Raw genomic sequence first — 68,320 nt, forward strand, 5'->3', positions numbered from 1 at the left:
CTAGCCCTGACCTCCCCCTGCACACACACAGCTCCACCAATGCCCCTCACTCCCAACCCACAGCCCCCTGCTAGCCCAGCCCCAATCCCCCAGCTCCACCAATGCCCCTCGATCTTCAACGGGCACTGCTCTGTCAAGTCACTCGGACTTTTGTGTCATGGGCCCCCTCTGCAACGCAGTGCCACCCCCCCGATGTGCAGGCCCCTCCCGCCCCCCCACTAGTTTTCCAGTCCAGGGCTTTGCCGGCACCCCTCGACCCTGCCTTGCTGCCCACACCTTTGCTCCCTGATTCCATTCCCGCCCCTCTCCTGTGCTGAGGATGCCGAACCGCCTCTTGGCACTGAGTTGAGGCCACCGATCCCGTCACCAAAGCTGGGAGCAGAAGCTGCCTGTCTCAAGTCCCAAGGCGCCACAGCCCCCCAGCCCCTGAACTCTGCTTTCCCGTGCCGCGGGGGATGGGACGGCCACCGCTCACCTTACGCACCCACCTCCACTCTCCTGATGGCGCGGGGGGGTGCAGGTGTCCTAAGAGCCCCACGCCAGGCTGGGCACATCCTCATTCTGCTTGAAGAACAGACCCGGGATCCGTAACTCCTTTGCCCGCTGTCCCCCCATCCCCCCGGTTAGAGTTTATGGCCTGTGCTCTCCTCCTCGGCTCTGAGCTCACCCTCCTCCACGCCACCCTCGTCCACCAGCCCGTTGAGGTGGGCTTTGCCGGGCAGCTGCTTCTCGCCACCCTCCGAGGAGGGGCCGGGCCGCTGCGGCGGGGGGGCGGCAGCACCGTTGCCACTGGCCCCGGCTCCCTCGGACTTGCCGAAGTTGAACAGTTTGCCCGGGTTGAACGGTTTGGTGGGTGACTGGACCTTCTCGGTGCCCCCGTCCCTCTTGGTCTCCGGCGATTTCAGGAACTTGAAGCTCAGGAAGCCGGGCAGTTTGTTTTCGCTGCCCGTCGGGGACTGGGCCGCGGCCGCGCTGGCTGCCCCAGTGCCGCCCCCCGACAGGAACTTGCTCTGCAGCGGGATGATCTGCTTCAGCTTCATGACATTGTTGGTGGCCAGCAGGGAGCTGGGCCTCTTGGGCTTCTCGGAGCCATGGGACGAGCCGCCGGCCCCTTTGGTTTTGGCCTGGCTCTTCTCGTGGCCGGGGTCCTGCCCGGCAGCCTCGGGCTTCCCCTCGTCCCGGCTGGTCTCGCGCTCCTTGCGGGCGTGGTACTCGGCTTGCCGCTGCCGCTCCTCCTCCTCCCGCTGGCGCCGCTGCTGCTGCTGGTAGTGGTTCTGCGCTTGCCGCTCGTGTTTCTGAGGAGAGGGGAGGGGAGGGACAGCGGCTGGTTAGCGGCAGGGGCCTGGCGCGGCAGGGGGCTCGGGGAGCCTCCCGCTCGTCACGGCGCGGCTCCGGGTGCCCCTCCCCTGGGGTGTTGCTGCCTCCAGCCCCGGTCACACAGAAGCAACCGCGGCGGGGGTGGGGGGGGCGGACTCTGCAGAAGAGGGGCCGGGGCAGGGAGAGCAACCCCCAGGCTGCTCCTTGACGTGCGTCAGCCCGGGCCGGCACCCAGAGGGCAGGCCAGCGACTGATCCGCCCAAGCCCCGGCCCCTCTGCTGAGGGGACCGGCGAGGGGACCGGGGAGGGGTTGGGGACATGACCTCTAGGCTGAGGCACCCCCACGCTCGCGCCCAGCCGGGCAGCTGGGGTGCGTGAGCTGCGGACGCTCGACCCCTGGGAGCCGGACTCACCTTGAAGGCCTCCCTGCGCTGATACTCCAGCTTCGCCATCTCCTCTGCCACCCAGGCCGGGATGTCAGGGATGGCCACCTGGATGAGGTACTTCAGGAGCAGGGCAAAGTGCTGCGGGGAGGAGACGGGCAGAGAGCTGTGGGGAGAGTCTTGGCCGTGCCAGCAGAGGGCACTGCATGGCTGCTTTCGAAACGGCATGGGGCTAGGAGCCCAAAATCTGACCGGCCCCCTGGGCTCCTCGCCCTCTGATTCCCGTCCGGAGCAGTTCTACTGAGCTGCCCCACCCCAAAGCAAATGCTGTGCCGGTCTGTGCTAAGAAAACAGCAGCAGCCCTGCTCCAACAAGAGACCCTCCAACAACAAAGCAAATACACCGCTCCAGCTCCAATGAAAGACCCTCCAACAACAAAGCAACGTACACAGCCCCAGCTCCAACGAGAGACCCTCCAACAACAAGCAAATACACCGCTCCAGTTCCAAGGAAAGACCCTACAACAACAAAGCAACGTACACAGCCCCAGCTCCAACAACAAGCGAATGCACCGCTCCAGCTCCAACAACAGACCCTACAATAACAAAGCAGCATGCACTGCTCCAGCTCTAACCAGAGACCATGCAATAACAAACCACATGCACAGCCCCAGGACTCTCAGAAGACCCTACAATAACAAACCTCAGCCCTGCTAGCACTTCCGTACCTCCAGCACCACCACGGAGATGATGGCTCCCTCCGGGCTGAGCCATGGGAAGAGCCGTTGCAGCTGGCCGCACTGACCAATCAGGTAGCAGTTCACCACGATGGCCAGGACGCCCATGGCCTCCATCACTTTCTGCAAGACAAACACCATGGGATGAGATGTGCCACTCACACCCACCACCTGCGGGCCGGCTCTTGCACTGAGCTGGGAACCCAGCCCATCTCGCCAAGCCCCCCTCATGGAGGGGCATCTGGGTCAAATTTGAGTGGCCATGGGAACCTGTGTACCAGGTCACAACGCCACTGACTCAGATTTGGCCTGGCCGCCCCTCTGTCATGATGGCGGAATGGCCAAGCCAAATCTGCTACCCTAGGTCTAGGACAACGTGGGAAACACACTGAACCTTTGCCGAGGGTGGCAGATTGTCTTGAGAGGTCCTTGCAAATGCTGAAGGGGAAGGCACGAGATCCCTGAGCTGCACCGAATGTGGCAATAGAGAGCTCCCCAGCTTGTCCCCTGGTGCAGGGGGCTCACAGCTCGTGCCACTGCCAATGAAATCCTTAATCAGCTCTCTCTCCTCCTGTTGAGGTATTTGCCCCAGTAATATCCTGTGGCAGGGAGTTCCACAGGTTGAACAAGTGCTTCCTCATTTTTAGTCGCCATCAAATTGGGGCCTTTTTGATTCCACTCAAGCTCTAGCCCTATGGCATAGGCTGAGCCGTCCTCCTACCTGCCTGTCATTGGATAGAATCACATGTAACAGGGCAGCCTGCCCCCTTAAGGGCCAGCAGGCTGGGGCCAGCCAACTCTGGTCGACAAGCCTCACCTCACTACACCCGTATGGGGGCGTTAGCTTTAAGAGGAAGACAGCCCAGCATTTGGCCGGGGAGGAAAGTGGCCAGGCTGCTCCTATGGGTGAGGTGGGGGCTGGGAGTCTGACTTGGGCTGCGCACTGTCTGACTGTTCCCGTCTGCAAGAGGCCCTGGCTAGGAGGGCAGACCTGGCCTGGATGGTGGGGATGATTGGAGCCCAGGAGCCAGCAGCTGGACAGTAGGACAGGCCGTTGCTGCTGGCAAAGAACGGGGCTGATGGCTGAGCTCAGCAGGGCTGAAGAGTCTTTTGGTCTTGGTTTGGGGCGAGAGCATAGAGTGACCCAGCTACAGAGTCAAGTCACCACCCCAGACACTGGGAGCCTGAGGAAGAGAGCGAAGCAGAGAGGCTGCAAGGCCAGGATTTGCCCCAAAGGACGCTCCGGGATGGCAAGGCCTGTGCCGAGTCCTTAACAAACGGTAACTCATGTTTCCCGCCATACAGCTCTTGACAGAGAATACATGGTCGTTTCTCCCACCGGAGACATGCAGCCACCTCTGGGGTGGAGCACGGCACAGCGCTGAGGAAAGCGCAGTCCTGTATCCATTTGAAAGAACCAGAGGGACTAGGGAGGTAAACGCGGAGGCTGCCTAGGACACTGGGGCGAGCCTCCTGGCTCCTGCTGCATCAAATAGACCCTTGGCTCCTCTTCTGCTTTCCAAGGGTCACAGATCCTCAGGACTGGGTGCCTAGCTGTGCCAGCTCTGTGCCCTGCAGGGATCCCATGAGCCAGGCTAGTCCCCTGGTAGCACAAAGCAGGCCACGATCCCGCCCCTCTACAGCCTCTCCTGGGACTGAAAGCACCATGCATGGCTCTTACATGGGGTGACCAGATGTCCCGATTTTATAGGGACAATCCTGATTTTTTTGAATTTTTTCTTATATAGGCACCTATTACCCTCCACCCCATGTCCCGATTTTTCACATTTGCTATCTGATCACCCTACTTTCACACGAGTGCCCACCCTCCCGGTGGCTCTTACTGCCCTGTGGGGATGGGGGCCCGGCCGCCAGCCCAACTGTTCCCTACCTGCCATTGCCCGATGCTCTCCACCCTCTGGCCGAAGGGGCGCTGCAGGCCGGTGCACAGCTTGAAGGCATCACTGCGGATCTCGATGATGTTGTTGATGAGGGCGCACAGGGCAGCCAGAGGGAAGGCGGAAGAGAAGAGAACCACGTAGCCGAACTGGATGAACATCTCCTGGTAATCCTGGAACGTGTCCTGGGGGGAGGGGGAAGACCAGTCATGCTGGTGCGAGACCCTGATGCCCCAGGATCCTGACCCACAGTCCCCCCTGCAATCCCAGCGCTGGGCTGCTCCCCCCAATCACGAGCTCCACCGGTGCCCCTCAATCCTCCCCCGACCCCCCTCTATCCCAGCCCTGGGCTCCCTGCCCCCACAGCTCCACCAGTGCCCCTCAGTCCTGCCCTGACCCCCCTCTATCCCAGCCCTGGCTCTGAGAGCACCAAGCAGGGTAGATCCAGGGGGGCCTTTATGATGTGAGTACTATGGGCAATTACAGAGACTCCTCTCGCCTGTTGCTTGAGGCAGGATTCGAACGGAGCCCCTCGGGGCCAGGGGCCAGAGGCCAGCACACGGGGCTCCCCCGTCCCAGCAGCCCCTCACCTCGTACTTCTTCATGCAGCTCTCCACCTCGGCCTGGGTGAGATGGGGGGAGTAGTTCTCCTCCGGTGGGTCAATCCAGGAGGCCCGGTTCCGCTTTCTGCCCTCCTCCTCCTCCTCTTCCTCCTGGCTCTCAGCCGCCCGGCCCCGCCGAGCCCGCAGGGTCACTGCCAGCTCCTTGGCTTCCGGGAGGGGGCTGCCGGAGGGCCCCTCGGTCTCCTCCTCATCCTCGGCCAGCTCAAAGATGGAAGCAGGGTCCATGCCCTTCTCCACCATGGTGGGGCTGCCCTCCTCCAGGAAGCTGGCGTCCTCCATGCCACCCAGCTCCCGGCCCCGGCGCTCAGCCCGCTCGATGAAGCTCACCTTCTTCAGTTTGAGCCCGCAGTCCAGGATGCTCTCGTCTTCCGAGTCCGACTCCCGCTTCTCCTCCTCCTCGGGGACGCCGCAGCCCCCGTTGAGGCACTTCTCCCCCTGGGGCCCCTCGCCTGCCCCCTCAGGCTCGGGGCCCAGCCTGGCCGCCTGCTCTGCAGGCCGGGGCTCGGGGCCCAACCTGGGCGCCGTGTATCTCTGGGCAAGCAGGCGGAAGATGGTGTGGGAGACGTCGCGGATGTTCTGCAGGCTCAGGTCACCCCGCTGGATCTTGCGGTAGAGGTGGGGCTGGGAGACCTCCTTGATGTTCTGCAGGAACTGGCGGGTGATGAGCAGCGTGGCCAGCATCTGGGGAAGGGACAGACGCACCAGGGAGGCGGGTCACATCTGGGGAACCTGCTCCCCTGCCTGTCTCCATCCCGCCGGCGCTGCCTCAAAGCTGGGCTCAAGCCGCTATTTTACAGAGGCTTACCCCGCCCCGGGGGCAAGGGAAGGAGTGGGGGGGGCAAGCAGGGGGTGCACACAAGGCTCAGCTACTCCCCAAAAGTGTCCGAGTGGACCCCACCGTAATTGGGGTGAAAGGGACCCGCAGGGTGGCAGTTGATCGTACGGTGTTGATCAGCTGACAGCCTGGCTGAGACACGCCAAACTCATCACACATGACCCCACAACAAGCCGGCACAGGACAGCAAATTTCAGTCTGCTGCCGTTGAGTGTAATCAGAACTGGGACCCTTGAGACAAAAGACACGGAGCCTCCTTCCCTGTTACCTGCAACCAATTGCCCTAAGAGTGAAAGGCCCCATGTCCCATTTTCTGCCCCCTTGAGCCAGCCAGTCCCTCCACCCTGGGGCCAGACCAGAGCTGGTGCCCCCTAGAGGGGAAAGGCCCGGATCTCACCACCACCTCCTGCCCTGTGTTATTGCTCCTTTGCTTTCAAAGGCTCCCCTGCGCCCCGGGAGACCAGAACTGTCCCATGGCTGTTCCCTGCGGAGCGCCAGACTATCGAGCCAGCTGGGCGGACCCACACGGCCAAAGGGTCTCTGGTGCAGGATGAATCGGCCAGTGGGTGGCATGCACGGCCTGCCCCCGCCCACCACCCTTCCTACTTTGGATACTGCCAGGCTCCAGCCAAAGCGCAGGAGGCCCTTAAAGGAGATGAGAAAGAGGTGGAGCTGAAGGGTGATGAAGGGAAGGAGAGCGTCTCTGAGCTGACGCACGAGGCTTTGGGAGAGAGAGAAGATGAGCAGGAGCTGTGGAAGGGACAGACAAACAAAGAGAGAGAGAGAGAGAGAGACAACGAAAAGGAGAAATCAACTGAGACCCCAAATCAAGGCAGGGCTTAGGGCGGCCCAGCATGCGGATGGGAGCGGGAGCAAATGGAAAGGTTAAGCCTCTCTTCCTAAAGGGGGCCAGTGATTCGGGGGGGGGGGGACGACGTGAGAAGCCGTGGGTCTGAGCAGCATCTACAGCTCCGTCTGAAGGCGACAGGGGGCTGTGGGTGCCAGCAGAGGGGGCCACAGAGCTGCAATGGTCCCTCATGGTGCTGGGTACCTGGGACCGAGCTGAGAGCCCAGCTGGAGTTACTTCCACACGGACCCCACCGTCCCCTCCCCGGCTCGCACACCGGGCCCAGCACGGGCTCCCGGGGCGGAGACACCACTTACCTCCTTCAGCCGCTCCATGTCCTTGAGGTAGAAACCAATGTAGAAAAGACTTAGGTATGAATTTACAAACTGAAACTGCCAGGGAGAAAGAGGGAGGGTCAGTGTGAAACAGCGAGTGAACCCCTGCCCCCTCAGGATCAGGATCTGGGGCCTCCAGCCCACACCCCCGGCTGACATCGGGCCTGGGGGCAGCTTGAGGTCCCAAGCAAGCCCTAGGATCCTCACTTGTTCTTAACCCTCCGGGGTGTTTGTGACCAGCAGGGGTCTCCCCCGCAGGCTGGGATTCTGGCGCTGGGGGGTCCTGGGGGACAGCGGTTGGCAGCCAGGGTTGAGCCGGGGCCCTTCCCCGTGACAGACTGGGTCTGTGCAGCCTGAGCTAAAGGGAGGCTCCCCTGGCTGTCAGGAAGCCACAGGCTGGTACGGTCACTGCTGCCAACCAGCAGGGGGCGACGTGCTCGCTGCACGGAGCTGGGGTCACCTGGGTCGAAGGATTCTCCCGCAGACTCCTTGCGGTAGCCACCCTGCACCGCTGCGGCTGCTCCCAGCAAGGGCACCGGGGACGGGGGGAGCAGGGTCCATTCCCTCCCCTCCTCCACAGCAACCCCGCCCTAGCTCACCAGAACCATTTTAATGATGAGGTGTTTTTCGTAGGCGCTCTGCAGCCGGTAGTTTTCTGGAATGAGGACAGAGAGACTCAGGCCCGGGGTTGGGGAGGGTGAGTCAGGGCCCCAAGGAGGAGTAACCAGCACCCTCAGTGCCCGGCTCCAGCCGCGCTCCACTGGGCCCAAGCACTGACCCCGGTGAGAACTGGGATCCCCGAGTCTGGATTAGCCCCTGAGATGAGCTGGAGCATCTCCAAGCCCTGGACATGCAGCGGATTGCAAGTGTGGACGTGTTACAATGGCAAATGACCGGCGTGGCCCCAGCCAGGCTCTCGGCTCCTGCAGCGGGATGGGACCTCCTGCTAGGAGCCGCTGGGCCCAGGGATTTGACACCAGAGGACACGGGTTTGGAGAAGTCCCCAGAACCCCAGTGCTTCTCCCAAGCTTGAGTCAGCAGAGCTTGGAGGTGGCCACGGCCTTCCTGGGAGCTGCTGGCTGGCCTGCCCCAGCTCGGCTGAGGCCGGCCGGATCGTGGGGGACAGAGCGGGCTGGGAGTGTGCTCACATCCCGACCCTGTTGCCGTGGCAGCTGCAAGCCCCCCCTGCGCCCGATGACGCACCCATGTCATTCAGCCAGTACGCGATCTTCCGGTAGACGTCGTCACAGGCTGTGACGATGAGGGCCAAGGCGATCTTGGGCAGGAAGCGGATGAGCCGGGGCAGCTCCTTGATGCTTAGCACAAACTCCTGCGGGGACACGAGGGGCAGGGACCCCGTCAGCCCTGGCGCAGGGGAGTCTAAAGGGCGCAGAGACACTGATGGAGCCCCAGGGTGGGTGGTAAGTAGCCTGCTGGGATGGCACCTGCACCTGGCTCTGCCCAACCCGTGCTCTAGGAAGGGGACATGGAGCCAGCATGGCGTGGGGCTGGCACGATGCCGGCCAGCCGGGGACGAAGGGGAAACTCAGCCGCAGAGCGCCCCAGAGTCTCCCTCCCAGGCCAGGTGAGATTTAACTTACACATGCACAAATCTTCCTGCGTACACACATCACGCACATCCACGGACACGCTCACGCGCCCAGGAAAGCTCTCCCAGCCCCACACACACGCCGGCGTGCAAACAGCTTCCCGTCTCCTCTCACCATGCCCTGCCCCATTCCGCACAGATCAGCTTCCTGTTCCGGGGGCTCAAGCCCCAGGTGACCAGACCCCATACGCGCCTGCACCAGCCCTGGGGCTGGGCCGAATCGTGACGGAGCCAGGGGTTCGTGATGCCCCCGCACTGCTCCCAGGAACGTGGAGGGTTTAGTGCCCACTCCTGGCGGGAGGAGAGGCACGTGGCAGCGGCCGGCGGGGCTGGGCCGGGGGGAGCGTCACCCACCTGCAGCTCAAAGCACCCCAGCATGACGAGGAAGACGAAGGAGAGGCAGATGAGGCAGATGGGCAGGCTGACCAGGCACTGGAAGAGCAGCCGTTTCCACGGCGGGTAGTAGAACTCCTCCACGTTGGTCACCGGGCTGATCCTCTTGATGCCCTGGTGGGGGAGACGGCAGCCTGTGACCCCCCATGGGCCAGACACCTCCCCCCCAGGCTGGGGAGATCCCTCCAGGATTTTGGAGCAACCGAGGCAGGGATCTGCCCTACAGTTCCCGGGAGACCCCTGTGCCTGCTGAGGCCGTCAGTGCTGGAGCTCTCCTGCACAGCTGGATGGGGGCACTGCCCCTCACTGGCTCTCGTCAGTGTCAGAGCCCAGCTCTCAGATCCTCAGCTGGTGTGAAGGTCAGTCCTGGGGCCACTTTTGTTCAATATCTTCATTAATGATCTGGAGGATGGTGTGGATTGCACCCTCAGCAAGTTTGCAGATGACACTAAACTGGGAGGAGAGGTAGGTACGCTGGAGAGTAGGGATTAGGATACAGAGGGACCTAGACAAATTAGAGGATTGGGCCAAAAGAAATCTGATGAGGTTCAACAAGGACAAGTGCAGAGTCCTGCACTTAAGACGGAAGAATCCCATGCACCGCTACAGACTAGGGACTGAATGGCTCGGCAGCAGTTCTGCAGAAAAGGACCTGGGGGTTACAGTGGACGAGAAGCTGGATATGAGTCAACAGTGTGCCCTTGTTGCCAAGAAGACTAACAGCATTTTGGACTGTATAAGTAGGGGCATTGCCAGCAGATCGAGGGACGTGATCGTTCCCCTCTATTCGACATTGGTGAGGCCTCATCTGGAGTACTGTGTCCAGTTTTGGGCCCCACGCTACAAGAAGGATGTGGAAAAATTGGAAAACGTCCAGCGGAGGGCAACAAAAATGATTAGGGGACTGGAACACATGACTTATGAGGAGAGGCTGAGGGAACTGGGATTGTTTAGTCTGCAGAAGAGAAGAATGAGGGGGGATTTGATAGCAGCCTTCAACTACCTGAAAGGGGGTTCCAAAGAGGATGGATCTAGGCTGTTCCCAGTGGTGGCAGATGACAGAACAAGGAGCCATGGTCTCAAGTTGCAGTGGGGGAGGTCTAGGTTGGATATTAGGAAACACTATTTCACGAGGAGGGTGGTGAAGCACTGGAATGGGTTACCTAGGGAGGTGGTGGAATCTCCATCCTTAGAGGTTTTTAAGGTCAGGCTTGACAAAGCCCTGGCTGGGATGATTTAGTTGGGGATTGGTCCTGCTTTGAGCAGGGAGTTGGACTAGATGACCTCCTGAGGTCCCTTCCTACCCTGATATTCTATGATCTAAGTGGTCCTGCTCGGGCGGCTTCCAGGGAACTGCCCCACTTCATACCAGCTGAGGACATGGCCGCACTCTGGGCGCTGGCTGATGGGGAAGCCTTCACCGCCAGAGCCTGGGATCCCTGTGGGTGCAGAGGGCCTGGCTCAGCTCTGCAGATGGCTGCCCCGCTCCTGCAATAGCCTGGTGCCAATCAGGAGTGACTTCACTTCAGGCAAAGGAGCTTTCAGCTCACCCCGACCTCAGGCTCCCCTGGGCTGCCCACCACCGTCACTCACCCTGAACTGTGGGCGAGGCTCCTCAATGGACTCGGCAGGTGTGTCCAGGGTCCCCCACTTGTAGGCGAACTCGGCCCCCCGCTGCTTCCACTCCTCCAGGAAGAGCGTGGCCCAGATGACGTTGAAGATGGCAAAGACCACACAGCAGATATCACGGCTGGTCTGGGAGGGGGAGGGACAGACCCGGGGGCAAGGGATGGGGGTCAGGTTACAAATAACAAGCGATGAGCAGCAGAGCCAGGAATCGAACCCAGAAGTCCTGACACCTGGTCCCCACTGCTCTAACCGCTCGACTCCACTGCCCTCCCGAATCCCAGTGCTGAGAATAGACCCCAGGAGTCCTGACTCCTGTAATGAAGTGACAGATGGACGCAGCACTGAGCATCAGCCCAAGGGGGCACTAGCGAGTACTGCAGTTCCCTGCTCCACTGTAGTGTTCCTAGCCTGACTGTCTGACCCCCACCCCCATCTCTCGGGGCTCCCCCAGCCCTTCCCCGGGCGCAGCACCCTCACCTGGTCATTCTCAGTGAAGGTGTAGAGGATGGAGCCGAAGACGGCGGGATACACCATGGCCGAGGTGTAGAAGCCGAGCCAGGCGAAGTACATGGCGATCTTCACCCCGAAGTAATCGCAGATCTCGTCTGCCGACGGGGAAGCAGGAGTCAGCAGCCAGGTCGGGGCCCATGAACGGACGCGGGGGCGGACGGAGAGGGGGCAGGAGAAGCTCCAGTGCCTTGAGCCCGACTCTCAAGCCAGGCACTGGAAAGTGGGCACCGACCTTCCTGGCTGCGTTTAGTGTCTGTCTGGGTTTTTGGGTGCTCCCATCTGTCTGGGGACATGCGTGTGGATGGGGCACACCAGCAAGGGACATGTGCACGGCTGGGACACGTCCGGCGAGGGACACGTGTATGGACTGGCTATTAGCAACTCCAGGGGGAAATCCCCCTTTTCAGACCCTCTCCTGACCCCTGAAATCAGGACCCCCGAGGGTCCTGGCAGTGGCCCTGGCTATGCTGCAGCACCAGTCCCTCCCGCGGGGGGGGAACCCAACTCCCCAGCGGGTGGCGAGTACGTACCCAAGGGCTGGGCCTCGCAGATCGCCTGCACCCAGGACTTCATGAGCCGGTTGAGGATTCTCTGTTCGTGGACAGGGAACACCTGCTGGATGACGCCGCGGGCCACCAGCTCGGGGACTGCGTGAGGAGGGAGAGCAGTGAGGGGCCAAGCGCTCGGCCTGCCCCTCCCCAACCCACGCTGCCCTGCCCAGGAAGACACACGGATCTTCCCCCTCCCCCGGACCCTAGCCAGGGCTGGGAGCTGGGGACAGGTGCCAGGGGATGATTTAGGTCTTGCAAAAGTCACGGACAGTCCTTGCAGGATAAGCAACTCCCGCCTGCCCACGGCTCTGAGCCTCCTGCTGCCACACGCACGGGGGCTGCCACGCATCATTTATAGGTGGGGACACAGATTCCCCCCGTCTGAACCTCCTCTGACTCTCTCAGGCCCACTCTCCCCCCCCCACCAGCAGCCTGACCCCGCACCCTCAAAATCAGAGTGAGTGGCATCGTGACCTGGCACCCGGGGCCACAGCACCACTCAGGTTTGGCCCAGCCAAGAGTGGTCAGGCCTTGGCCCACGGCCTATGTGACACACACATGTTCATACACACGCACACACGTCCACACCCCACCATCCCAGCCTGTTTGGAAATGGGTCAGACGAGCCGAGCCAGTTATTTGCAGCTGGTGCCAGAGCAGCTGGCTATTCATCTCCCTGTGCCAGTCCGTTTGAAGCCCGGCTGGCGATGGAGATGGGCAGGGCCGCGAGGGGGCAGTGGGGTCAGATCAGGTCCCTCCTGCGAGCCGGGCGCCGCACTCACTGACAGGCTGCCCCTCCAGGAACTGGATGTTGTGTAGCGATTCCCCGTGCTTGGCTCGCAGGTTCTCCAGCCAGTACCTGATGATATTCTGCCGTTCCTGCGGCCGGACAGGGAGAGGCGGGAGTGAGTGGTGATGCCAGCCGGGGTGAGCCCCAGGGATGGTGCCCAGCACAAAGGGACCCCTGCTTTACCACCCCCCCCCACATCTCTTCCAACAGCATCGCCCGATGCACACAGGGGAGGCTGTGTAAGGGGAACCAGAACTCCCGCCAGAGGCCCAGGACATTAGCTCCAAAGTCACCCTCCCCCATGGATTCCCAATCCCACTGCTACTCCACAGCACCCATGCCGGCCCTGCAGGCGAGAAGAACTGCCAGGGCGGAGGCCTGACCCCACTGCAGTGCCAGGGTCCCCCCCGAATGCCAGAGACCCGGGGCTGGCCCAGCAGTGCCCACCTGGGAGCTAAAGAAGAAGAGCTCGTTCTCGATGTTCTCGTAGATATAATCCTCCTCGCAGGAGAAGCTGCGTGTGCCCCCCCCGAACTCGGCCTTCACTGGCTTCCGCAGCCCGATCTCGTCCGCCCCGCGCAGCAAGCTGCCCCGGAGAGAGATGGGGGGAGACGTGAAGGTTGGGTGGCTGCGGAGCAGGGCGCGGGACGAACCCACATGCCTCCCCTCCTCCAGCCCTCCCCAAAGACAGGGTGGGAGCGAGCCAAAGAGCAACCCCAGCACGGATGGGGGGGCATGACCTACCTCTCGTAGGTGGCGGTGACGAAGAAGGCGTACACCTTGGTGTGCCGGTGGTGCCGGATCTGGACGATGAGCTCGGGGATGCCCAGCCGGATACGGTTCAGGAGCCAGAGCAGCGTGTGGTCGTCCGTCGTGTCTGAGGGAAGAGGCGTGGGGAGACGCAGGTGGGCAGCAGCTCAGGCAGGGAGCGGGCACCTCCCACCCGCAACGTCCTGCTTTGCGGGCTCTGGGGATTTCGCCCCCCCCCCCCCCGCAGGCTATTCCACTTCTGGACACCAGGACTTGGGCCAAAAGGCTATTATGGGCCAACGCTTGGCAGGGTCGGCTACCAGCAAAATCTCTGGCTGCTGCAGGAAGCGAGGTGGCACCCCAGTGCTGCAGGGAGCAGGAGGGGGGCTCCCCCTTCAGAGTCAGTGTGAGCCCAATGCCCTCACTAAGGGGCGCTGCGCCGCAGGGAACGGAGCGAGGGGCGTAGTAGGAGTCAGTGCTGACCCCGATGCCTCAGCACGGCGTAGCGGGTGCTGTACTGCAGGGAGCAATCTCTGTCCGATGAGCTGAAAGCCTGAGCGTTTGGGATCCCTAACCTCCCAGGCGTTCTCCACAAGTGCTAGGGTGTTAGCCCGGGCACCCTGCCCTATCCCAGAGGAGATCAGCCCATGCTGTCTCCCTCACGCAGCGTCCACTGGACGCAACCATCGGTGCCTCTTCCTGTCCTGACGCTGTTGTGCTGCGCCGAACAGCTGCCATGTCCCACCCCAGAGGTGGCTGCCTTCCAGCAGCAAGCAGAGTGCTCCCAGCGCATGCGGCTGAGCGGCCCCTTACCAGCGAAGGTCATCAGCACGTCGCAGTTCTCGGTGGGCACCGTCTTCATCCAGGATTTGTGGGACATGATGTAGCGCCCGGCCTGGAGCAGCCGCTTCCCAAAAAGCTTGTCTGCCAAGGGAGCCAGAACAAGGGGGTCAGGGCGTGGCAGGGAGGGAGCTGGGCTGGAAGTAGATGCAGGGGACATTGATCCCGGAGTTCTGACTCTCCAGGGGATGGGGGAAGGAAGGGGCGGCCCCAGGAGGAGGGGGTGACGGAGTGGGGGCGACGGGGTGGGGGCAGGCTGAGGTGTGGCTTGTCAGAGCAAAGAGGGCGCTGGCCGGCTCTACACTGGGCCTCATCCTCAGGGCATGTGACTGGCATCGCTTAGACTGAGCCATGGAGGGGGGCCACGCAAGAGGTGGGTACGAGCTGCCAGCAGCTGGCCAGGGCTGAGGGCTGGCACATAATCCAAAGCACAATACCCCAAGATACAACACAACATGCACACAAATCATGACGCAGGCATGACATGCATGAGACACACAAACCACACACTTACCCCCTCGACACCTTACACAACATGTGCCCAAGATACACTCCCCCCACACACGTGTGCACCAGGTCACCCCAAACCCAACCAGAACCGTCCGCACACAAAGACACATGGAGACTCTCGCACACGGATCACCAGCTCCGGATCAGTCTGGGCCCAAGAGTGGGACTGTCTTCAGAGGGCAACTGGAGGCCAGAGATGGGAAACTGAGGCATGGCTGTGCCCTGATACGGAGAGGTAAGCCAGATGCCTGTGGTTTGCCTTCATCCTGTCTCTGCGTAGCTGCCTCCTCTCTAAACAGTGCCATTGTATGAGTCTCTCCAGGCAGCTGAACCTGCAGGGGCAGGGCTGTCTCTTGGTTCTGGGTTGTACAGCGCCTAGCACCTGCTCCTTGGCTGGGGTTCCTAGGCCCTACCACAATACAAATAACTAATACAAATAACAAATAATTGTTCTCGTCTCCTGTCTCTGACCCTCCCCCCGACACACACACACACACACTTCCGTTCTGCCCTTTCGGAGATGGTGGGACCAGCAGTCCGGGTCAGGGAACCCCAATGATGCGGTGGGAAGGTTGTATAATGGTATGATCACATTCTCCTCTGTCCCATTCCTCGTGCACTGAGCTGGGGTCTCCACTGAGCCGTCTCCAGCGACACCCAGGTTGCTTTGCTGAGTAGCTGCAGTCAGTGCAGGACCCAGCGAGGCGTCAGCGTGGCTCAGAGGATTTCTGCCAATGGGCAATGCCCTGTGCTTGCCAGGGCCAGACTCCTCTGCCGTCAGCAGGCTGCCTGTTCCCCTGGCTCAGCCAGGTTCCTCAGTCTCCTCCAGACGTGGCTAAGAGGGACACGTGGCCCCTTGTCTAGAAAGTCGCCAGATGGCCGAGTCAGCAGGCTCCAGGGGTTTCCTCTTGCATCTTTCCCTGTTTGCAGCCCCACCTGTTCTGTCTCTTCAAAGCCTCGTGCTGGGGGCGCTTCCATCAGAACAGATGAGCCAGAGCTGCTGGCGCTCGGTGGAGGTGATTATCTGGGGATCAAAGCCAGCCCTGGAGGGGGCAGCTCCCTGAGGGGGACAGCTAGCACCCCCCGACGGTCCCTGCTGAAATCCCATCTCTGCTCCCCACTAGGTCGGCCCTTTGCAGCGGGCTACGGGGGTCTCTCCCAGGAAGGCATGTTCTTCCCTTGCCATCTATCTGTGCAGCCGCCGGCCTGCAGGCAACTTGGGCCAGACTCTCCCAGGCTTCCCCAGCGGTTCCTGACAGAGGTGGCAGGTGGCGGCTGGGAACCCTGCTTTGTGAAAAGGGGCTGGCACAGGCTGCAGCACGACGTCCCCGTTCCCAGAAGGCCGGTCGCTGGGCTGGCAGCTTGGCCAAGTGATCTGGCACCAGCACAGGCTGGCCAGACCCTCTCCCCAGATCAGCATGCGTGCGGGGTCGAAAGCTCCAACAACGCAGTGCAGCAAGGGGGCTCCCTGCAGACCCCGACTGCCCGGAGAGCTACAGGGGCTCTGGATCTGGGCCCAGCGCAGGGGGTGGCTGGAAGGGACCCTGCGGGACAGTGAGTCCATGTCCTCCTGTCCACTTGTCCCTCTACGTGCCAGCTGGACGGAGACACCCCGGGTCAGTCAGCCTGGCACAGAGCCAGAGAACGATTTCCCCCGCTCTCAGCCATTGGCCAGCCTGTCCTACGCTCACCTCTGCCCGGGCTCGGGTTCCTCCCCTGGTGGCTGGGCTGGGCTCCCTGGCAACTGCCCAGAGAGGAGCTTGACTGGCAAATGCTCCGCGTTCATCAAGGGACGGCGAGTGCCACCGAACCAGGGTCAGCCCAGAGGCCTCCCTGGGAGGATGGAACGGACCTGGGGCCGTGCACCCTCCAGGCACACGGCTGAACACCACATCCTGCCCCACCCCCAGTCAAACTGCCCCCTCGCTCCAGCAGCCAGCGTCCCAGCTCCATCCTACACCCCCCCCCAGCCCAGCTGTGTGTCCTCTCCCACCCCCCATCCCCTCACTTCTCCCACCAGCTTCTTACCTACGTCCCTCCCTGGGCCCACGGCAGAGCCACCCCCTCCTCAGCCGCCGCGGGGGGCCTGCCGCAGCCCCTGCCTGGAAACGCTTGCTCGGGAAGATAGGGGAACTGACAGGATAAAAAGCAACCCGTCTCCATGGAAACCTGCGGCAGGCCCCACGCCGCAGCCCCCATGGGAGCAGGGGGCTGGTCCCTGTTTCCTTCCCGCCGGTCGCTTCCGTTTCATCTCCCCGGCCGCTTAGCCAGGAAACCCCGACTTCGAGGCCAATCTGCCTCTCCAGGTGCCGCTCTAAGCCGCCCTGGCAAGGGGACAATGGCTGGACGGCACCAGCCGAAAATCCCTCCCTTAGTTCTCCCTCGCTGCCTTCCGAGGCCTCTGGCTCCTGCCCAGCTCTGCCCCACCAGCCCCCTCTGGAGTAGGGGTCCCGGCCCCCCTCTTTGGGCAGGCAGGACATCCTTGGCTCCCTGCCTGGCTGGGAGAAGCAACCCTGGCATACAGAGCCCTGTGTTGGGCTTCTCTGCGCTCCAAGGTGCCCCTGGCTTGCATGCCCTTGTACACTTGTGCATCCACAAGCCCCCTCCCCATATTCGGGCACGCTGCATGCCCCTTGCACCTTCAGATGAATCCCCTCCACCCCCATCACACCCATCCTCGCTGCAATTAAATGCCACAAAACAGCAGCAACAACCCCCAGAAAGCGGAGATCCCCGGAGGGGCACTGGGGGAGCTCACTGCCCCTGCCCCTGCCCCTGAGGGGTGGGCGCTACACACATGCACCAAGGCCCAATCCTGCACCAGACTGAGTTCCCTCGTCTCCTGTCAGTGCCAAGAGGAGACCAGGGCCCCCAGCACCTTGCAGGATCGGGCCCGTGGACCAGGAGCTCTTTGGGGCAGGGGAAGCTGCCCCTTGCTGGGACTGGTGGCCCAAACTGCCCCTGATGCGTCAATCCCCCTCCCGCCCCTAAAGCCATGGAGCACAGAACAGATGGCAGGGGGGGAGCAGCACCGGGGAATCCGGGGGAGTTTATAACTGTGACCCCTCCCCCCGCAATGATGACATGAAGCCCTGCCCCTCCACCTGGTACCTTCGGCTGCTAATGCTCCCAGCTCCATGGCACCGGGCGGCACAGAGGCCCAGCCCAGCCCAGCCCCGGGGGAGGCCCGTCGCTGTGGCCCATTCATCTTTCGCTGAGGCTGCCAGGGAAGGGGCTGGCTGGTGCCAGGGGATGAGGTGGGCATCTGGGCTCAGACCCACCGAGCTCCACACCCCAGGGTGCTCTGGGTGGCAGCAGGGCTCCCGGGGAGGCAGGTGCTGTCTGGGCAGGGAGAGGGGAATGACCCTGGGCCTGCCCCACCCTGGGAACCGGCTGTGCCTGCTGGCCCAGTGGAGAGCATCGCCAGAGAGGCTGGCTCAGGCCCAGGTGCACCCGCCCTTCCCACCTCCAATGCTAATGGGCAGCAGGGCCGGGCAGCTCCCAGAACCTGTCCTGAGCCAGGAGCCTGGGGCCATCTAGGCTAAGGCCTGAACCCCACTAATGGGCTACACCCCTAATGTAGGGTGGGGGTCTTAGCAGACAAATTGACTGATCCCCACCCCAGGGGCTCCTGGCCATGTCTCTTCTGCCTTTGGCTGGTGACCACCCGCGGCTGGCTGGGCCCTGCCCGGGCTCTGCCCTGCGGTAAGGGGAATCCAGACCCCGGCTGCCTCTCCGGTTCCCCGTCCATCCACAGACAACGAACTCCACTATTCCTTGGCACTTGCCTCATTGCCGTGTGACCTTCCCCTGGAGGCACTGAATGTCCCACAAGCTGACCCAGCCCCGCACCCCCAGGGACCCTCGCTGGAACTGATCCAGCAGGCCCCTGGCCTGGGAGCGGATCTCTCCCTGAGACTCTGCCCTTGGGAGAGTGAAGGTTTTAGAGGAACCAGCTGGACCCAAGCAGAGCAGGCACCATGGGGAAGGGCGAGTCCCTCCCCCAGATCAATCCTCACCCAGAGCCCCCCTGCTATCCCAGACCTCGGCCCCTCCCCATCCCCAGGTCTGCGATGCCCCTCAGTCCTGACCCGCAGCCCCCGGCTATTCCAGACATTGGCCCCTGCCCCTCCCCTTCCCAGCTCTGCCGATGCCCCTCAGTCCTGACCCGCAGCCCCCCGGCTATCCCAGACATTGGCCCCTGCCCCTCCCCTTCCCAGCTCTGCCGATGCCCCTCAGTCCTGACCCGCAGCCCCCGGCTATCCCAGACATTGGCCCCTGCCCCTCCCCCTCCCAGCTCTGCCGATGCCCCTCAGTCCTGACCCGCAGCCCCCGGCTATCCCAGACATTGGCCCCTGCCCCTCCCAGCTCTGCCGATGCCCCTCAGTCCTGACCCGCAGCCCCCCCCGGCTATCCCAGACATTGGCCCCTGCCCCTCCCCCTCCCAGCTCTGCCGATGCCCCTCAGTCCTGACCCGCAGCCCCCCCCGGCTATCCCAGACATTGGCCCCTGCCCCTCCCCCTCCCAGCTCTGCCGATGCCCCTCAGTCCTGACCCGCAGCCCCCCCCGGCTATCCCAGACATTGGCCCCTGCCCCTCCCAGCTCTGCCGATGCCCCTCAGTCCTGACCCGCAGCCCCCCGGCTATCCCAGACATTGGCCCCTGCCCCTGCCCCTCCCCCCCAGCTCTGCCGATGCCCCTCAGTCCTTACCCACAGCCCCCGGCTATCCCAGACATTGGCCCCTGCCCCTCCCCCTCCCAGCTCTGCCAATGCCCCTAAGTCCTGACCCGCAGCCCCCCAGCTATCCCAGACATTAGCCCCTGCCCCTCCCCCTCCCAGCTCTGCCGATGCCCCTCAGTCCTGACCCACAGCCCCCGGCTATCCCAGACATTGGCCCCTGCCCCTCCCCCTCCCAGCTCTGCCGATGCCCCTCAGTCCTGACCCGCAGCCCCCCCGGCTGTCCCGGTCCTTGGTCCCTCCTGAGCAAACAGCACCAACTGTGCCAAAGTGTGCTCCACCTCTGTGCAAGATGGTCACGAGCACCTAGGCTGAGACCCGCCAAACTCATTTCATGTGACTCAGCTGGGCCCCGGCGTGGGGGTGGGAGAGGGGGCGAGAACAGGCCTGAGGCTTCTCCAGTCTGGTGAGTGCTGCTGAAAGGATGCCCTGTTCTGGCTGGGCGTGGGCGAAGGCCTTGTTTAACCCCTCGGGCACCACGGTGCTCTGCACAGCCCCCTCTGCTCCAACAAACAGTTTGGCTGCCCTTTACCCCGGGGTCTAGACACTGAGGTTCCCGTGGGCTCCCAGCGTGTGTCTGGGGACTCCCCACCGGGGGAGAGGGGCTGTGGAGGGAAAGGGAGCAGGGGAAAAGAGAGGCAGATGATCAGGCACCCTGTCCCAGGAGCGAGCGGCCCGTCAGCCTGTGCAGTCATCTCCCCGAGGGGTGGGTGGGGACCCCACATGAGCCAGAGGCATCGAGGCCCTGGGGCATGTACAGGAGGGAACAATCCCGAGGTTTGTCCCATCTGCAGGGCCCTAGCTCCGATCTCCAGGCATGGCCAGAATCCGAACACGGCCAGAGCTACGTCCTGCAGACACCCGGTGCTAGGCAGCCCCATGGCTTGATCTGGCAGGAGCCGGAGCTGGGATGGGGTGGGCTTGTGCCCTGCCCTCGCAGGGGGCCAGACTCAATGCTCTTGGGGCTCCTCCTGTTCCTATGACCTATGAGGAACAGGAGACTGGATGCGGGGCTTTTCCCCAGTGCGGTGGAACGGGGAGCCTGGCAGGGGCAAGCTGGCATGCTCTGTGACTGCAAACCCAACTTTGGGCCAATGCCCCAGCTCATGAGGCAGCCTCCCCAGCTCGCAGGGTGCATTCCAGGCTGGACCCCGCACCTGGGCACAGACACCTTCCCAAAGCCCCCCGCCGGCCCTGGCCATGAGACTGCCCTTCTCCCAGCTAGGCACTGCTGGCTGCCCACTGTGGGCATGGAACCAAGCAGGGCTTTCTGAGTGCCTGCCGCCGAGCTCCGGCACGGAAAGCACAAGCCCGGCATTGTGGATGCCCAGGGTTCCTGGGCACAGCTGCAGCAGGGAGGGGGGGCAGGAAGCTGGGGGGAGGGTGGCTGGGAGGTTTCCTACTCCTGGCCTCCTTAAGCTGGGGAGTTTCCCAGGGCTGTAGATTACCCCAGCCCTTAGCGCTGCCCCCTGCACTGCACAGATAGAAGGGGCAAGGCTCCCCCCAGGCCCATCGCCCGCTCCTGCCACCCCACCTCGCACCCACCTTCCCTTCTTCACCTCTCCCATCCCTCCACAGTCACTCTTCCTTTAACTCTGCGCATGCCGGTGGCAATCCCTCAAGCGTCTGTGAGTCCCAGGGAGCCAGCTGGACGCCCTCCGGCCCTGGGAGCCAGGGGTTAATCTCTGGCTCTGAGGCAGGTGTCTGTGAGTCTGTTCCAATGACCCTTTTCCCCCCCACCCCACATTTCACTGCAAGTCCTTAAAGCTCCAGCTTTGAAGTGAAACAAACCAATCAACCCCCCCAAACCCGAGGCGGCGGTTTGTGAAAAATCTTGGCTCTTTGCTCTCCCTTTAATCAGCGACGGGCCTCGGGATGAGGCTCGCAGCCATAACCGCCCTGAAGCATGCCAGTGCCACGCGCCCGCTGTCCCTGCAGCTTGGTTTCTGTCTAGGCTCTCCAATACCAGCAACATCTTGCTTTTCATTTCCCCAGAGACCCTGGAGATGGATGGTGAAGAAGATCTGACTTCCCACTGGATCATTTCATCCCTAAGGGAGACGTTCACCCCCGTGCGAAGGGGCTGGCGACACAAGTGCTAAATGCCACGTTAGCTCTGGATGAAGTTGACAAAGTCTGCATATGGGCCACTTACGTCCCATTTAAGCCCAGAGTTTAAGTGGGACTGGAGCAGTGTGTAACCTTGTACTGACCCTCACCCTCTCAGTGCCTGGCAAACCAGAGGCAAGGATCGTTTCCTGCTGTCGCTAAAATGCAGCCGCCTCTGGGGCAGAACGCGTGGCAGCTTTTTAACAGCTGCACAGCAATGCTACCTAAGAGTCTGGAACAGCAAATGAAGATAAAGCCTGCAGCAGGTTTGATAACTGGACAAATGGGTGCATTTTACGGACAGGAGACTCCAGCATGATTGTCTGTAAACTTTTGCACCCTGTAACAATACAGTAGATTAGTAAGATTAGCTGAGTAATATACTGCATGTTAATACATAGTTCCAAACAAGGGTGTGGCCTCTAGTAAACAAGAGAGACAAAGCTGGAACTCAAGCTGGGTGGAAGCCTGTTCGTATGCTTTTGTAAACTAAAGATGCAAACAGCAGCTGTGTAATATCTGTGATTCCATGTCGCATGACAGACTCCGAGTGCTTCATTGAGCTGGTCATGGAAATCAGGGTAGTTTGAAAGGACAGAGAGATAGAATCATAGAATCATAGAATATCAGGGTTGGAAGGGACCCCAGAAGGTCATCTAGTCCAACCCCCTGCTCGAAGCAGGACCAATTCCCAGTTAAATCATCCCAGCCAGGGCTTTGTCAAGCCTGACCTTAAAAACCTCTAAGGAAGGAGATTCTACCACCTCCCTAGGTAACGCATTCCAGTGTTTCACCACCCTCCTAGTGAAAAAGTTTTTCCTAATATCCAATCTAAACCTCCCCCACTGCAACTTGAGGCCATTACTCCTCGTTCTGTCATCTGCTACCATTGAGAACAGTCTAGAGCCATCCTCTTTGGAACCCCCTTTCAGGTAGTTGAAAGCAGCTATCAAATCCCCCCTCATTCTTCTCTTCTGCAGGCTAAACAATCCCAGCTCCCTCAGCCTCTCCTCATAAGTCATGTGTTCCAGACCCCTAATCATTTTTGTTGCCCTTTGCTGGACTCTCTCCAATTTATCCACATCCTTCTTGAAGTGTGGGGCCCAAAACTGGACACAGTACTCCAGATGAGGCCTCACCAATGTCGAATAGAGGGGAACGATCACGTCCCTCGATCTGCTCGCTATGCCCCTACTTATACATCCCAAAATGCCATTGGCCTTCTTGGCAACAAGGGCACACTGCTGACTCATATCCAGCTTCTCATCCACTGTCACCCCTAGGTCCTTTTCCGCAGAACTGCTGCCTAGCCATTCGGCCCCTAGTCTGTAGCGGTGCATTGGGTTCTTCCGTCCTAAGTGCAGGACCCTGCACTTATCCTTATTGAACCTCATCAGATTTCTTTTGGCCCAATCCTCCAATTTGTCTAGGTCCTTCTGTATCCTATCCCTCCCCTCCAGCGTATCTACCACTCCTCCCAGTTTAGTATCATCCGCAAATTTGCTGAGAGTGCAATCCACACCATCCTCCAGATCATTTATGAAGATATTGAACAAAACCGGCCCCAGGACCAACCCTTGGGGCACTCCACTTGATACCGGCTGCCAACTAGACATGGAGCCATTGATCACTACCCGTTGAGCCCGACAATCTAGCCAGCTTTCTACCCACCTTATAGTGCATTCATCCAGCCCATACTTCCTTAACTTGCTGACAAGAATACTGTGGGAGACCGTGTCAAAAGCTTTGCTAAAGTCAAGAAACAATACATCCACTGCTTTCCCTTCATTCACAGAACCAGTAATCTCATCATAGAAGGCGATTAGATTAGTCAGGCATGACCTTCCCTTGGTGAATCCATGCTGGCTGTTCCTGATCACTTTCCTCTCATGCAAGTGCTTCAGGATTGATTCTTTGAGGACCTGCTCCATGATTTTTCCAGGGACTGAGGTGAGGCTGACTGGCCTGTAGTTCCCAGGATCCTCCTTCTTCCCTTTTTTAAAGATTGGCACTACATTAGCCTTTTTCCAGTCATCCGGGACTTCCCCGGTTCGCCACGAGTTTTCAAAGATAATGGCCAATGGCTCTGCAATCACAGCCGCCAATTCCTTCAGCACTCTCGGATGCAACTCGTCCGGCCCCATGGACTTGTGCACGTCCAGCTTTTCTAAATAGTCCCTAACCACCTCTATCTCCACAGAGGGCTGGCCATCTCTTCCCCATTTTGTGATGCCCAGCGCAGCAGTCTGGGAGCTGACCTTGTTAGTGAAAACACTAACAAGCATTGAGTACATTTTTTTCAAAAAAAGCATTGAGTACATTAGCTTTTTCCACATCCTCTGTCACTAGGTTGCCTCCCTCATTCAGTAAGGGGCCCACACTTTCCTTGGCTTTCTTCTTGTTGCCAACATACCTGAAGAAACCCTTCTTGTTACTCTTGACATCTCTGGCTAGCTGCAGCTCCAGGTGCGATTTGGCCCTCCTGATATCATTCCTACATGCCCGAGCAATATTTTTATACTCTTCCCTGGTCATATGTCCAACCTTCCACTTCTTGTAAGCTTCTTTTTTATGTTTAAGATCCGCTAGGATTTCACCATTAAGCCAAGCTGGTCGCCTGCCATATTTACTATTCTTTCGACACATCGGGATGGTTTGTCCCTGTAACCTCAACAGGGATTCCTTGAAATACAGCCAGCTCTCCTGGACTCCTTTCCCCTTCATGTTAGTCCCCCAGGGGATCCTGGCCATCCGTTCCCTGAGGGAGTCGAAGTCTGCTTTCCTGAAGTCCAGGGTCCGTATCCTGCTGCTTACCTTTCTTCCCTGCGTCAGGATCCTGAACTCAACCAACTCATGGTCACTGCCTCCCAGATTCCCATCCACTTTTGCTTCCCCCACTAATTCTACCCAGTTTGTGAGCAGCAGGTCAAGAAAAGCGCCCCCCCTAGTTGGCTCCTCTAGCACTTGCGCCAGGAAATTGTCCCCTACGCTTTCCAAAAACTTCCTGGATTGTCTGTGCACCGCTGTATTGCTCTCCCAGCAGATATCAGGAAAATTAAAGTCACCCATGAGAATCAGGGCATGCGATCTAGTAGCTTCCGTGAGCTGCCGGAAGAAAGCCTCATCTACCTCATCCCCCTGGTCCGGTGGTCTATAGCAGACTCCCACCACTACATCACTCTTGTTGCACACACTTCTAAACTTAATCCAGAGACACTCAGGTTTTTCTGCAGTTTCGTACCGGAGCTCTGAGCAGTCATACTGCTCCCTTACATACAGTGCTACTCCCCCACCTTTTCTGCCCTGCCTGTCCTTCCTGAACAGTTTATAACCATCCATGACAGTACTCCAGTCATATGAGTTATCCCACCAAGTCTCTGTTATTCCGATCACGTCATAGTTCCTTGACATCACCAGGACCTCCAGTTCTCCCTGCTTGTTTCCAAGGCTTTGTGCATTTGTATATAAGCACTTGAGATAACCTGTTGATCGCCCCTCAGTCCCAGTATGAGGCAGGAGCCCTCCCCTCACAGACATTCCTGCCTGTGCTTCCTCCCGGTATCCCGCTTTCCCACTTACCTCAGGGCTTTGGTCTCCTTCCCCCGGTGAACCTAGTTTAAAGTCCTCCTCACTAGGTTAGCCAGCCTGCTGGCAAAGATGCTCTTCCCTCTCTTCGTAAGATGGAGCCCGTCTCTGCCCAGCACTCCTGCTTCATGGAACACCATCCCATGGTCAAAGAATCCAAAGCCTTCTCTCCGACACCACCTGCGTAGCCATTCGTTGACTTCCACGATTCGACGGTCCCTACCTAGGCCTTTTCCTTCCACGGGGAGGATGGACGAGAACACCACTTGCGCCTCCAACTCCTTTATCCTTCTTCCTAGAGCCACATAGATGCTGGACACAAGAGCCTCCTGTTCTAGAGAGGGCAGGAGCAGGAATGGCAGAGGAGACAGCGTTGCCTATTGGACAGAACATTGGACAGGCCAAAGGAGACATGGGCTCAAGCCAGTGGCAGACCTGGGAATTGATGGGTGACAGTGGGAAATCACGTCCCCTTCCTGTGCCTCAGTTTCCCCATCTGCAAAATGGGGATAAATGATACTCCTTTGTAAAGCGCTTTGAGATGAAAATTACAAGGATTCTTCTTAATTCCTTGCTCAGTTTTGCTTGTTGTAACAAATTGCAGGCCAGCTCCCCTGGGGTGTCAGCAGGTGCAGCGACGTGGCTCCATCCCCTCCCACAGGCTACCTCACACCAGCTGAGGATCCGGCCCCCCCACAGGGAACTTCACAAAGAGCATTGTTTGAAGTGGAGTCTTTGGATCTCGAGCCGAGAGGCCATCTGAACGGGGGACGTGGGCTCGTATCAGCGGCTCTGCCTGACAGCTCCTCTGATCAGACCTGACTCGTGAGCGATGTCTGGAGGAACCAGGTGATACTAAAAAAACAACCCAGAGGATTCTTCTGGTACCAACATCCAGGAGAGACTGCAGAGAGTGGGGTGCACCACCAGCACCTCGATTGTAGATAGCTGCACCCCACCCCCCGTCTTGCCTTCTTCGTGCAAATACCTTGTTTACGGACCAGCAGAAGAACATAAGAAACTACCACATCAGAACAGCACATGGTGCATCAAGCCTAGCATTCTGGCTCTGACGCTGGTCGATGCTGGCTGGTACACACCATGCACACAGTTGCCTGATACTGCAGAAGACATTTCTTCCTGGCCACAGCCTGCAATCCGTCTATGTCTTGGAGCGCAAAGCCTGAGAGCCCTTGTGCTGTGGTTAGCCACAACCACGCTAAGCAAACTAAAATCCTTGGTCTTTGGTGCTGAGGGATCCTGCATGCAACAAAGTGATCTGCAGGGCCAAAATGCAGCCACCTCTGGGGTGGGACGTGGCAGCCGAGCAGGAAGTGAGGAAGCATCCTGCATCCAGCAGTGCTCAGGGTTGGCTGGCCATGGAGCTCGGTGTTGGAATTCTGCCTGGTGAGCTGTCAGGGACCCCGTTGGTGCACAGACATGGTAGCAGGGTTATAATGAAACTGTGGGCTCCCTTGTATGTCAGTGACTCACATGTCGGCCTGTCTGGTGGTTTCTCTGTCCGCATCATTGCCGCCGTCTAGTTCGTTAAGGCACCTGATCAATGTGCGGTAATGAGGCTGCTCGTAACTTTCCCCATGTCTGTGGGCTTCTCTTGCCCCAGCCCCAGCTCCCCTGACCAGGAGCGGCAGCTGCAGGTCCTGCGGCTCTCCCTGACCTGGCAGCCTGCGTGCTGACCCTTCCTCCAGCGCTCTTGACATTGGCATCGCAACCCTCTCACTGGTGCGAGAGGGAAGCCACGTGACCGCGGAGCCCCCCTGAAGGCGGGAGTTAGCGGCCGAGGCTCAGACTGCTCGTGACAGAGCTGGTCCAAGGGCTGGAGGCCCTGCACTGGGTCCTCGTCCTTGTAGGAGTCCTGGTGACAGCTGCCTTCGCTGCTGATGGGAGATGCTGAGGCGCTGGTAATGCCAGGACTGAACAGGCCAAAGTGACTGAATCTGCGGGGGATCCTTGGGGGCCCACTGGGGAGGTGTCCTACAGGAAGCTTGTCCGTACCGCACCTGACGCGGGAACAAAGGCCCCTCGTCTCCAAGGGCCGATCCGCCGGCGCCAAGCTCAAGTGCAATAAAGAGAGCGACTGTCCCTGCCCTGGACCCTGCCCAACAAGTGCCATTCTGCTTTCTCCTCCCCGCAGCAGATGTGGCTCTTGCAGAGCCTGGCCTGGCCTCTGAGCCCAGCCCCCAGTCGGTCTCCTGCTAATGCACCCGATTTGCATTCTGCTTCGCACCCCCATTGCTGGCATCTGACTGCCCCCAGCCCTAGGAAACAGCTCCCAGCCCGACTCCCTCTAATTCACACCTCTGCACGGGGCTGAGGACCCAGCTGGGCTCCCAGAGAACCTGGGGCAGCACACCCTGCTTGGGAGAGCAGGACCCTTTCCTTTCCCACCACCAGAAAAGCTGCTTATGTTGGCAGAAGCCCAGCTCCGGAGCAGCTCGTGCCCCTGGGATCGGAGTGATCACAGCCTGTGGTGATGGTGACGCTGGACTGCAGACACAGCGAGCTCAGGGACCACCGGGTCGGATGCCCGAAGAGAAGCAGGGACCAAGCAGCCCTAAGAGTCCAGGTTGTGGAATAACCACCCAGGAGTGTTCGGAAGCAAAGGGCTCCCTGCTGACCGACTGAACAGGAACTCTGATCTTTGTGCTCTGAAAGCCCAAGCTCCAACCCCTTCTGCTAAAGGAAATTCACCACACGCAGTCAGCTGTATAGGGCCTATGACATACGGATGAGCAGTTTAGCTCCATCCAATAGAGGGCATCAGTGTGCACACACCTCCCATTCAACTCGCTGCACTACGCTCTTCACCCTACTTAGCCTGAAGGATCCACAGAGCCATATAAAGAGTCACTACCCAGGAATTTAGGACAGGAAGTGAAGGAGGCTCCTGCATCCAATCACCACCACCCTGGGTATTTGGGAGGAAGGATGGAATGAGCCTACGTTGGAATTGGCCCCCTCCTACTGCCATCGAGTGGGGCGCCCTCTACAGCACCGGCTCGGTGTCAGAGCCGCACCTGCTGAGTCAGCAATGCAGCCCCAGGAGTCTCCTACTCCAGTGCTGACCCAGCCCAGCGGGAGCGCTGAACCCCTGGCCTAGGGCAGCCTCCCTCTCCCCCTGACAAAGCAAGGAGCTGCTAAGGGCTACATCAGCTGCTGCAGTTGCAGCCTAGGGGGGTGTTCACATGGGCACGGCTTTAAAGTGATCTGAGTCCAGCCCCGGCCCACCACACGGGATGGAATTCACGAATAAGCTACACCCAGAGCCGTGGCTCCGGCAACTGGGAACCCTCCTCCACCATGTTCCCAGCCACATGGAAGAGGTTTGCTTGGCAAAGAGCCTTCAGCCTCAGGGGGCTTTCCCAGCATTTCCACACCGGCCATTTATTGATTTCCCAGCCCAGAGCCAAGTCCCAGCACCGCCGCCCCAGAGGAGAAAGCAGGTTCGATGAAAGAACTCCTGATGGTTAAAGAAACAGCTCCACATCTCCATGTCCCCACCCTGCTTTGTCTCCCAGCCGGGTTCTCTCTGTTTCTAACCGTCTCATTTCTGGCGTCTTGGCTTCTCTTCCAAACGCAGCCCTTTCCCATCTCTGCAGGGAGGAAACTCGTTTCTCAGCTTTGCCTGGATTCCAAGTACATTCGTTCTCTTGAGCTTCTTCCAGATCTTTATTGTTAACAAGCTTCTGTTCATCACATCTAGGAAACGGAGAAATAAACTCCTGCCCGCAGCAAACCTGAGAGAGAATAAAGTCATGCCCAAGGGCTCTTCCTTCACTGGCAAACACCAGCAACCAGGGCATTGCTAGATATGGGTCCTGCCAGTTGTCTGGCTGATGATGCTTTGCCTTGACTGTACATAGCTCCTTCCACGGGAGCGGCTTTGAATGGTAGGGGATTCTCATCCCTGTTTTACTGATGGGGAAACTAAGGCAGGGAGCAGGACAGGGACTCCCCCAGAACTGCATACCGAGCAAGTGGCAGAGTCTGTGCTGGGCCCCATTGGTGCAGAGATCCAAGCAACGAGCACACGCTGCTTATGCCGAAGGCCAGCACGGGTCCCGGGCGTGCCGGGTTCCAAAGGATCTCTGCACTGCAGGAGCTGGGACGCGGCTCAGCCAGGCCCAGGGGTGTCCGCCCCATGAAGCGAAGCCCCCAGACCCCAAGCTGCGATTGATTCCAAGAAGCAGATTCCTCGCACCAGGCGGGATGAGCTCATCCTCCTGCCGATCATGAATTATTAAAGCCTTGCTCCAAGAGTTGTGATTACAGGCTGGGAAACAAAGGGCTTCAAGTGGGCAGGCAGGCGGCACTGCTCTGGGAAGGCAGGAGTGTGTGCTACTCATGCAGATGCACACGCCACTCACACCCATGCACACTCACATGTACAGGCATGTTAACACACACGCGTTCACAGAGAGGCACCCGCCAGCACTCAGATCCCCTGCACCTGCCAGCACACACGCTAGTGTAAGCCAGTACACGTGCACACAGATACACGTGCTAAGTGTGCATGCGAACGTACATGCCCGGATGTGAACATGCCTCCCAGACCCCTGGGAAACGGGAGCATGTATGTGATGGGGAGGCGAGAGTCCCCAGGGCCAGCACTGCTGCTGTCTGTGATTCGTGCTTTCTGCTTTGGCCGCGCAGGCTGGGCAGAGCTCCACTCTCTGGCGGTGAATGAACAAAACCTCCACCACCACCCCGGCAAGGCAGGGCCCCCTGCAACCACCCAGCTGGGGAGGGGCCCGGGTCCTTACATTTCCCCCCATGCCAGTACCATGTCTGCTTCTGGGGGCTGGGCCCTGCTCCCTCCCTGGTGCAATGGGACATCCAAAGCCGGCCCCCTCCCATGTTCTTCATTTCCAGCTCCCACTGTGGGAGACAGAAACTTAGTGCAGGAAAGTCCTGCCAGAGCCCAGCTGCCCTCAGCGCTGAGTCTGCAGCTGCATCATGCCTGGCTCGGGCCCCTCTGCGATCAGGGTCAGCTACCCAGGCTCTACGCAGGAGCCTGTGCTCCCGTTCCTAGCTCCCAGGAAGCCCCACTGCTCCATCACAAAAGCCTCATGAATAGCGCATCTTTCTGGGTAATGTAATTGTTTCTCCCATGGCAGGATCATGTGCCAGCCAGAGAGGTTTGCAGCCCTCCTGTTCCAGGCCTTGGAGAGATCCTTGATGCAAGGGATGGAGCAGGTAATAATAATCCAGAGCCCATCTCTGGCGCGTCTCCACCGAGGATCTCAAAGCGCTTTACAAACCTGAATGTAGCAAACCTGACAAGCCCCATCCCGGCAGGTAGTGAACTGATTTTGCCCAAGGTCACCGAGCAAGTGAGAGGCTGAGGCAGAAAAGAACCCTGGAGTCCTGACTGCCAGCCCCCAGCTCCAACCCTGCTCCAACTCAGAGACTAGAACAGAATCCAGGTGTCTCAACTTTCACTGCTCCCTGCTCTAGCCACTTGAGCACATTCCCTTCCCTGAGCTAGGGGATAGAACCCAGGAGTCCTGGTTTAGTCCCCCTGTGAGAACAGACACAACAGCAACGCTGACAGCTCCCTGCAGAACTCACGAGACAAAACCAAATTCTCGTGTCCATTCCACCACCGCAACTCGGGAGTCACTCTCCTGGTGCCAGTGAAGTGACTCCAGATTAACCCTTGTGTAAATGGGAGCAAAACCTGGCCTTCTCAAAATAACTGGTCACACTCAGCGCTGGCGTGACTCCCTTGGAATCAATGGACCCTTTTGGGCTTGAAACCTCCCATTCAAGCCAGGGGCTGCCTCAGGGCTTTAACGCCAGTGATTGGGTTTAGCTGCATTTCCCGTTCCCGTTCATAGCACCCCCCGTCGCCGGGCTCCCCTGCAGCTAACCTTGGGCTCGTCAGACTAAGGTCACGAAAGCCGCAGAGCGTTTTGGTACCAATACATCACCAGCCCGGCCTCCCAGGGAAGCCCAAGGCAGCGCTTTGACCCGCAGCGCTGCTGTTTACTAGGTTCTCATCGCCAATTACGCTGCCACGGACGCCCAGTTCCTGGGAGGACATAAATTAGGTCACTCTTCATGCGCCCGCATCCGTCTGGGAAATTCAGTTGCAGGGTTTTTCCCGTATCACAGATCCAGGCAGCTACCTGGGCCTTTGGGGATTCTTGCCCCCCAGCCCCCTTTCCTCTTCTCCCCATTTGCCGCACGTTGAGCCCTCTGGATCCGAGCAGAACCACAACGCCCCGACGGGCCCTGACCGCAACTCCTCGGGCCCAGGCGCCGAGGAAGCCAGGGGGGGACCACATGGTCCAGGGCGTTTTAGGACACCCCCCCCCCGCCATACATCTTGCTGCCTTGAAGGAGAATTCCTGCCCCCCCCCAGCCTAGCTCTCCCCCAACTCTGCTCCCCAAACCCCTGCTGGCTTCACTGGCAGCAGCTGGGTGGCATCTGCAGGGAGCGCTCCTGCCCCCCCGCTCCACGTCCTGCACACGGTCAATGGGGAAGGGCCCAAAGCAGAGGCAGGAGCGACCCCCGCGCCGTGGCTGCCGCCCCCCCGGGGCTGCGGGCAGCGGCCGTGCGCGGGGGCCAGGCAGGGAACCTGCAAAGGCGCTTTCGGGTTACAGCAAACACGAGCCCCCCCCGGCAGGGGCTGCTCTCGCTGCGGGGGTCGGTCCAAGCCCGGGCCAGCGGGATTTTACCGCAGCGCTGCAGGGGCTGGCCCCGCACGGAGGCTGCGGGTGGGGGGCGCCCCCCCCCCGCAGGACCCGCACGCTCGAGCCTACCCAAGACCCCGGCCGGTGCCGGCTCCGCGTCCGCCGGGGCTCGCCTCTGCCGCTCGCCCTCCTGCGCGCCCGCCTCGGGCATCCTGGCGAGCCGCGGCCCGCGGGCTCAGCGGGGCTGCGGCGGGGGGCGCGCGGGGGGCCGCGCCATGGGGGCTCCGCTCCGGCTCCCCGCTGGTCCTCGCGCGCCCGGCCGCGGCGCCCCGAGCCGGGGGAGGGGACAAAGGAGGCGCGGCGCGGCGAGCGGCGGGTTGAATAGTCTGGTTGGCCTCCGCCGCCCCAGCGCAATCCGGAACTCTGGGGGGACGGCGGGGAGGGGGAGGGATGGGGGGAATGGTGGGGGGGGATGGATGAAGGGGTAGGTTTGGGGGTCGGTGGGAGGAGGGGGGCAGGTAGGTGGGGGAAGGGTAGGTACGGGTTTAGGTGGGGGATGGGTAGGGATAGGGGTGGATGAATGGATGAACAGAGCCGTAAGTATGTGAGGATGGATGAAGGGGTAGGTATGGGGGGATGGATGAAGGGGTAGGTATGGGGGGAATGGATGAAGGGTACGTATGGGGGGATGGATGAAGGGGGAGGTATGGGGGAATGGATGAAGGATAGGTATGGGGGGGATGGATGAAGGGGGAGGTATGGGGGGGGATGGATGAAGGGGTAGGTATGGGGGGGATGGATGAAGGGGTAGGTATGGGGGGGATGGATGAAGGGTACGTATGGGGGGATGGATGAAGGGGGAGGTATGGGGGAATGGATGAAGGATAGGTATGGGGGGGATGGATGAAGGGGTAGGTATGGGGGGATGGATGAAGGGGTAGGTATGGGGGGGATGGATGAAGGGGTAGGTATGGGGGGATGGATGAAGGGGTAGGTATGGGGGGGATGGATGAAGGGGTAGGTATGGGGGAATGGATGAAGGATAGGTATGGGGGGGATGGATGAAGGGGTAGGTATGGGGGGAATGGATGAAGGGTACGTATGGGGGGATGGATGAAGGGGGAGGTATGGGGGGATGGATGAAGGGGTAGGTATGGGGGGATGGATGAAGGGGTAGGTATGGGGGGGATGGATGAAGGGGTAGGTATGGGGGAATGGATGAAGGGGGAGGTATGGGGGGATGGATGAAGGGGTAGGTATGGGGGGATGGATGAAGGGGTAGGTATGGGGGGGATGGATGAAGGGGTACGTATGGGGGGATGGATGAAGGGGGAGGTATGGGGGGATGGATGAAGGGGTAGGTATGGGGGGATGGATGAAGGGGTAGGTATGGGGGGGATGGATGAAGGGGTAGGTATGGGGGAATGGATGAAGGATAGGTATGGGGGGGATGGATGAAGGGGTAGGTATGGGGGGATGGATGAAGGGTACGTATGGGGGGATGGATGAAGGGGGAGGTATGGGGGAATGGATGAAGGATAGGTATGGGGGGGATGGATGAAGGGGTAGGTATGGGGGGATGGATGAAGGGGTAGGTATGGGGGGGATGGATGAAGGGGTAGGTATGGGGGGATGGATGAAGGGGTAGGTATGGGGGGGATGGATGAAGGGGTAGGTATGGGGGAATGGATGAAGGATAGGTATGGGGGGGATGGATGAAGGGGTAGGTATGGGGGGATGGATGAAGGGTACGTATGGGGGGATGGATGAAGGGGGAGGTATGGGGGGAATGGATGAAGAGGTAGGTATGGGGGTGGATGGATGAAGGGGTAGGTATGCGGGGGATGGATGGTTAGGTATGGGGGGATGGATGAAGGGGGACGTATGGGGGGGATGGATGAAAGGGGAGGTATGGGGAAACTGACTTTCCCAGTATCACACACAGCAAAGCATTGGCAGAGATGGAAGTTGAACCCAGGAGTCCAGATCTCAAGTCCTGCTCTCTACGCCTCCAATAATAACCCCCCTTTTTTGCCCACTGTCAGAGGCAGAAAGTTAGGGGCAGAGCAGGGAGTAGGACCCAGGAGTCCTCACCCTTCTCTTGCCCCTGGACTCCACTGCCCTCCCAAAGCTGGGGACAGGACCCAGAAGCTCTGAATCCCAGTCCCCTTGCTCTAGCCACCAGGCAACACTTCCCCTTACCCCCCCCCCCACATCTTACTACTTGGTATTCCCGCCATGACCCGGGATTGCTTTCAACCCCCGAGTCATGCTGTTATTTCTAGAGCCAGGCTAGCACAGAAATACATCCAGGTAACCTGACCTGGACTACAGAATGCCTTGCTAATCTTTAGCAATCCATTTATAAATCTTCTCTGATCCCCTGGTGTAGCATGACTCAGTACCTCTCTGTCCCCCCAGCAACTCCCTGGGGAGATTCTGGGGGCACACGCTATGTAACTCTTTTTGATGCCATCAGTCACTACAGGCCTGACTCTCACACCGTTACTGCCATCTCTTGCTGTAATGCAGCCCCCTGTGCACAGGCCATGGGGCATAGCTAGATATTACCCCGCACTGTACTTGCCAGCCTAGACGGTCGCGCTTTCCAACACAGGCGGGAGGGGTAGATATGGGGGTAGGGAGTAGGTGGGGCTGGCTTTGATACGCAGGTACGCAGCTGGGGGTTCGTGTTCTGCAGGCTCCACGATTTACGAGAATGTGGCTGTCGCAGCTGGTGTCAAATGCAAGTCTTGCCCAACTTCCTCAGTGCTTTAAGCTGCTCGTTGGCAGCTATTCTAGTGCAGCATATTTGGCGCCAGATCCGACCGGGACGATGTACGGCCCCACAAAGCGGATTCTTTTTCCCTTATGCGCTTATTTTTTTTCGGTGGGGTTGGGTCTTTGAAAGATGGGGCCATTGGGAATGGGGAATGGGGCCCTTCGCCTCTCTAGAGAGTACAGCCCCAGGTCAGGGGACCTGGCTGACCCCAAGTGTGTGTGCATGGGAATGGGATATGGAGCCTTTCACCAGTAGGGGCTGCCAGTTCTAATCCCACCCCAGGTCGGGGACTGACTGGCTCAGGGGGATCAGGGACAGGGTATAGGGCCTTTCCCCTCTAGAGCACCAGTCCAGTCCAGTCTGTCTAATCTATCTCAATCCTGAGCTCCTGACCTCTCTGGGTGCGGCATCTGAGTGTGGCAGGCATGGTTAGACAGACAGACCAAGAAGGTGTTAATCAAAGACCAAAATCTCTCGGCCTGCTGCCATAACAAATATTGACAATCGTGCCACAAACCAAGCAGTGACAGAACTGTCCCCGCAGCCCATGGGTTCCTCTGTGCTTTTACAGTAAGGCATGTGTGCTTATTCCCCACCCCCCACCCCACCCCCACTCCCCTGGGTTAGAATTTCCTCTAGTTGCTCCTGTCAGGGAGTGGGAGTCAGGGCTCCAGCAGGGCATGGGGGGGGGTGCTGCCCCCATTGTCAGCAAATGCCCCTGTAAGCTGTGACTTGGGCTTTCTTTTCCCCCATCCCTGGGGGCAACCTTTCCCAGAACTTTCTGAATTATTCAAACCTATTATGGGAGGGATCGGTGCCAGAAAAGGTTTCTGGGGACCTGCAGTGTGTGCGCATGTGTTCGTGTGAGAGAGTGTGTGAAGTTATTTAGAATGGTTATATTAGCAGATAAGTTTCTCTTTTGATGATAGAATGTTTTATGGGGGGGGTGTACATGTGGGAGGTGTATATATATGGAAATGTGTATTTGTGTGTCATGACTGTCCTGTATACACATGCACCATAGGGAGTGTGGGAAACACATCCTGGGTGTGTTTGATGTGGGGATGGTTGTATGTGTGTCTGTGTGTATATACCACGTGCATGTGACCCGGGGTGTGTCTGTTTGTGTGTGGGCATGAGACATACTCTGTGTGTGTGTGTGTATGTTGTGTATCATCTTAAACATGTGTGAAACCTGCCTGCGGAGGGAACTGGGTCAGGGCCCTGCCACCTGAATCACCCTCCTCTGCTGGGAACCCCAGATCCTGCTCTTGCTGTTTAGGATGGCGGGGGGTGAGGTGTATTTGTGGGGCTGGCTGCACGGTCTCCCTTGGGAAACACTCCTCTAGCCAAGAATTCCTCAGCTTTGCACAGAAAGACCTGGCCTGGGGGTGGGACTCCATGTACTTGGTTAAACGAGTCAGGATCTAGACTGGAAGGCTCTGGGGCAGGGACTGCCTCTTATTGTGTCTGGGCATCACCCAGCACAGACAGACCCTGGGCTCGCAGTTGAGACCTCTACCTACTGCCAGGACACAGTTATAATAACGCTAGTAAGTCCTGACGTGGGGGGAAATCTCCCTGGGATTGGAGTTCATGATGGCACTGTGGCTTTATCCCACCTTTCCCTGGTCCGATCTCTACAATGCTCATCTGAGCCAGCCACCCCCTCCCAGGGCCTTCCCTGGCTGGGGACTGACAGGACAAAAGGCAAATGAATAGATCCCTTGGGAGGTAGGAAAGTGTCATTAGTGACCTTATACCAAGGGGGAAACTGAGGCACGACACTGTCTCACCTGTGGGCACAGGTAGAGGCAGGAATTGAACCCAGGCGTCCTGGCTCCTAGCCCCCTGTTGTAACCACTAGATCCAGCCCCTAGCTCGACAGCGCGGCCTCGAGCTCCCTCTCTGTGCCGGGCCAGGGGCTTCTGCAGCTCCTGTGTCCTGGGGCTGGGGGGGGGGGCAGGCAGCGCCCACCCCGGCTGGTCCAGCTCCTCCACCGCCTGCCCGCCACACACCGCCTCCCTGGAGATAAATTCTGTGGTTCACACATGCAGCTCGCTGCGGGAGGCCGCCTTTTCCAAGCGGGCGAGCGACTAGCCTTCGAGAGGCGACACCAGAGCCTGCGGCGGGCACCAGGGCGTTGTGTAGCAGCGAGCGGAGAGCACAGCGGGGTGCTCTGGGCTGGTGGATCCCCATTTTATCGGTGCCCGTGTGGTAGCCAAGAGTCAGCACTTTAAAGCCAGGCTGACGGGGGCTGCTCCGGATAATAGCGGAGGAATCCCCGAAGATCCCAGCTAATGTACATCCCCAGCCCTGGCTGTGGAGGGGCAGAAAACGCTGTATGAATGGCCCTTTCTCTCTCTCCTCTGCTTCGTCTCTAGGCATTTCACAATCCCTAACGGATCTGTCCTCACAGAACCTCTAGGGGATGGAGGTGCAGGGGAGATAACGGTCTGGTCTGTACTAACAGGTCCCACCCCTGAGAGCCATAGCAGCGGCGAGGAACAGATAGATGGGCCCCCGTGCAGGTTTGATCCTGGCCCCCTCCCACAGCAGCCCTGCCTGCAGCAGAACCCTTCCCCACGCGGCTCCGTAATTCTAATTGTCACCATTTGGCGGGGAGGCCGGGGGAGCAGGGCGCAGGATTGGAGAGGATGCCAACCCCGCACTCACTGCCCCCAGCAGAGGCTCCTGTGCCCCACAGGGCTGGGCCGGGCCCCGAACTCTGGAAGTTGCAACCTGGTGTGTGGAGTTGCCATCCCACTCAGGCTTGGCACCAAAGCTGACCCATGCTGTGGCCCCAGATGCTAGGTTGCAATGCCTAGTGCAGGGTGCCAGGCCACCTGACGGGACGCCGGAGCCAGGGCTCTGGGGCAAGTCACGAAGGCAGAAAAAAGTTGTGGGCAAACTGCGACTTTTTTGGGGGCTGAGACAGATCTGCAGCCTTAATAATACAAACCTTGGAGCCTTCTGGGGCTCTCTAAGTTGCATGGGACCCTGAACACCTAAACTGGTTGCCCTCGCTGTTTTCTGCCAGTGAGATGAAGCTGCATTGACCTAATCGCAGCTAGCTACCGCTGCGTGGGCAGGTGGAGTTCCTACAGTGACGGAAAAACCCCTTCTGTCACTTAGTCTGCGTCTACACTATAGGGTTACAGTGGCGCAGCTGTAGCATATGCTGACACCAGCCCCTAGGGGACTTGCCCAAAAGGAATCTGGGTTCTTGAGCCCCACTTTAGTGCCCACTGGACCAGTCTTCCTACCCCAGACACCTTTGGAGTCCCAGCTACTTCCTTGATCCTCAGACACAAGCTCTGACTACTGTTGTCCCTGCAGGGGGAGAGCTGGGTTCTGTCCTGTCCTGCAGGTCTCTGTTCTGCCTTGCCCAGTGTTAATGGAGATCCCGGCTTCTTCCCAACTCCACTGTCTTTATTCTCTTGGGGGATGTGCGCGGTGGACAGAATCCGCTTGGATTCCCAGCTCCCGAGGCATTTGCAGCCCTGGCTGGTAGTGGGATTCTGCCTTGACTTGGGAGATCCAGGGTGGCCAGGCTGGGAGCCCCTATAACATGCTCCTGGAGTCTCCTTCTCTGTCAAGAGCTGCCTGGGTGCTGTCAGACCATCTGGCTCTAGTTGCCGGATGCAGCTTGGGTCGGGGCCCCCGTGGGGCATGTCTCTGGCTTTCCCTCTTTCGCGAGGCTGGATGGTGGCATCTCGTCTCTTGTACCGAGGGCAGGACAACATGCAGTGAGTTGCCCTCTCTGTTTGACCTCGCAATTGACCAGCTCCGGGCTGGCCCAGCCACACTCACCTGGCCAGCCCCATGCAGTGGGTGGGGCACCTACACCCCTCTGCGGTTTGAATGGCACACGGAAACAGCCACCGTGGCAGCAGGCGGGATAGTGGAGCAGAGGAGGCCGGAAGGGAAGGGGTGAATGAGAAACTCTCGTCTCCACCCAGTGACTCGCGCTAAATAAACCTCCTGCCCTTAATCCCAGGAAGAAGGAAAGAAAAGATTGAAAAAGGGGAGCAGCTGGGTCAATAGAGGGATGCAGAAGGTGGCGGGAATTAGACATGGTTAGTGGGGTGAGGAGGGGGGCTAGCTAGGGAGCAGCTTGATGCTGGGCCCTGGGAGCCAATGGGACATGATTTCCGGGCCAAGCAGTGTCTGACATTTAAATTTAAGCCTAGAAAAAGCCTTAAGAGGAGAGGAGTCCTCCTCAGGACCTGGCTCCAGAGTCCATTCACCAACCTGCCCTGTCTCGTGTCCTTTTCCCCTTCGGGGCAGCCGTGTCTGCATCCTGGGACAGTGCCACTGAGTCCCAGGGAGTCATCCAGGAGGGTGGGGTTGCCCTGGGGGTGGATGAGGTCACCTTGTTTTGCAGTATATGATGATCCAGAAAGCTTCCTGGATCTATCAGTTCACTGCAATAAATAATTCACTCCGGTCTCTTCCCAGGGGAACACTCCCCACCACCCGCGAAACACATGAGATCAACGGCCGATCTCTTTCTTTCTCCAGTTAGAGGGTCTGTTCGTTTTTAAAACGACGCCAGAAACTAGTATTTTCATTTAGGGGCAGGGACAACCCAACGCTCCCTCACTGCGCCTTCGCCTCCTCGCTGAGGTGGCTGGCCTTCTGCACGGGGGAGTTCGGAGTCCCTCGTGCAGAGGGCACAAGCAGGTGCAAACGCCGATGCACGCCGGGCCCAGCCCCCACTCGACGGCGCAGAGCTGAGATCCTGGGTGCTGGGGGTAAATTAGCATCACCCCAGAAATTCTCAAAAAGAAAAGGAGGACTTGTGGCACCTTAGAGACTAACCAATTTATTTGAGCATCAGCTTTCGTGAGCTACAGCTCACTTGAAATTCTGTCTCCGCAAGAGGGAAGTAGTGGATTGACTCTCCGGCCGTTTCGTCCCAGGGCTGGGAGCCAGCTGCCCTCCCCTGGGCCCCAGCCCTCGCAAGCGGGCAGGGAAAGGGCCGGGGCCAGCGGGCTCCCCAAAACCCAGCCAGGAGGCGGTACTTAGCCTCGGCCCGCCCCTTTCTTGGGTCTTGACCAATCCGTGTGCAGCCGAGGCGGGGCCTCTTGCCCACACTTGGAGGCTGCCGAGCGCGTCGGCAGGTGCTGGCAGAGGCCGGCCCGGGGGTTCTGCAGCTTCCCGGCGCTTGCTCCGGGAGCAGGAGCCCCGGGGCGCGGTGCCGGCTGCCCCCCGCGGGTCGGGCGGATGGAGGGGGCGCCGCTGGGGGCGGGGGCTCGCTCACGTCCCTCCCCCTGTGGCTGCGCCCTGCCGGGGGGGCCATGTGGCCTGGCACGTGGAGGAAGCTACTTGCGGCGCTGAACCCCGTGTCCGGCGCTGCGCTCAGGTGCGGTGGGGGGGGGTCAGCCTCTGGGGCGCAGCCGCCGCCGGTAGCATCGGCTGCCGTTGCCCTGGCTTGCCCCTGGCTGCGTGACCTGGAGCCAGGGGCCTCTGCCTCATCGCTGGGGTCCCTGCCGTGCCGTGGGGTCTGGAGCCTGTGGCCCACGGGCCGCCAGTAGCCGGGATCTGAACTGCTCAGCTGTGTCAGAGACCCCGTGCGGCAAACCGCTAATGGGGATTCTCTCTGCGGACCTGGCCGGGGCCGCCCCCTAACTGCGGGGCCCCGGGTGGCTGCCGTCTGTGAGTCGGGGGGGCGTGCAGTCCCGTCCCAGCTGGGTTCGGATACACGGGCGCACACGGGCCTGCCTGCAGTCCCTGGCATTTCCCCGCTGGCTCTGGCTGAGTAAACAGCAACAAGTCCCTTTGCTCGTGCCTGGGCATCTGCTTGCCCGGGTGGAGCAGTTTGTGCATCCGCGACGGTTTCCCCTGGCCTGGCAGGAGCCCTTGCTGCAGCCTAGGGGGATTGGATGGGATGGTTGGAACCGACCCGAGCGAAGATCCCAGCCTCTTGCATGACAGGGCAGGGGTGGGGAGCGTCGGCATGAGGGCGCTGGGTCTGGCCGTGGTGCATTGAGTCTGCTGGCAGCTGCTGGTACCAGGTGCTTCAGCGGAAGGTGCTAAGATCACCCCACAATGCACCTGGCCCATGGCATGGTGCTGCTCGTGGGGTAGGAGAGGCTCTTTGCTGCTGTATCCAGCCGTGGGTTACTGAGCAGATGTGGGTGTTGGGACTCTCTTGCCCCTGTGCCCGTCGCTCGGGGCAGTCTCACTTCTGGGCTTTGTCTCTGGTTGCTTTCAGGGCTGTCAAGTGGCTCCACTGCCCTGCGGGGAAGAGAGACACCATCTTCGCCTTGTCTTCGGGCCATGGGAAATGCGGCGTGGCTGTGGTCCGGACCAGCGGCCCCGCCAGCGGGGCAGCCCTGCGAAGTCTAACTGGACAGCAGGAGCTACCCCGGCCTAGAGCTGTCGCCTTGCGGAGGATCCATGATCCCAGCTCCGCGGAGACTCTGGACAGGGGCCTGGTCATCTGGTTCCCAGGTTAGAGCTGAAGGCTGCAGCAGACTCTGTAGGGCCGCGGTGCCCGGCCCTTGCACCCTGGAGGTCTGTTGGGCAGTTCCCACCTCGGCTTCACATGGGGAGTGTAGACACTGGGGGATATTGATTCTGTGCTGCAAACCATAACAGTTGCTTTGGCTCTTACTGCCTTCAGTAGCTGGATGGAAACTGCTCATTGGTGGGAGCTCCCCCAAAATGGACACCTGCCGCTGGTCAGCTTTGCCTGCGCAGGCTGCGTGTGCTCCTGCAGCCCCTTCTAGATCGGATCGCTTGCTCGCCCCTGTCTGCAGTTCCCAGCATTAACCTGCAGCAAGGTGTCCAGCCCAGCCCCTGTAGGCACATGCCTGTGTATTCACAGCCCCTCTCTCCCACAGGGATCTCTCCTCCTTCCCAGCCCCCACTACCAGGTGGATTCCCAGTTGTGTTCTCCTGGTCATTAAAGAACTGTCCCCGCCCTCCTGGTCGCTCCCCCAAGAGTGAGCTCCTGCCAAATGACATCCTGGGCTTGACCCTCCCAGCGGATCTTGCACTGACCTTGTCTGGGGTTCTGCAAGCAGAGAGATTCCAGGATCGGGCCTGAAATGGAGGCTAGTAGCACTTGGCAGTGGGGTAGCACCTCCCTTCCTGCCTGGCTTTGTGCAGACACTAGATACCAGAGCAGGCATTGCCCCCCCGGCCTGTCCTGCACCAGGGCCGCGCTAGTCCTGGGAGGGTATGTTCACCCTGCAGCCTCGCACCCTTTGCTGGCCTGTGAGATGTGGCAGGTGAGATGGGTTTTCCATTTTTCTGATAAATCTGCAACCTCTCTCTCAACTCTGGTGGCGTCTTGCCCTGTGTGCGCGCGATGGAATCGGAACTGCTTAGCTCTATGCATCATAAGCCCTATACCGAGAACAGCTAATGGGGAGTTTTCCTTTAGCTCAAGAGCTTGTGGAGTAGGAAGATCCCGGCTCTATTTTTGGTGCTTCCATGATGCTCCAAAGAGGATATGGGTTTCTTATGGCATTTACAAACAGGATTGCATGCTCCGGCCTATTCGCTGTACCCACTCCCCCACCCCCCCCAGCTTTCCTATTATTAAGTACTTTGGTCTGAAAACAGGATCTTTGCTCCCTCGTCTGTTCCCCACCCAGTCCCACGAGGCTGCTGTATTATTGCAGCTCGGTGGGGAGTAAACACCTGGTGCAGGTGGCCTGTGGGGTTATAGAGCGGAGCCTCCCAGAAAGCACACGACACCCGGGCAGAATTCCAAAGAGGATGTTGTCTGAGGGTTTCCTAGCAGGCGTGAGTGGTTCTTTGTCAAACGCTGAAGGGTTGAGATAGTCCCAGCTGCAGGGAGTCTTTCTTTCCTGTGGCTAAGTCTGGGTAAAGTCCATGCAGGGCTTGACCTCCTTGGCAATCAGAGGGCTGGGGATGGCTGCCACTGATACCATAATTACCAACGAGCCGATCCCCTCTGTGGGGTTGGCCATGGGTCCCCTTTCAGTGGCCGCCCTCCCATGTGATGCCGCTGGGGCAGCAGCTGCAGGGACTGAACCCGGGACTTCTTGAGCTAAACAAGCACCAGTCTCTGTTGTCAAAAAGAAAAGGAGGACTTGTGGCACCTTAGAAACTAACAAATTTATTTGAGCATAAGCTTTCATGAGCTACAGCTCACTTCAGGTGAGCTATTACCCGCAGGAGAGCGGGCCCGGGGGGGAAACCTTTTGTAGTGATAATCAAGGTGGGCCATTTCCAGCAGTTGACAAGAACATCTGAGGAACAGTGCGGGGGAGAATAAACATGGGGAAATAGTTTTACTTTGTGTAATGACCCATCCACTCCCAGTCTCTATTTAAGCCTAAGTTAATTGTATCCAGTTTGCAAATTAATTCCAATTCAGCAGTCTCTTGTTGGAGTCTGTTTTTGAAGTTTTTTTGTTGAAGAATTGCAACTTTTAGGTCTGTAATCGAGTGACCAAATTGATCGAAGTTTTCTCCAACTGGTTTTTGAATGTTATAATTCTTGACGTCTGATTTGTGTCCATTTATTCTTTTACTGTCCAGTGTGACCAATGTACATGGCAGAGGGGCATTGCTGGCACATGATGGCATATATGACCCATAACTATTTCACGTTCGGGGACAATGTATACGTTCAAATCAGCGGCACTGCTATGGGTACCCGCAGGGCCCCACAGTATGCCAACATTTTTATGGCTGATTTCGAACAACGCTTCCTCAGCTCTCGTCCCCTAACACCCATACTCTACTTGCGCTATTGATGACATCTTCAGCATCTGGACCCATGGAAAAGAAGCCCTTGAGGAATTCCACCATGATTTCAACAATTTCCATCCCACCATCAACCTCAGCCTGGACCAGTCCACACAAGAGATCCACTTCCTGGACACTACGGTGCTAATAAGCGATGGTCACATAAACACCACCCTATACCGGAAACCTACTGACCACTATTCCTACCTACATGCCTCCAGCTTTCATCCAGACCACACCACACGATCCATTGTCTACAGCCAAGCTTTACGATACAACCGCATTTGCTCCAACCCCTCAGACAGAGACAAACACCTACAAGATCTCTATCAAGTGTTCTTACAACTACAGTACCCACCTGCGGAAGTGAAGAAACAGATTGATAGAGCCAGAAGAGTACCCAGAAGTCACCTACTACAGGACAGGCCCAACAAAGAAAAGAACAGAACGCCACTAGCCATCACCTTCAGCCCCCAACTAAAACCTCTCCAACGCATCATCAAGAATCTACAACCTATCCTGAAGGATGACCCATCACTCTCACAGATCTTGGGAGACAGGCGAGTCCTTGCTTACAGACAGCCCCCCAACCTGAAGCAAATACTCACCAGCAACCACACACCACACAACAGAACCACTAACCCAGTGGTTGCAACAAAGCCCGTTGCCAACTGTGTCCACATATCTATTCAGGGGACACCATCACAGGGCCTAATCACACCAGGCACACTATCAGAGGCTCGTTCACCTGCACATCCACCAATGTGATCTATGCCATCATGTGCCAGCAATGCCCCTCTGCCATGTACATTGGTCAAACTGGACAGTCTCTACGTAAAAGAATAAATGGACACAAATCAGACGTCAAGAATTATAACATTCAAAAACCGGTCGGAGAACACTTCAATCTCTTTGCTCACTCGATTACAGACCTAAAAGTTGCAATACTTCAGTAAAAAAACTTCACAAACAGACTCCAACGAGACACTGCTGAATTGGAATTAATTTGCAAACTGGATACAATTAACTTAGGCTTAAATAGAGACTGGGATTCGATGGGTCATTACACAAAGTAAAACTATTTCCCCATGTTTATTCCCCCCCCCCCCCGCACTGTTCCTCAGACGTTCTTGTCAACTGCTGGAAATGGCCCACCTTGATTATCACTACAAAAGGTTCCCCCCCACCCCACTCTCCTCCTGGTAATAGCTCACCTTAAGTGATCACTCTGGTTACAGTGTGTATGGTAACACCCATTGTTTCATGTTCTCTCTCTATATAAATCTCCCCACTGTATTTTCCACTGAATACATCCAGTGAAGTGAGCTGTAGCTCACAAAAGCTTATGTTCAAATGAATGTGTTAGTCTCTAAGGTGCCACAAGTCCTCCTGTTCTTTTTGCGAATACAGACTAACATGGCTGCTACTCTGAAACCAGTCTGTATTGTCTGAGCTAACGAACTCGGGCGCCTTAGCTCAACCTCTGCAGCCATAGACCGTCGTCCCGAGGGGGACAGCACCATGCTGCTGAGCCTGCGTGGCACACACGCTGGATTTCCGGGGGCTGGGATAATCTCTGCGCTAGGAAGCCAGGCAGGGTTGGGCTGGTTGCTTGCCTCAGGGGTGGAACCAGGGAACGGTGTGGGTGACTCTTCCCTTTGCCAGTACAGACTCCAGTGCCTCAGCATGGGGCCCTTGGCTCTCTGGCCCCTCAAGCTCAGACCCGAAGCACTTGGGATACCCCTGGCGCATTTTGCAAGAGCAGGGCCGTTAACTCTGTTCTGAGGCCCTGGCCAGAGGAGTCGTCTTTGCTCCCTGCTGAACTCTTGCAGACCATCGCTGGGCACTGTCAGGCAAGCTGCTGTGCTCCAGCCAGAGGTGGCTGCCTTTTAGGGGTGGGGGGAAGCGATCTGTAGATGAGGCTCCATGTGAAGGCACCATTCAGGAGAGGCCTCCTCCCTCTCCATCCCTAGTCACTGTCTGGTTCTTTTCTGCAGATGGAGCTTTTGATTCCTCCTTCTGCTGTCCTTAGTCTCAGCTGTCTGTCCCTTCCTGGCAGCACGTGAGCCCGTCGTCCTCATGCCAGCTGATGGGCCTGTGTCCCGTCCTGACAGCACCAGCACAGAGACAGAAAGAGTTTCTTTAATGTTTCATCCCTTGCCCCCCCCCCTTTTGGGTGGCTCCTCCTCTCCCCTGCTGTCCAAGGGCCACTTGTTAGAGAATCAGAGAAGATCAGGGTTGGAAGAGACCTCAGGAGGTCCTCTAGTCCAACCCCCTGCTCAGAGCAGGACCAGCCCCAGCTAAACCACCCCAGCCAGGGCTTTGTCAAGCCAGGCCTTAAAAACCTCTTAGGCTGGAGATTCCACCCCCTCCCCAGGGGACCCATGCCAGGGCTTCACCACCCTCCGCGTGACAGAGTGGTTGCTAATGCCCTACCCCTGTCCCCGGGGAGCGCGGTCTCTGATGGGCTCTGTGCTCTGCAGGGCCCCACAGTTTCACCGGGGAGGACTGCTCCGAGCTGCACGTCCACGGGGGGCCGGCAGTGGTGGGCGGCGTGCTCCAGGCCTTGGGTAAGTGTCTCTCTCCGTCCTGGATTCTCAGTCACTCTGTTCCTGTTGCGTTCTGGGCCTTGGAGGGGGAGAAACGGCCCCTGGCAAGCCCTGGCTGGGTTGAGCTGGCGTTGGGACCCTCACCCAGGCATCGGGGGCAGATCGGGGGCATGGCCGGAGCGTGCTGCGGCTGTTCTGTGTATCTCGGTACCCCGAGTATAAGGTAGAGCAGCCTGGAGCCTGTGACTGACAGTGGGGGCTGGGCAGGGGTCCTGCATGGCCCCAGAATATGGCCCCCGTGGGCACTGATTCCCCTGCTGGGGAGCTCTTGTCTCCTAGAACTGGGGCAGCTTGCCCAGCCCTGCCTGACTGCATGAGGAGCGATGCCCCGGGGGGGCCCCCGCTCAGGTTTGCTGCGTGCGGTTTCTCTAGGGCGCCTGCCCGGCCTGCGCCCAGCCGACCCCGGCGAGTTCACCAAGCGAGCTTTCCAGAACGGCAAGCTGGGCCTGACCGAGGTGGAGGGCCTGGGGGACCTGATCCACGCCGAGACAGAGGCCCAGAGGAGGCAGGCTCTGCGGCAGATGGAGGGGGAGCTGGGTCAGCTGTACCAACGCTGGAGTGAGGAGCTCACCAAGGCAAGGCCCCCCCCCCCAAACCCTGCCTGGGGCCTGAATGCCCATGCTGGGAGCAAAGGGAGGCAGCGTGGCTAGGGGCATGGGCTGGAAGGGGGGACTCCTGGCTTTGTCCCTGACTCCGTGTGACTCTGGCTGAGTCACTTCATCCCTGTGGGCCTCAGTTTCCCATCTGTAATGGGGGTGCTGGTATCAGCCCTCCTTTGAGCTCCATGGGCACAGAGGGGTTAAATATTCTTGCACCAAGCGGTATTACCCATGTTCCCAAGGGCTGCGTTTGGCAGCACTGGACTCCATCCGCAGACACTGAATCTGAACATGCCCACCCTGTGCCCGCCTGGGGCATTTTCTGGGAGGCCAGAACTCCGCAGTGCAAGGGGTAATGTGAAAGGCTTCCCGGTGGGGTGTCTGAGGAGCGGGCTGGGGAGTCCGCTCCCCGCTCTGACCCCGCTTCCGTCGGTGGCTTTGGGTGAGTGGCGTCCTCTCTCTGGTGTCCATGTCCCCAGCCCTAGTGCTGACCCTGCTTTGAGCTCCCAGGAGGGAAGTACTAGCTAAGGGCGAGGCGTTAGTGGCTTTCACAGGGTCACTGAAGTAGCTGGCCTGGTGTAAGAGACCCCTGCACCCCAGGAGGTTAAGACACCTGCGGGAGCCGGAGAAGGGTCCCTGGGCTCTGGCTGTTGAGCTCAGGTTTGCTGGTCGCTGCTGAACATGGAGGGGCCCTGGGGGAGCAAAGATAGACCCCAAATCCTGCCGTTGGAGCCAGGTGAGGCTCAGCCTGGGTGCGGGAGTCTGACTTGACGGCAGGATCGGGGCTGTAATTCGCGATGTGCTGTCCCCCTTTCCACCCCTTAGGCTCTGGCCCATGTAGAAGCCTTTATCGACTTCAGCGAAGATGACAATCTAGAGGAGGGGGTGCTGGCTCAAGGTGAGTGGTGCTGGCCTGCCCTTAAAGGGTCAGTGTCCGTCCGTGCCTTGTACCTTGCGCTGTCCCTTGTGCCAGGGCGAAGCAGGGGCAAGATGCTGCCATGGCAGCGTTCCCTGCTCGGTTGGGCTGGTGTGCATGACAACATGGGTCCGGACAGCAGTGACCTGGGGCCGTGACTTCTAGGACCCTGCAGATCTCTGTCTGCGACGCCCTGGAGCATTAAATTGCAAAGGCTTCTCGGAAATCTGAATTTCCTCTGCTGCTGTCTGGTTCGTTGGTTCGACACAGGCTGTGCCAAGATCCAGTCATGGCCCTGTTCTGTGCCACAGAGCAGACTGGGGCGAAAGGTGCCCACCCTTCTGCTGGCCAGGGGTCAGTTTCATCCTGTCCCTGGTCAGTTTCATAGGGCACCACACAGCAGCTGTGGCCCAGTTTCCATGACAGCAGGGGAAAGAATTTAAATACTAGGGAGGGAGCCTGTTTTAATTGGAACTCTTGAAAAATACTGTCAGTTCCTGTTTAGTTTGGTGAACTCCCCTTGATTTCATACCAAAATCTAAATCCTGAGCCCTCTATCTGGTGGTCAATTGAAGCGCTGCTCTGGTTGTGGCACTGGATTGGGACTGGTCCAGTTCAAGTCCTAGCTCTGCCACAGACTCCCTGTGTGGCCTGGGGCAAGTCACTTAATCCACCGTGGGTCTCCGTTTCCATTTATGCTGTGTGTGTGTGTGTGTGGGGGTGACGGTCCTCTCTTTGTCCCTCCAGACTGAGTGCTTTGTGGGGCAGAGATTGTGTCTGCAGGAGGGGGCCCCGCTCTCTGGCGAGGTTTACCTGGCTCAATGGGGCCCCGCTCTTGGGCGGGGTCTTTCTTTAGGTGCTACCGTAATGCATGAAATGATAACAGACTGCCCAGGCAGCTGTCCCCTGTGCGGGCCTGACAGCCGGATTGGGGCCGCAGTGCGTTGCTGGGGTCCCTTCGTCTGTGCTGTGTTTTCATTTCATTTCACTTTGCTTTTTTTGTTCCTTCCTCTCCCTGCTCTTGGGGTGCTGACCCAGTGCCCTGGTCTCAGTGGATGCTGCCGTGCGGACGCTGGAGGAGGAGGTGAGCGGACACCTGCAGGACGGGCGGCGCGGGGAGCGGCTGCGCGGAGGAGTTCACGTGGTGATCGCCGGCCCCACCAACGCTGGCAAGAGCAGCCTGCTTAACCTCCTGTGTGAGTCGGGGCAGGCGAACCTCCATCCACAGCTCTTGGTGTCCCCAGTTGTTCGGTGCCTTGCCCACCCCAGAGGATGGTTCAGTCCCGTGTGGGGTTAGGCGCTGGCTGGACAGCCAAGGACAAGGGCCCTTAATTCACCCAACAGGTACAGGACCTGCGAGAGCTTCCCACCGCCCGCTGCTGGGGGGAGTTCGCTCTCCATTCAGTCCTGGCTTCTCTGGGCCAGCATCTGTGCCACGGATGCCAGTTGCCCCAGCACCAGGGTCTTCATTATAGTGTCATGGCCGATGCCAGGGATTGGGCTGGGGCTTCCAGAGCCGACAGCGCCAGGCTCCACAGCCGGATCTGTACAGGGGGCTGGGCCAGACTCCCTCGCTCTGTGGATCCGGTACAGAGTGCAACACAAAACATGCCCTGGCCGCTGAGCTACAATGGTGCCTCCTGCCTCTGCACCCCAGACACCAAAGCCGTGGGGGCTGATTCTGCTGCTCCCCCCCACCCCTGTGCAGAATTTGGTCCTGGGGCCAAAGTCCTTAAAACCTGCCACTGATTTTTGGCTGCCCCAGGGTTTGGGTTTGTTGGGGGCAGGGCGCAGCACAACCGGAGACACCTGGGGCTGATTCTCTGCGGTGCTGATCCCTGCAGCTCCTGCTGATTGGAGCCAGCACTGTGGGTGCCCGGCGCTGCTCGAATTGGGCCCTGCGCGCCCCAGGCTCGGGGCCTGCGCTGGTAGCATGTGGCTGGATGAGTGGCTGCGATGGGACAGGGTCGGGGTGAGGCTCTGGATCAGGGCACGAGCCCCAGGGGTGGGGACTCCACCTACTTATTTGGGCTTGTGAGTCGCTTGTTATTGCTAATGAGAAACAGTCCCGATTTCCCCGGGGTTAGGAAACGTGCAGGAAAGCTCCCCAGTGCCCACTAGATGGCAGCACGAGTCCCCGCTGGGCCAGGTGCTGTCATGGGGCAGGGAGTCTCTTGCTCATTATCTTTATGTAACCAGGGGCTGCTGGGCACCGACTGAATGGGTTGGCTTTGGCAGCGAGCGCATCAGGGCCCCAGGAGGTGCATGGGGGTGACACGGCCGCCTTCCCCCCGGTGACAGCATGAAGGCCTTGTGGCCAAGTGGCCTTGTACTGGTGTCGGGGGGTGGGGGTGCTCCCCCTGTATGGGTTAGACTCGGGGGGGGGGGGACTGCTGGGTCTGGCCTCCCCACATGTCTGCAGCTGTCCCTTTGGGCCCCCGGCCTCGCCAGTTACGGGCCCCGACGGCCACAAGATGCCTCTGGCCCCTGCTCCATGGGGGGAGGTGGCCGTACAGAGAGTGCCCTGTTGAGGGAGGGGAAGGCTAGGCCTAGGCTCGGGGCATACAAGGTGGGGATCCTTCGGCTTCATGGGATGACTCTTCACAGAGCAGCCCCTGGCGAGGGCCCTGGGAGAGGTGGGGGGCCCAGGCCTTGCCAGATCTCGGGGCCAGGGAAGGTGTGTCTGGGGGGGCGGCACCCCTGTGCTGAGGGCTCCTCCTTCCAGTCTCACTCCTAGCAACAGGCCTCCCCACTGATTGTTCCCAGCGTGGTCCCTGAACTCCCCCGTAACTGCCCCGCTCTCCCCTTGCTCTCTCTGTCTAGGCCAGAGGCCTGCGGCCATCGTGTCCCCCATTGCGGGGACGACGCGGGACGTGGTGGAGTCGGCGCTGAACATTGGTGGTTACCCCGTGGTACTGAGTGACACGGCCGGGCTGCGGGAGACCCAGGACGTCGTTGAGCGGGAGGGTGTGAGCCGAGCTCGGGAGAGGTGAGGCAGGTGTTGGCTGGGGGCGGGTGAAAAGGCAGCTGGAAGCCTTTCCTCGTGGCCCTGTCGTGTGCCTCACAGCGGCTTTGCTCTGAGAAACAGGAATAGCGGGGGGCTGCGGGTCAGGACTGAGGGGCACTGGCAGGGCTGGGAGAACAGGGGGCTGCAGGTTGGGACTGAGGGGCACCGGCAGGCAGGGGGCTGTAGGTCAGGACTGAGGGGCACTGGCAGGGCTGGGAGAACAGATGGCTGTGGGTCGGGATTTAGGGGTGCCGGCAGGGCTGGGATAGCAGGGGGCTGGGAGAGCAGGGGGCTGTGCGTCAGGATTAAGGGGAACTGGCAGGGCTGGGAAAGCAGGGGGTTGTGGGTCGGGATTGAGGGGCGCTGGCAGGGCTGGGAGAGCAGGGGTTGTGGGTCGGGATTGAGGGGCACCGGCAGGGCTGGGAGAGCAGGGGGCTGCGGGTCGGAACGGGGGGGTGCCAGCAGGGTTGAGCTGCAGTGATTTCCCGTTAGCTGTAAGGTCCGTGTTGCTCTGCTGAGCTGACATCTCAGTGACCCACAGCCCAGATGCAGGCTCCTCTCCCAGCTGCCTGCCAAACAACCCCTCCCCTTGGGAAGCCCCTGCTTGCTGGCTCTCCCGGGCCGGCGGGTCCCTGGGGGCCGGATGCATGGGGCTGGCCATCTCTGGCCGTGGCCTGGGGGTGTCAGGCAGGCGCTAAACAAACAGCCGGATCCTTCCCGTGAGCCAGGCCCATCCCGGCCCCACCCGAGACATCCAGTGCCCCCTGGCAAAGGGCGTGCGGCTTGGGCCTCTCTCTGTCCCGTGCATTCAGGCTCCCTGGTGGGGGGGGCACTGACTGTGGGGCAGATTCCAAGACCTGCTCACGGGGGCTGTGAGGGGGGGCAGGGTCATGTCCCTTTCCGGGTGTGGGGCAGGTACAGAGATGGGGCAGGCTGGAGTCATGCTCAGTGCCCTCTTGGTACCATTAACCCCATGTTTGCCGTCCATTCGGAGCAAGCACCCCCTCTTCAGCGGGCAGCACTCCCAGGGTGTGCATGGGGGGGGGGGTGTCTCGGTGGCCAGTGTCGTGGCCCTTCTCCCCGGCAGGCTGCAGCGAGCGGACGTGGTGCTGGCCGTGCTGGCTGCCGTGGACGTTGATCCGGAGCCCAGGCGCTTTGCTGATGCCCTGCGAGCCGTCCTGCCGCCCGGACCACCGGCCCAGCGGGCACCCTGCATCCTGGTCCTGAACAAGGCTGACCTGCTGGAGGAGGGGCGTGGGGGGGGCCCTGCTGGGAGCCTGTGGGGAGGGGGCACTGCCCCCCACCTGCCTGCTCTCCTGCAAGACCGGAGAGGGCGTGGACAGCCTCCTGAGCCTGCTGGGGACACAGCTGGAGCAGATGTGAGTTCCCAGGGGTCGGGATTGAGGGGCAGGGTGGGGTTGCATGTGTGATATGAGGGGCAGGGGTGGGTGGGACAAGCTAGGCCAGGCCTTGGGGGTGGGGAGGCATCTCATGGGCTGGGCTCCAGGTTTGTCCCAGGTGACTGCTGTGACAGAGAACTCGGTGATGCCCCCTGGCAGCAGGGGGCGCTGTCTGGGGTGGGGAGTGGGGCTGAGGGAATCTGTTGACATTGGAATTCGGGGAAGATGCTGCAAACTCTCTGGGGTGTTAACTCAGCTGCTGGCTTGGCTCTGACCACCGGAGCCTTTCAGAGCCAGCGGCTGAGCTTCATCCCATCCGTGTCCACACAGCTCGCAGCCCAGCGGGGCCTCATTCCCCGCGGGGGGCAAGGCCCGAACGCATACTGTGGCTGTCTGTTATCAGTGTCCCAGTAACACCTGGAAGCCACAGGTGCGATCAGGGCCCCGCTGTGCCAGGCACTGCACAGAGAGAGGCCCTACCCTACGGAGCTCCCAGCCGGAATAGATAAAGGCTGGGGGGGAAACTGAGGCACAGGGTGACGAGACGCACGTGCAGTCACTCAGCAGGCAGTGGGAGAAGTGGGAATAGAGCCCAGCTCCCCAAGCCCCAGCCAAGAGTCGACAGCACGGCCTCCTTCAGATCACGGAACTGCTTAGCGGGTTGGACGTGTGGAATACACCCAGAACAAATAGAACTGGCAAGAGGTTTGAGAGGCCTCCGATTTCCAGCGGTTCCCACCGGCGAAGCTGGCCCTCAGCCTTGCTCTGTGCCCTCGTCCCAGCTCAGTGTGGGGGGGGGGTGGCTTTGCGAGGGTTGGAAATGGAGCTGTTAAGGCACCTTGGCTCATTCACGGTGCCTTAACACCTTGGATGATGGGAGTGGATCCTCCACAGGGAGTTTCCGTGCTGCCAGTCCACAGCAAAGGAAGACTGGCCCCGTGCACATAGTGTCTGAGGCTGGTGATGCCCTAGGGCTCTGCTCCGGTGGCAGCGGGATTAGGAGCTAGAGGAGAATCGCCATCAGTTGTGAGCGGTACAGGCTTTATGACACACAGTGAGGCAGAGAGCAGCAGTGTGACCACCTGCCCGAAGGAGCCCAAAGAGAAGCTAGGTGAGCTGGGCTACGGGTGTGACCCCTCCTTTCATCTGCCAGGTGCGGCGACCCTCTGGCCGGCTCCCCGAGCCTCACGCAGGCACGGCATCGCCTCCACCTCACCAGCTGCCTTGGCTCGCTGGGCCGGTACCACGGCTACAAGTCCCTGGATCTGGTGCTGGCAGCCGAGGAGCTGCGGCTGGCCCGCAGGCACCTGGGGAAGATCACGGGCCGAGTCAGCGCCGAGGAGATCCTGGATATCGTCTTCAGGGACTTCTGTGTTGGGAAGTGAGGGGCCGGGGCCCCCGCGCGGCGTTGTGGGAAGAGCGAGGGGATATTTCAACTGAGAGACGCCGGGCGCGGGAGGAGCTGGGTCTGCGATCCGCTTCGGCAGCGAGGAAATTGCCAGTCTCAGCTTAGCTCCCACAGCAATTGTCCTCGGGGCTGGAGAAGCTGATGATTGGGACTGAAGGGCAATGGCAGAGGTCTCGGGGGGAGCCCAGGAGGCTGGGGGTCAGGACTGAGGGGAAGCGGCACAGCTGGGTGTGCTGGGGGCACAGAAGGCAGAGGACAGCCCCCTCCCGCACCTGTACCTGATTCTCGGGGCTGTCTGCCCCCCCGGTTGTGTTTATTAAACCCCCTGGTCCCTTTCCCTGCCCTGTGATTTGTTCTTTCCTCCCGCCAGCATGAGGACCAAGGAGGTGCCCAGCCTTCCATTGCGCTGTGACCATCGGGTCCTGGGGAGGCAAGGGGAGATCGTCCTGCTGGGGGGGAGAAGGGACTATGCATATACCTGTACAGCCTTACCAGCTGGGTGGGGAGGCTGGCTGGGGTTGGGGGGGTGCTCCCTTCAACATGGAGGGTTAATGATCCTTTGCCAGTGCAGTGTCTGAGAACACTTTGCTCACACAAATGAATTCAGCCTCCCAGCCCCAGGAGCTGCACTTTACAGGGGGGAAACTGAGTCACGGGGGAGGGAGTCTCTCCGTTCCGAGCCAGCCGTGTGCTCGGAGCTGTACAGGGCCTGGCTGCTACAAGGCAGCGGGGAGGGGTGTGCTGGGAGGGTTTTCGCCTAGCGCTGCTGATGGAGTGAGGGGTGGGTAGCGCCTTGGGGTGCTGGAGCTGCCTGGGCTTGTCCATGAGTTGGGGCAGAGCCAAGAATGGAACCCAGGCATCCAGCCCCTCGAGCCGCCTGCTCTGGTCACAAACCTCAGCAGCTAGGGAGCAGCTGGGCGTTGGGTGCCCTGGCGCAGTGGGTTCGCCAGGAGATGGTTCTGGGGCCATGCAGGTTCTGCTCCTGCCATGGATGCACGTTTCTCCCCTGCTGCCGGGGCCCAGGCTGAGCCAGGAGCCTGCTGCTGTTCCTAGACTAACCAGCTGGGGGTGCCACAGAGCAAGGTTAGGCCATTTCTCTACAGGCAGGGCTGGCAAAAGCAGCAACCCTAGGGTCTAACCTGCCCAGGAGTGGGGGGCAGCACCCTTCCCCTTGTGGGGATTATATTTGGGGGCACCTCCTGAGTGTGGAGGGTGCCAAGGGGGTGAGGGAGCCTGTCTGTGGTGGCTCCTCCCTGCCTATCTTCCAGGGGGAGCGTCTCCGGAGCAGGGGTCACCTGGGCGAGCCGGCTCTGCTTCCAGAGGAGGAGAGTAAACAAGGCCCTCAAGCAGCTGGAAGGGGAAAAACTGGCCTGAACTTCCCCTCAGTCAGCGCCGGGAAAGCCGGGGCCCTGTCTGGCAGGAGGTGAGAGCTGTAGCCTTCAGCGAACGCACCCGCAGCACTGCTGGGTGATGGGGCCGTGGCACCAGGAGCCCTGCCCGCAGGCTGTGGGGTGGCTGAACTGTCACAGCTGGAGGCCTTGGGACAGGTCTGGGCAACTGTCGGGGATCACGGCGGCTACTGCAAGACTTGAACTCTGGGCCCTCTGTGTGGCGACCCCTGGAGCTAAGGGAGAACCCCTGTTAGCTGTACGGGGCCTATGACACACAGCTGAGCAGTTCAGAGTCCAGCCAGCAGAGGGCAGAGGTGCATCCAATTTCTGGGATGTTACAGGTGGCTGAGGGTGTTCCAGGTGCGTATCCCTGAACGCCCGTCCCCTCCACTGCCAGGCTGGGAATGGAAACCAAGGGTCCTGAACGCCCGTCCCCTCCACTGCCAGGCTGGGAATGGAAACCAGGGGTCCTAACCCCCGCTCCCAACTCGCTGGATCCCACCTGGTGCTGGTTCAGAGCTGAGCACTGGTTGCAGTAGCCTTCCTTCCCCCCACTCTCTGCTGCAGCCTGCTCCCTGTGCCGGCCCCCCCTTGGCAGCCTGGCTCTGTTTCCAGTGTGTGGCCTTTGGCTTCTCTGCCTCACTGGCCCCAAGCTCCCCCCTGGGGCTCATTACCGCTGGGGTTCCTGGCCTCCTACTGAGGAAGCCCTTGTTTTGACAGTTATTTATAGAGGATTTCCTGATGCTCCTCCAAGTAACGAGCTCTCCCCCTGCTCTTCCAGTGGGGCGGGGGGACCAGAACCCAGGAGCCAAGTCCCCTACAGGCCTGTCCTGGGCAGTACTGGGGACGGGCGTGGGAGCGACAGCCCTGGGGCTGCTGCCCTGTGCCCTGGGAGCAGCAGGGTGAGCTCCCCCTGCACAGCAGCAGGGCCCAGGGTGAAACCACTGCAGAGGCCTGATTCTCTGTTACTTTCTCCTGGAGCGTGTGTATTTGTGGGGGTGTCTGGCTGGCTTTAAGCCACCTTTGTGCACCCCCTATTCTAGAGCAGGGCCCTGGCTGGTGCCACTCACAGCAGCCTCGGGGCTGCTCTAACTTACACTCTGCTCCCCATAACTCCAGGGAAGGGTGCAGCACAGTGTCTCCCCCCTGGCCCCGCTCTGTCCCCTGGGACTGGGGACAGGGTGGGTGCAGAGTCCTTATGCCAGCTCCATGGGGGCCAGGGAGGTCCGTGCACAGGGGGAGTGGCAGGGGGCTGTTTCCACCTGCTTTAAGGCCCCCTTGTGCGGCCAGAGGGGCCTAGCAGGGCCTTGGTGTAGCTGTGAGTTGGGCCCAGGTTGAGCCTGCTGGGCGCCAATTAGTTGGCAGGAGCGGGGAGAGGGGAGTTTAGGGTGCAAGGAAGTTCAAGGTTTAGGGTGCAATACTTGGCAATCTAGCCTTCCGGGGGGCCTTTCCAGCCCTGGTGCATGTGGCTGCCGCAGCATTTCCCAGGGTGTAGCAGGGCTGTTGATAGCCGTCACCCTTGGGTGCTCGTCCCCTGGGCTGCGCCGCCTCCTGAGCGTGCGGCCAGAAGCTGCGGGGAGAGGAAGGATGGGGCGGGTGCTGGGTTCCACGTGCGGTAGGCCAGGAGGAAGCTGTTTCAGTCCCAGTGGCGTGGGACAGGTCCACCACTGTGGCAAGCGCCTACCCTGTGGCCTTGTGTAACCAGAGAGCAATCCATTGTTGGATGAATGACCCCTTCCTGGAGGGGTGGGGGGGCTGTTCTGTTCCCTGTCGCTGCTCCCCCTGGGCTGTGACCTTATCTGCTAATTGGGGTTCAGGCCAATTTGCCGTTGTGTGGGAGAGAAAAGGCAGGAAGTAGGGTGGGGGGGCTCTCCCCTGGCAGCCAGTGCTGGTCCTACTGTCCCTGCACAGTGCGGGGGGGGACACTCTCCCTTCAGCCCTGCCCTGCAGGTAGGGGGCGCTGTGTGAGACTGAGGTCCTGAAGGATCTCATGAAACCATTTGTTCATTAACCCCCTTGTCCTGACCCAACGTCAGCTCTGGGGGTTCCTTTGACCTTCCTACATCCTGCTCCCCACCCAATTCTAAATGTCAGCTGGATACATAATGATCCCTTAGTCCTCCCATAGCATTGCTGTGCACTGTTAAGCTGCTGCCTTCTCCCCCAGAGGTGGCCGCATTTTGGTGGCAGGGGAAAGTAAGTGATTCCTGTGAACAGGGCTTGTGACTGGCTTTAGGATGTAATCTAAAACCCTGACCACACACTCAGCGCTGTGCAGAGGGCCAGGAGGATGCAGGGACTTCCCAAAGGAGTTTACAATCTAGCACACTGTGTTAGGAGAGACTGATTACACACTAGTAAGGGGAGATAAAGTCCAGCCATAAATCATATCCCGGCAACAACACGGCTGCTTGCTGGCTCTAGCGTGTCCTGCGGGTTTGTAAACTAACCCTCTCATCCTGCCAAGGCTCAGGGGCATCCTTAGGAAATGCAGCCTGGCCCAGAACTGAGCCGCAAGGCGCAATTAATGTATTTAACAGGAATTGCTTTGTCAGTCACTCGGTTTCCTACTTTTGCGGCACTGTTTGTACATAGTGAATCATGGGGGGGTGTCTGGGAGCCAGGACGCTGGGGTTCTGTTCCTGGCTCTGGGAGGGACAGTGCAGCCTAGCAGTGAGAGGCACATGAGTCAGGACCCCTGGGTTCTACTTCCAGCTCTGCCACTCCACTGCTCTTTGCCTCAGTTTACCCCTCTGTAAGTGGGCCTGATAACTCCCTTGTGGAGCAGCTCCAAGACTTAACTAACTTTCATGGCTGAGCCCCAGCGGAGGGCTTCTGAAACCCAGCTCAGCATGGGTGGCCTCAGGTCTAGAGGGGAAGTGGCTTTGAGTTGAGGGCCAGGGCCTCTAGCATCCAGCCTCAGCGGCCATGTCACATTTCCTCCCTGGCGGCGACAGAGCCAATGGGGCCTGCAGGGGAAGTCCTGGGAGGCCATTTATTCAGGCCACTTTCCTTGTCCAACAAACCAAGGCTTTGGGGCTAGATTTCCAGCCTGGGGGGGAGGGGAAGCTCTTGTGTCAGCTTCTGGGGGGAGCTACCCCTCGCCTGGGGGACTGAAAGGGGAACATCCCCAAGGGGGAGACAGAGGTGGGACTGGGAGCAGAGACCCCAGGTGGGTGCAGCCTGCTGTAAGTGAGCAACTGACCTAAATGGGGCCAGATGCCATTGGTTTACCCAGCAAAACTCCCACGGATTATCCACCCATCCCTGGATTCGTCTCCCTCTGTGGGGCCACCAGAGCTGGCTCCGGGGAGCAGGAGAGGGGGATTCCTTTTCCTGGGAGGCAGTTATGACAGGCCTACAGCCTGGGAGCAGATAGTTTGGCTCCCCCAACCATGATCCCAGCATTGTCTGTTTGCCACTCCTGCCACCCTGCAGCTGGAAAGGCAGGCGTGGGCGGCACAGGTGTGTGGCTGCCTGCCTGGGGCTTCTTATCTCTGGTAAGCATCTGTGCCCCTCTCCCCCCCACCCTGCTCCTCTGGGGCTGAGACCAGGCTCCGGAACCAGCCCCTCCACGGCGCAGTTGGAGCTGGCAGCCGGGCCAAGGCTGGAGCGGTGCAGGAGCAGGAACGAGGCCAGAGGCCAAGCGTGCAGAATTCCTGGCCGGGGGCCACTGGGTCAGGCGTGGATCCTGATCCCAGCAGTTCTGGGAACGTGCTTCAATGTTCCTTTGTTTGGGTCCCAGCTTGGCCTGGCTCTTCCTGCGGCACCTGTCAGTCCCTTCCTCCGGGGCGGCCAGAACGGGACGTTCCCCGTTGGCTTGAGAGCTGGGCCCCGCTCGCAGCCACCCAGACTCCTCTGCAGCATGGGAACTGGTGCAATGGCTGAGGGGACGCTGGCCGTGGCTGGGCCCAAGGCAGGGGCAGTTGTCTCAGGACAGCAGCTGATGGCCTTGGTGGAGGGGGCAGGCGGGGGGGTGGCGGAAGAGACGAGGCACATGGGGACGTGTGTCCCCTCCCCCAATTCTCCTGTCCTCGTCAGAACTCTGGGGCAAAAGCCCCTTTGGGAACCCAGCCCCCTAGCTAATGTCACCCCCACACGCAACCCCAGGACCGTCAGCGCCCAGCCCCCGCTCTGCACAGGGGCCTTCCAGGACCTTCCGAGTCCCCAGCCTTGGCTCAGGGCAGGGGACTCTGGTGGCTCAAGGGAATTACCCCTGATTTGGGCCAGGGTCAGCAAGAGCAGAACCAGACCCACCAGGTCACACGCCCAGCTCCCTGCCCAGCCCCCAGTGACCGGCTTGCCAGCGAGCGAGAACAAAGCACGCAAAAGCCAGGCCAGGCTGCCGTCAGGCGTGTATTCCATGCGGGGTGGAAGAATTTACAGCAAAGCGCCATGAGCTAATCACATTCATGGCACATCCTGCTCTGCTGGCCCCCTGCCCCTGGGCCCCGTGGCTGCCTGGGATGGGGTGAGCCGCAAGGGCCCGGGAACAGGCTGCAGTACTGGAGGGGTGTTGGGGCCGCGGAGCCTGAGCAGAACAGGGGCTTGAGGCCTGGGGGAAGCGAGGCCTGGGCAGGGATGCATGAGTGGCTGGAGGAGGGTGGGGGGTGAGGCTGGAGCGGGGGTCAGGCCCGGGGTGGGAGGATGGAGGGGATCTCAGCAGGGGTAGTAGCGGGGTCAGACAGAGGGACCCACGGTCCTCCCCCACCCCCTCCAGGCTTGGCCTGTGCAGTGCTGCCAGGTCTGGCCAGACACCCCCACCTCCCGCTCCCAAGAGCTACAAGTCCGAGGGAGGGCTGCCAAAGGACAATATCAGCTTCCGGGGGCTGGTGAACCGGGGTAACTGGACGAGGAATAAGGGGCAGGAGGGGGAGGCCCAGAGAGCATGTGTATCTGGGGTGAGCGGGAGTGGGACGATCTGAGAGTCTGTCCAAATGTCTGTCCGCACGAGATTTCAGCTGGGGGTGTGTGTGTGGGGGTGTGCGCGAGATTTCAGCTGGGGGGAGTGTGTATTTCAGCTGTGTGCGTGGGGGGGGGCATTCACATGTATGTGCGGGCGCCTGTCTGTACGTCTCTACCCAGGCGTGTCTGTCTGTCTGGCTGTGTGAGTGAGAGAGAGATTTCAGGCCGTGCACCAGCTCAGTCTCCTAAGTGTCTTGCCAATCAAGTCGCGGTTTCCTCTCCTTTGCTCCAGCTCAGCTCCGGGTCCCTGCTCCCCGTGGCCTCACTCTCTGCTTAGCCGCTGGCGTGGAAAAGAAAACAGCGAGAGGGTCAGCACTAACCTCGCGCACACGCAGCCCGAGTGGCTGCACCCGGGTTCCTGCCCCGCGAGGAAGTCGCCGGCTGCTGTGGTATCCTGCTGCCCCAGGATTTCCCGTGGCCCCTGCCCTCCCCCCCCCCCCCGTCAAAGAGCCTGGGCAGGCTGTGGCTCGGCTCCGGCAGGTTCTCCTGCCCCCAGGCTAGCCCTTGTCTCCAGAAAACAGAGGGCCCGATCCTGCGCCCGCTGGAGTCACTGGCCAGACGCAGTATTGTCCAGCTACTGATAATTAGTAACGTGCACAAGGCCCCCCCCCACCCCAAGCCGCTTAGGAAATGCTCTGTGGGGGTCTGATCCCCCGCCACGGCATCCCTGCAACTCCCTGCACTGTTGCACAATAACTGTGCCTGCGATACCTCCTTGGCCCGCAGCGCCTTGCCTCGGTGGAGCTCAAAGAGCTTCGCAAACACTAACGACGTCTCCCTCCACGTCGCCCCCAGCGGGCAAGTGCGTGTAGCTGTGAAACAGGAGCTCTGCGCCCCGACCCCCAGGAAATGCTCTTTGAGCACGTCCAGCAAGAGATGTTAGTTCTAGGCTTCACCCACATGCCAGCTGCTTTACGCTGAGATGGTGTTTAGTCAGGGGGCTTCTTAACTGAGCAGCAGCGAGAGGCCAGATGCTGCCGGACCCCAGCTCTCATGCTTCAGGGTGTGAAGGGTCAGGAAGGGTTCTAGACACACACGGACTGTCCTGTGCAATCAACCAGGCGCACTGTGGGAAGGGGAAGCTGCAGCCAGTGCTAGAGACAGGATACTGGCTGCAAGGGGCCAATGGTCTGCTTTAATATGGTGGTGGGGGATACCGGGGTAGAGGGGTGGGGTGAGGTGCTAGAGGGACAGCTGCTATGCTAGGCTGCTCGGAGTGCTCATGCAGGGGATACACCCCAACCTGCCTTGCCCTTCGCTCCTTACCTGGGCTGCGGCACGGGCTTTGGGGGGTACTGGTTGGGCAGCTTGGCCTCCTCCAGGATTCGTTTTCTGAATTCCTCCAGGCTGGCTCGGTCTAACAGGGTGAGAAGCACCAGAGGTCTCTTGTCTGGAATCGACTGCCCATATGTGCAGGGGAAGGGGCCTCCCCCCCGCTCAGAAGCCCCCAATCCTGGGCTGGCCTCGCCACGCCTGGAAGAGTCTGGGACATGGGGCTCCTGGTGTGGCAGGAACACAAGGGGGGTCTGGCTCGGCATGCCGATGACCCAGAAAGGGGTCCCCCTCGTCCCCCAGCTGCACGCAGGCCTTGGAACTGTCTGGAGCTGCTGTAATAACGGGTCCCAGTCGGGAATGACAGGAATGCACAACAGTGCTAGGGAGCCCAAGGGGCCGTGGGCAGCAGCAGAGCCGGGTGGGTGGAAACCTCCATGCCACTTGCTCCATGGCACCAGCCTCACCAACACTGCAGGGTTTCGTTCGCAATAGATGGCGAAGGTGGTGGTGGGGCTGGGGTTTCTCAGAGCAGGGATAGGAAAGTGGGTGAGGGTTGTGCCCAGAGGCTGGCGCCCACCTGCCAAAGCTACAGGCCAGACTGGGAAAGCATCTGGACATCTGCCTTTTGCCCTTTCTCGCACGGGCACTCACCAGTGTTTCCGAAAGTCCCGGGATTCCCCAGTGTCCCTGGGTTTCCAAAGGTGCCGGGATTCCCATATGTGCCAGGGTTCCCGAAGGCCCCGGGGTTGCCGAAGGTCCCGGGGTTGCCAGGATTTCTCAGGCCTGGGTTCCCTGGGAAAACACTGCCCTGTCAACGAGAGGAGAGACATGCTGGCTAGCAGGGCCTGGAGCTCAGCTGCAAGCCACGGAGCCAGCACATGGGCAGCCCGGAACGCTTGACCCTGCCCAGCTGGCACCAGACGGTGATGTGCACGGAAGGAACTGGGGAGACCCTCCCGGGCTGACTCCTGGCAAGGATGTGGCTGGAGGAGGTTGTGGGGAAGGCCTCTGTCCCCTGCTATGTGCTGCCCCAGCCCTGGGGGCCCCGTGAGCCAGCAGGCAGCACGGAGGCCTTGGGGGGGTCGTACGGGTTGGGGGATCTGCTCCCGGGTGTGCATGTGGGGAGGTGGAGGCTGGCGGGGGGGGAGAGGATAAACACACTATTTATGCCCCCGCCACAACCTACAAGGACATCAATGGATGACCAGTAGGGTTGCCAACTTTCTAATGGCAAAAAACCGAACACCCCTACCCTGGCCCTTCCCGAGGCCCGGCCCTTTCTCCGAGGCCCCTCCCGCACTCCCTGCATCTCCCCTCGCTCCCTCTCCCCCACCCTCACTTTCACCGGGCTGGGGCACGGTATGTGAGGGGGGTGAGGGCTCTGGGGTGGGGCCGGGGATGAGGGGTTTGGGAGTGGGAGAGGGCTCCAGGCTGGAGCATGGGGGTGGGGGGTGTTGAGGAATCCGGCTGGGGGTGCAGACTCTGCAGTGGGTCTGGGGCTGAGGGGTTTGGGGTGCAGGAGGGGACTCCGGGCTGGGGAAGGGGGTTGGGGTGTGGGCTCCAGCAGGGGGTGTGGGCTCTGGGGTGGGGCTGGGGATGAGGGGTTTGGGGTGCAGGAGGGGGCTCCGGGCTGGGGAAGGGGGTTGGGGTGTGGGCTCCAGCAGGGGGGTGTGGGCTCTGGGGTGGGGCTGGGGATGAGGGGTTTGGGGTGCAGGAGGGGGCTCCGGGCTGGGGAAGGGGGTTGGGGTGTGGGCTCCAGCAGGGGGTGTGGGCTCTGGGGTGGGGCTGGGGATGAGGGGTTTGGGGTAAAGGAGGGGGCTCCAGGCTGGGGCAGGGAATGGAGGGGGCTGTGGGGAGGTGGTGCAGGCTCCGGAAGGCAGTTTGGGGGCGGGAGGGGACTCCAGGCAGGGGCAGGGGGTTGGGGTGTGGGAAGGGGTTCGGGGTCCTAGCAGTGCTTACCATTGCTCCTGCGAAGCAGCCACTAGGTCCCTGCAGCCCCTAGGCGCCTGGGCTGCCAGGGAGGCTGCATGTGCTGACCTCGCACCCACAGACGCCGCCCCCATAGCTCCCATTGGTTGTGGTTCCTGCCCAATGGGAGCTGCGGAGCCGGCCCCCAGGGGCAAGGGCAACACACGGAGCCTCCTTGACCGCCCATGTGCCTAGGGGCAGCAGGGACCTGGCGGCTGCTTCCTGGGAGCCGCGCAGAGCCAGGGCAGGCAGGGAGCCTGCCTTAGCCCCAGGCCCCCGCTGTGCCGCCCACCAGACTGTTAACAGTCCGGTCAGTGGCGTCAACCAGAGCCGCCAGGATCCCTTTTCGACCAGGCACTCCGGTCAGAAACCAGACGCCTGGCAGCCCTAATGAACAGACAAACACCCGGCGGGATGGACATGCCCAGCTGGCAGGCTGGCTTTGTGGGCAAGTTCCTATGTGCCGACAAGGAGGCGCGCGCCTCCCCGCCCCCCCGCGTCGGGACGGAGGTGGGCGCGGACAGGCAGGCAGCATGGGGCCCCCCTCACCTTTGCCTTCCTGCAGCTCTCCAGCTGGGCCTTCGTGGCCTCAGCCTGGGCAAGAAGCTTGTTCTTCTCCTGCAGCTGCTGGCTCAGGCGCCCCTTCTCCTCCGTCAGCATCTGCTTCTCCTGGTAGCTCCGCTTGGCCTCGGCATCGCAGGCGGCCTGCAGGGTCTGCAGCTGGCGCTGCTGCTGCTGGCTCTCCCCGGCACGCTGCTGCCCGCACGCCTGCAGGGTCGCCTCACAGCGCAGCTTCTCGCCCTGCAGCCGCCCGTTCTCCTGCGCCAGGGTCTGCACCTCCTGCTGCACCTTGTCCCCCACCCTCTGGAGCTGCGAGGTCACCTGCTGGGTCAGAGTGGAGCAGCTGCTGGGCTGGTAGAGCTGGGAGGTCCCCACTTTGGCCTGGATGTCCTGCCGGACGGCCTGGAGCTCTCTCGTCATCTTCTCCTGCAGGCTGCAGCAAAGGTTGTGCCCCTGACTCAGCCCGCTGCACTGGGCCCGCAGGTCGATGCTCTGCTGCCGGCAGAGCTCCCGCTCCCCGCTGGCCGTGCTGGCCGCCTGCTTCAGCTTCTCCGTCACCTGCGAGCAGTTCTCCCGCTGCTGCTGGGCCTCCCGCAACAGCCGGTCCCGGGTCTCCCGCAGGCTCAGCTTCTCGGCTGTGCCGGGAGAGGACAAAGCAGGAGTTGGGCCGATGGGGTTACTTCCCCCTGGGATCTGGCTCGCCTGCCCTCTACTCCCCCAACCCCTGGACCCTCCTCCCTCAGCACCCCCATCCCCTGCACCCACTCCCCCTGGACCCCCAATCCCCATCCCCTGCACCCAATCCCCCTGGACCCTCCTCCCCCAGCACCAAATCCCCCCCAGACCCTCCTTCCCCAGCACCCCCATCCTCTGCACCCTCCTCCCCCAGCACCCCCATCCCCAGCACCCACTCCCCCTGGACCCTTATCCCCCAGCACCCCCATCCCCAGCACCCACTCCCCTCGGTTTGCCCTCCCTGGACCCAATCCCCGCACTGGAGTCAGCCCTGCTGGGGGCGGGGGAAACTCCTGGGGAAGAGCAGCCAATCACAGCTGCTGCAGGAGGCAGGCCGTGCAACCCCCTCCCAGAAGCCCGGAGGAGTTTTTGGATAGGGGAGGGAGGGTGACGGAGCAGCCAACACCATTCCCACAGGAGGGGAGGGGACAGGAAGAGCCCAGCAGCTCAAGGTGACTCTGACGCCCCCCCACACGTGAACAATGAGTCTGTCTGCTCCCCCCTCCCCTCGGAGCTACAGGACCCTGGCGTGAGATTGGGGGTAAGGAGCAGCTGTGATGGGGGTGGGGGTGTGTGTGCAGAATTAATTGCCGGGCTGGGGAAGGGGCAGATGTGGGGGAGGGGAAGAGGATGGATTAATTCATTAGGCTCTGGGGTGTGGGCAGTAGCGAGGGGCTTCAGCACCGCCACAGCCCTGGTGATCTCCCGGGGTCCGACTCCTGACGTTTGAGCTCCCCGGGTTAGCAGTCCTGAGTGGGGGAGAAACCCAGGGGGGCCACGTGGGGGTGCAATACAGCACCCTGCTCCCACATGGCAGGGGTGACCCCACTGGAATTCTGAGGTTGGGAGAGAATGGCCTGGTGTTCAGTTTTCGACCCGAACGCCCGGTGGAAAAGGGAACCCGGTGGCTCTGGTCAGCACCACTGACTGGGGCTAAGCCGGCTCCCTGTCTGCCGTGGCTCTGCGTGGCTCCAGGAAGCAGTGGCATATCTCCCCTCTGGCTCCTAGGCATAGGAACCATGGGCAGTGGGAGCTGCGGGGTGGTGCCTGCGGATGGGGCAGGACGCAGAGCCACCTGGCCACGCTTCCACGTAGCAGCCGGAGAGGGGACGTGCTGCTGCTTTTGGGAGCTGTCTGAGGTAAGCGCTGCCTGGAGCCTGCAACCCTCAACCCCTCCTGTGCCCCAACCCCCTGCCACAGCCCTGATCCACCTCCTGCACCCCAACCCCCTTGGCCCTATCCCAGAGCCCCCTCTTGCACCTTAAACCCCTCATTTCTGGCGCCAGCCTGGAACCCCCATCCCCAGCCTAGAGCCCATACCCCCTCCTGCAACCAAAACACGTTGGCCCCACCCCAGAGCCTGTACCCCCAGCCAGAGCCCTCACCCCCCCTGCACCCCAACTCGCTGCCACAGCCCTGATCCCCCTCCTGCTCTCTGAACCCCTCAGGCCCAGCCCAGAGCACCCTCCTGCACCCCAACCCCGTCATCCCCAGAGCCTGCACCCCCAGCTGGAGCCCTCACTCACCCCCTTCCCACACCCCAACCCCTTGAGCCAGCCTGGTGAAAATGAGCGAAAGAGGGTGGGGGGATGGAGTGGGGCGGGGCAAGGGTGTTCAGTTTTGTGCAAGTAGAAAGTTGACAACCCTAGGTTGGGATCAGGTCCTAAAAATCTAAAACTATCTGCTGCTAAAACTGGGGGGCTGGAGGGAGGAATCCCAGGGGCTCCAACTGGGGCTGGGAGGGCCCCTGCTCCCACAGCCCGGACAAAGTAGGGTTTGCACCCCACGCTCTGCAACAGTGAGCTGCACAATGCTGCCATGTGACCTTCCTGCTCACCACGGGCCACCCTGGAGCCCCAGGTGGCCCACTCCCTCGGGGAGGATGTGCATGCCTAGGTGATGACCAGCCCCAGTGGTGTCAGGGGGAAGCAGGCCAGAATCTCTGACCTCAGGTGGGTGCGGTGAGCAGTCAGGCAGTTCCCTGCTGCCTGGAGTGTTGGGGGCTGGCTGCATCCACGCCATGGAGAGCCTGCGGGGACCCCGCCTGGCCCTGACGTGACTCCACTGATACTGAGCTGGGCAGGGGAGGGAGAGGAGCTGGGAGCTCTCACGCACCGTAGCAGGTGACGTTTAGGATGTTCATGTTCCTGTAGCACTCGTCCGCCATCATCTTGTTGTACCCGGCGTAGTTCCAGATTTGTTGGCACTGGGTCTGGGGAGAGAATGGGGGGGGGGGGGTGGAAAGCGTCAGAGCTTCCCTTCCACAAGGGATGCGTGGCCACCATGGCACCAGGGGAGCCCTGCCCAGGAAATTCCTGGGAGGGCAGCCGAGATGGAGGGAGGGAATTGGCCGCTCTCCCTTTGCAGAACGGTGAGGAACGTGGGCACTCCTGGAGACAAGGGGGGCGGGGGGCATTGTCGAGACAAGCACCATGGAAGCTGCTTCCTTGTGAATGTTCCCACCCTGCTGGTGCCCCTTAGTCTTGACTCGCAGCCCCCCTGTTATCCCAGCCCTGAGCTCGCCTTACACACAGTTCTGCCAGTGCCCCTCAGTCCTGATTTGCACCCCTCTGCGCTTCCATTCCTGAGGGCAGACACTTGACCATGCTGCTGCAGTGTGGCTTTGCGCAGACCAGCTGCTCCTGCTGCCCCGAAAACATTTGAACAGAACATTTGAGAGGTGGAAGGAGCCAGCGAAAGGCGAAGCGTTGTTAGCTCAGAGGAAGAATCCAGTGCAAAGTGACCAGGAGAGACGAGCCAGTAGTCCCTGGCCTGCTAGTTCCCTGGCTGATTTCCTCCCCGTGTGCCTGGCAGTGTGGTGTGAATTGTGCGTTCTGCAGTGGGACAAAGGCTGTGGGTGAGTCACTGGGTGCATTCGCTTTCCTCAAGTGCTGGTGCCGGCAAAGCTCCCAGCCCCAAGCCTGTCTCTGTAATTCTGCTCCTGGGCGTCGCTCTAAACCACAATGGAACTTTGCAGGGAGTCCCGGTGAGTCTGTTTGTCTGATCAATAGGGAGCAGGGAGAGAAATGTTCATTGATGAAACAGGAATGTTGCAACATACCAGACCGTGCTCGGTAACTAAAGAATCCCTCTGACTCATTTCTGATGTTCAGAGGTGCTGAGCTCTAGGTCTCGCTCATCCCTGGGAGCTGTGGGGTGCTCAGCCAATCAGAACACATTACGGTTAGTATACGAAGTCTTTATAAGAAGACCTGAGCCAAAATCCTGGATCCAAGCTCCCCAGTGAACTTGGTGGATCCAGATCTGGCTCAGCCCCATCTCTGGGAAGCAGGGATTCACTGGGGTTAGGTATGTTTCAGGGGGAGGGTAGAATTGCTCAGTGGATGCTGTGACCCCGTCTGTGCTTCTGAAAGAGGCATGGATTCTTTGTCCTCTTCAGAATAGCTCATGGGATGGAATGAGACGCTGGGGGGGCCTGGGACCAGGGAAACCTGGGAGACTTTTGCATTAGGCGTATTGGGGTTTGCAAGATGATGTTGAGTTTCGCAAGTGCCTCCCAGCCCCCCGATCCGTTTAAGCGAACCTTTTCCCCCCAACACACTTGTAACGAGCTGGAATCCAGCTCTAATCAGATCATCAAAACTCAGTTGGAAAGGCATTCTTGCCCCCATGCCGAGTCGACTGGGGAACAGCATGAAAAGTTCTGCAGCACCCAGCATGTGGCTGGCACCAAACAGAACCTGCATTTGCAAATGGCTTGAACGCTGCCCTCAATCCAGAACCTGAGATTTTTCCAGCAGGTTCTAATTTCTGGCAAAGTAAGTTTTCCGTTTCCCAGTTCAGAGCAAACCCGTGCCAGGGCCTTGCTCCTTGATTCCTTGTCTAATTGCAACGGAGACAGACCCTTAGCCTCTCTGTGCCTTAGGTTCCCCACGTAGAGATTGTGGACAAAAGCATTTCTACAGAGGGTGGTAAGGTGCTTGGATAGGCAGGGTCATATAAGAACATAAGATGGAGAGGAAGGAGAGCTTGAGTCTCTGAGGAGAGCCAATCTTGGTGCTGATTTTTATGAGGAGTTAAAGAAAAACAGTCTGGTTTTTGTTAGACACTCAAAGGGGAGAAAACTGTGTCTTTAAGGACTTAACACGGGGCAGACCCTAAGGGCACAGGAGGGTGCGGTCGCACTCTGGGCATCAGAACAGCTGCAGGAGCTGATTAGCCCTGTGGACACCCCAAAGGAGCTGACATTTTTCCAAGAAAACCTTTTTATATTTTCTTTGCTCCAAAATCAACCTTTGTTAGAAAACAAACATTTTCAGCAGAAACCCGAAAACCAACCATGAAATAGGATTTAGTGGCTTTGA

The 68,320-nt window shown here is 60.0% G+C and overlaps 3 protein-coding genes across 4 annotated transcripts in view; 1 reads left to right on the forward strand and 2 right to left on the reverse strand.

The window, feature by feature from the left end:
• Positions 1–206: 206 nt before the first annotated feature.
• On the reverse strand, positions 207–31,895 carry ANO8 (anoctamin 8). 2 transcript variants are annotated; one of them, XM_073323939.1, is made up of 17 exons: positions 31,777–31,895; positions 14,020–14,130; positions 13,201–13,333; positions 12,904–13,042; positions 12,449–12,545; positions 11,646–11,762; positions 11,083–11,210; positions 10,570–10,731; positions 8,938–9,090; positions 8,178–8,304; positions 7,574–7,629; positions 6,957–7,031; positions 4,925–5,638; positions 4,328–4,519; positions 2,428–2,559; positions 1,731–1,841; positions 207–1,295 (listed from the first exon to the last, which is right to left on the reverse strand). In XM_073323939.1, the coding sequence occupies exons 1-17, from the start codon at positions 31,856–31,858 to the stop codon at positions 624–626; spliced, it is 3,201 nt and encodes a 1,066-aa protein (XP_073180040.1). In that variant the 5' UTR covers positions 31,859–31,895; the 3' UTR covers positions 207–623. The 2 variants fall into 2 exon arrangements, with proteins under 2 accessions (XP_073180040.1, XP_073180041.1); XM_073323940.1 differs by lacking the exon at positions 11,646–11,762.
• A 7,644-nt stretch (positions 31,896–39,539) lies between these two features.
• GTPBP3 (GTP binding protein 3, mitochondrial) lies at positions 39,540–53,175 on the forward strand. The gene is given in 10 exon segments (XM_073324040.1): positions 39,540–39,797; positions 40,650–40,888; positions 45,645–45,731; positions 46,143–46,345; positions 47,195–47,267; positions 48,338–48,481; positions 50,109–50,274; positions 51,380–51,548; positions 51,550–51,671; positions 52,846–53,175. Coding segments are annotated over 10 exon segments (1,500 nt in total). The 5' UTR covers positions 39,540–39,732; the 3' UTR covers positions 53,078–53,175.
• A 5,653-nt stretch (positions 53,176–58,828) lies between these two features.
• Positions 58,829–68,320, reverse strand: part of PLVAP (plasmalemma vesicle associated protein) — a 10,821-nt gene continuing 1,329 nt past the window's right edge. The window contains exons 2-6 of the mRNA XM_073323864.1: positions 66,111–66,207; positions 63,249–63,895; positions 61,383–61,539; positions 60,723–60,813; positions 58,829–59,736 (exon numbers count right to left, since the gene is read on the reverse strand). Coding sequence (XP_073179965.1) covers positions 59,730–59,736; positions 60,723–60,813; positions 61,383–61,539; positions 63,249–63,895; positions 66,111–66,207 — 999 coding nt within the window. The 3' untranslated portion in view covers positions 58,829–59,729. The remainder of the gene's footprint in view (positions 59,737–60,722; positions 60,814–61,382; positions 61,540–63,248; positions 63,896–66,110; positions 66,208–68,320) is intronic.

Source organism: Lepidochelys kempii, chromosome 25 (genome assembly GCF_965140265.1).
Source record: "Lepidochelys kempii isolate rLepKem1 chromosome 25, rLepKem1.hap2, whole genome shotgun sequence".
Lineage (NCBI taxonomy): Eukaryota > Metazoa > Chordata > Testudines > Cheloniidae > Lepidochelys > Lepidochelys kempii.

Coding starts and splice junctions, on each gene's coding strand:
- ANO8 (XM_073323939.1), bottom strand. CDS start 31,858: ATGCCCGAGGCGGGCGCGCAGGAGGGCGAGCGGCAGAGGCGAGCCCCG. Junction 13,043..13,200: donor GTCACCGCCACCTACGAGAG/GTAGGTCATGCC, acceptor TCTCCGGGGCAG/CTTGCTGCGCGGGGCGGACG. Junction 5,639..6,956: donor ACATGGAGCGGCTGAAGGAG/GTAAGTGGTGTC, acceptor TCCCTTCCCCAG/ATGCTGGCCACGCTGCTCAT.